This window comes from Macaca mulatta, chromosome 5 (genome assembly GCF_049350105.2).
Source record: "Macaca mulatta isolate MMU2019108-1 chromosome 5, T2T-MMU8v2.0, whole genome shotgun sequence".
In the NCBI taxonomy this organism is placed as follows: domain Eukaryota; kingdom Metazoa; phylum Chordata; class Mammalia; order Primates; family Cercopithecidae; genus Macaca; species Macaca mulatta.
This window is the reverse complement of record NC_133410.1, coordinates 190,317,341-190,389,429: the sequence shown is the minus strand read 5'-3', so window position 1 is coordinate 190,389,429 and position 72,089 is coordinate 190,317,341. Positions and strand designations below refer to the sequence as shown.

The window sequence follows — 72,089 nt, the reverse complement described above, 5'->3', positions numbered from 1 at the left end:
AAGTGAAAAGTGAGGTTACTATTTCAGTTAGGATGGTCAGGGATGGGCTCTCTGAGGAGGCGGCTGTGCAGAGGCCTGGAGGAAGTGAATTTGAGGGAGAGGAACAGCAAGTGGAAAGACCTGGAGGTCAGAGGTCACTTGGCACATCCACAGACCACCAATGAGGCAGGGGGCTTGAGAGGAAGACTGAGAAGGAACGTGGAGGGTGTGAGCTCAGAGAGGGTGGGTGAGGGCAGGCCCATTGTGAGGATCATTGTGAAGCTTTCACTCTGAGTGAGATGGCCAGCCATTGAACGGGATAGGTAGAGAATGGCCGGCTTTGACTTTCATATTAAAAGGGACATTCTAGCTTTCATGTGGAGGAATAGGGTCCAGGTTATGGCTCTTACAATAATCTGGGTGAGACATATGTTGAGTTGGGCCAGGGTGGTAGAGGTGCAGGTGAAGAAAAGGGAGGTCTGATTTTAAATTGATTTTAAGGAAAATAATAGGATTTGCAGATGGATTGGAAATGTGCTATGTGACAAAGAGAGAAGACAAGGATGACCCTAGGTTTTTGGCTTCATTTATAAGCCAAATCTTCAACAGCGGTTCTTTCTTTTGATCCCTAGTCTTCTGCCTTAAAGGCAAACATGAATAAAAGGTCTGTAAAACCTGAACCTTTTGCAGTTGTTCTATTAAGAAGATGATGGACAGAGTACATCTCCTGTCTAGAAATAAATTCAGTTTGTATTTAACTCATTTGAGGAATTGTTCGTGAACAGCCACCCATATATACATTCTGTATGTAATGCTGACAAGTTCAATTTATGCTTGGGTTAATAGCCACATAAATGTCTTTTACACGAGTTAAGGTTGCTTGGAGGCAGGAATGAGTTCTAATATTTTTCTGTGTTTTGCATTGCTAGACAGGTTTTTTCAAACTTGCTGTTTAAGGTCTAGCCTCCCCTTTGTACTGGCGGATAAATCTAATTAACATTAATGAGAGTCCTGTGTACATATTGACAGGATAATAGACCTTTTAGGATGGTTCCTCCCCTCCTGCACTACCACTCCCCCACTGCACACTAGCTGATTATTTCATTAGGCAGCAATATACACCCAGGCAGGAGAACACATAACTTAGTGGAAATTAAATGGGAAAATCTGTATTCATCCACACTTTCCTTTGCATTGGGGTGAAGACAGTGGGGGTGGGGGTACGTTTCAGCCACCAAAGAATCTACTTCTCTTCAGACAAAAACTTTCATAAAGATAATTTTCTGGCCAGGTGCAGTGCCTCACGCCTGTAATCCCAGCACTTTGAGAGGTTGAGACAGGCAGATCACGAGCTTGGGAGTTCGAGATCAGCCTGGCCAACATGATGAAACCCTGTCTCTACTAAAAAAATACAAAAATTACTCAGGCATGGTGACATGCACCTGTAATCCCAGCTACTCAGGAGGCTGAGGCAGGAGAATCTCTTGAACCTGGGAGGTGGAGGTTGCAGTGAGGTGAGATCGTGCCACTGAACTCTAGCCTGAGTGACAGAGTCAGACTCCATCATAAAAAAAAAAAGAAGGTGATAATTTATTGGCTGTGTATGTCAGCTGATAAACTTGTCTAAGCATTTCCTTATTCTTAAGGTTACAAGAAATTAAATTCATTTTAAACCAGCTTATCCTATTAAAATGTTCTACATACAACCAATAGAAGCACTACAGTCTGTACTTTTCCCCCATGAATTAAATTTGGCAAATGAAGAACTTCATATTCTCCTTAAGAGTTAAGTATATTTTGTAACCTTCATAGAAACTAGAATAAATTATTGTATGGCTGAAAGCAAATCAGTGGTACTAGTTATATTTTTCAAACTTCAGTTACCAAATAAAACTATGTCTCCCTGAGAGTGAGTGCTCACTTTTCTTTAACAAGGCTGTCTCAGAGAAGAAGCTGCTAGTGTGAATTTACTTTTTTCCCCTTCCCAAACTTGAGAGATTGTGAGTCTCATGGAAAAAGTGTGATATACGAGAACTACTGAAAGCTGACAGGTTTGTTTGAATCTAAACTTTTCCTCTTTGGGGTGGCATCAGTTAAATCCATCAGTTAAGAGAGCTTGACCCACTTAGCCATGCAACAGCTAAACCCTTAATCCGAACAGATTCATTTTACAGTTCAGATTTTGCCACTGATACTGCACTAATGTAGACTCAAAGGTCAACATGTTAGAGCAAAAAGGGCATTTTTTTTTTTTTTTTTTTGGATCTTGAGAACTTGAGGAGCGAAGACTTTCCTATCAAAATAGGTGCAACTGTCGGTAAGATCTCATTATTTTCTAGTTTATTTATGAACTGAATTTTGCTGTAACTTTATAAGTAACATTTTTCAAATATACAATGAGCTGTTTAACATATAAAGAAGAGAATGGTAACACTCCTCAGTATCTTCACTGATTTATTTTATCAACCATCTTTAAGAATATGAATAACTCAATGAAAGAGTAAACGGGAAGAGTAGAGACAGATTGTGGAAATACCGGTGCTCACATAGGTTTTTGAATAAAAAACTATCAGAAGTCTAGGAAAATATCTAGCTTGTGAATTATAAAACCTGTCTATTAAAACAATAAATTTGTCTTTTCTAATGGGATGAAATTTTTCAATAGAAGACATTTATTCAATTTTGCATTTTTAAAAATAGCAAAACAAACTTTGTCACAAGTGTACATACTATAGTACTTCCTCATGCATATATATCAATTTATTATTTTAAAAGTGTGTTTACATACACTGTCTTGTGTGATTCCTACAATGTACTCATGTTTATAGCCACTGTGTCTGACTCACAGCAGGCACTGAGTAAACAACTCTGGTAAAAATAAATAATTATCCTGCGTCTAGGATGGTTATTATGAAGCCCATTTTATAGATGAGGAAGTCAAAGCTCTGAGCATCTTAATGAATTTTCCTAAGTCACAAACATGGTCAGTGATTTACATGGGATTTGAACTCAGTGTTTCTGATGCAACCATAGTGCTTATTACACTGAATAAGAATAAAAGAATTGTGAATTGGAATCAAATATTTTTCTCCATCTAAATCAGACATGAACCAAAGAGTGGATTTTCTATCAGATTTTCTCCTGACTTGATTATCTTTTTTATACCCACTGCCTTCTGAGTTTGCTCAGAATAAACCATAAATACATGCAACACAAATTCTTTACAAAATATTATTCATTTAGAATGGAGCTCCATTCATTCTTTTTTTCCTTCTTGTATTTGCATATTTTACAAATTATTACCTCCCAGCGATGTAAGAGTCACTAAAATAAGGACCTAGGGGAGATATAAAGATGAATTGGCCATGGTCTTTGGCCTTGCCCTCAACCCAGAGGTAAGAATACACACTAATAAAAACTAGAATATAAAATGGAATGTGATGAATGTAATGAGAGAGGTTTGAACAAATTACTGCAGTAATTCAGTGGTGTAGGGAGCCACTTTCATGGGCTCTGGGAGGGTGTGGATGAAAGAGGTGTCCTTCGAGCCACGTCTTGAAAGATGAGTGGATTTTGATAAATTGAGATGTGAAAGATCTCCTTCTATCATGTTGCCAAAAGGTAAAAAGAAGATAACGTCTATTTTTGGTGAGGGTGTACTTTTATGTGGGTACTTCTATGCATGCTTGATGTGAGTGTAACTTGGTTAGACTTTTGGAGAAAAATTGAGCAGTAGCTGGTAAATATTAAAATGTATATAACTTGTGGCTTGGTAATTTACTTCCAGCAATGTATTCCAGAGATATATTCATGTGTGTGTGAGGGTGTAGACTGCATCATCATTTATAATGGTGAAAAATAAAAACAACCTAATTTTCCCTCAATCAGCGACATTCACGTAAACTGAATAATGATGAAGCACAAAAGTGTGCAACATGGAATTATCTTGATGATAAATAGGAAAAGAGACCAAGTTATAGAACAATAGGGACCTATTTGTATATGTAAAGTTTAAAATGATCACACACAGAAAGGAACAATAACAAAATATGTGTGCACATATATTTTTCCAGACTGTGTGGGTGTGTGTGTATGCGCACGTGTGCTTGTATGAATGTATACATAGGCATAGGAAAAATGTCTTGATGTTTACCAATCAAATAGATTACCCTGGTTACCTTTGGGAAAGAGTCAAGGAGAACTTCTGTTTTGTTGTATTGGGTATGTTTTACAGATATTATTTACGTATTTTGTAGATAATTAAAGAAGTAAAAAAAGTCAGTGCTCTATCAACATGAGAACAGACTTTTAACTGCTTCGTTTCATTGATCTGCTTGACTCCACTTAGTCAACCTGCTTGTATGTGAGGATGAAGGTGCCCCAACCTCATACACAAGCAGATTGACTAAGTTACTTGCTAGTGCAAGCTGGACAGAAAAAGTCTGGGGCAGGCAATCGGAACTAAAATTAAGGACGGCGAGGGCTCTTGTCCGTTAAATAGCCGTACGCCAATTCACAATGTGAATGAGGAAAGAACAATCCTTCCAACCATGATAACATTCCTCTGTCCACACATGCTCTGAGCACCCATCCTGCTCTTCGGATGAAAGCAGCAGTCTCTCCTGCTCACGTGCTGTTCTCCATTCATTCTGAATTCTTATTTTAATTTGCTTCTTCTCATGATTCTCAGGCAGTCTCTAGGGATATGTACTGCCTCTTGGGGTTAACTAAGCAGCCCATTCTTAACCCCTAACTTTCAATTGCTGCCCTCTGTACTTTATACATCTTTTCAAAGCCCTACATTGTTTATCTTTCCCTGTTGAAACAAGCCATTCACATTTCCCTTCTCAAAATTACTTCCCTCCCAAAAACGGAAATGAAGTGGTAGTTTCCCTTTAATTTCATCACATTAAAGTTGTCGTGGTGGGTAAATAGATGTGAAAACTTTCTTCACAATGTGTGATATCAAATCAACAACGGTGTCTTCCCTGAGATGCAAACGTGTTTCAGTCACCTGACAGATGAACGAGCAGTTTAAGTGGAGGCTCCACGAAGTATTTTTGCAATTAGGCTTCTGTTTCAAGCGGAAGAGGAAGGAGGGAGGCTGGCGTTTATATGCAGGTGCTGCAGCCATGCGGTGGCAATAACAGGATGGTGTCTGTCCTGCCTGGGGTCCCAGGCTCTGTCTGCAAACGCTTAGGAGGGTGGCCTGTTGGCAGCAAGGCAACCAGCTGTTCACACAAAGGTTCCAGGGAGGCAGTCAGGCATTGTCCCTACGTTGGAGAGTGGCATGGTGGCTCCAGCCTCACAGGCAGGATGACAGCTTCAGTCGGAGGGCAGAACTGAAGAACAGGCCTATGCTCTCTCCGTGATGGTAATTTTATGTCTTAACTTGAGCAGGCCAAGGCATACCCAGATCTCTGGTGAAACATTATTTCTGGGCATGTGTGTGAGGGTGTTTCTGGAGGAGGTTGGCATTTGAATGGGGGGACTGAATGAAGAGGATCCCCCCTCGCCAGTGTGGGTGGGCACCATCCCATTCGCTGAGGGCCAACATAGAACACAAAAGCAGGCGAAGAGTGAATATTCTCTCTTCTGGAGCTAGGACATCCATCTTCTCCTTCCCTTGGACATCACAGCTCCAGGTTCTCAGGCCTTGGGATCCCCCAACTACCCTCTTCAGACCCAGATGGAATCACACCACCAGCTTTCCTGGGGCTCCAGCTGGCAGATGGCAGATCATGAAACTTCTCAGCCTCCATAATCCAGCGATCCAGTTCTCATAACAAGTCCCCCTTATATATCCCTAAAGATCCTACTGGGTTCTATTTCTCTGGAGAACCCTGACTAATACCTACTTCTGGTACCTAGAGATAAAAAGGGCTTGTACAACAGACAGAACTGGACAAAACCAGTTCTGTGGGATGAAGTTTATTAGTGAGCATGAGAGACACATAACTTGGGTCTCTCAGAAATTCAAGGATATTGTCTAGGAGGTTGAGGTTCTGTGTGGTGAGATAGAGTAAGAGCTATAATTTGCGTTACTATGATTGTTATCCTATCCACATCACAGGCTGTGAGTCCTGGAGAAACATGTTAGACCAAAAAATTGAATAATTGGGGTGATTGCTGTGTCAGCTGATCAGGCTATGATGAAGTTGAACCACAGCTGAATATCAATTATAAAGCCTTTGCAAATGTGTGTTCAATTGCTTCCACGGTCTGTGGAACGACAGTTTTCAACATTTAACTCCAGATTCTGGTGGGCAAAGAGGTGTCACAAGCAATTCCCAGAATCTGTTTATGCATCAAAGAAACAGATTAAATGAGTGAGTTTAATTAATAACAGCTTGCATACACCACTATTTTTCAAATATATATTGAATTGGCATGGGAATGAAAATTCATCCACCACAATCACTGACATAATAGTTAATTTTTGTTACTAAGCATTTTCTTAACCAACTAATGCTGGAAGAATAAGTTTTGGAGTCAGTAACAATTTTTGACAAAATTTTGGAACTATCTGAATGAACCCAACCTCCTGTTCTACTCTCTCCTGCTTGTAATCTGATTGGCTAAAGGCTGGAAATAATTGACACATAGGAACAACCCAGCGCAGGTCTTTTTAAGTAGTTTCCAAGGCAAGGCAAATGTGATGCCTAACTCTAGGCATCAGTGAGAACCCTGACATTAATCTATAACTCTTCTATGCTCAAATATACAGGGTATTACAATTTACCCAGAATCCAGGGACTCTACTACATTCAGGAGGTAGAAAAGCCTGCATACCAAAACCCTTTCTTTGCCCTACAAATTACATTTGCAGACATAAAACACAAGTTTGTTCAAAAGGTGTTTTACTCCCAAAATGTTTGAATGGCAATTCTTACAGATATAATCTATATGACTTTTTGAATATGCCAAGATTCTCTTTATAATTTCTAGAAAATAAGTGCCAATGTCAATATTATTAACCTATTATCAAAGGTATGAACATAATGATTTTTAAATTGTGATTAAATGTTGAAGTACCTGGAACTAATTAAAATGTGAGTGACTATAATCCTAAGCACTTTTATAATATGTATTTTATTTTGTACCAGAGTGAAGATATGAAATTGACTCTCAGACTTAAAAATATTTTTGTCCTTTCTCCCTCATTTCATGAAACAAAGCAATCTAAATAGACTTTAAAATAGTTTCATGTTGCTTTGAATAATTTAATGGCCAAATATTTTTTTCCCAGTCTTTTATTCCCTGGGGTAGTATTTTTCCTTTGAGCTCCTTATCTAATTGCTGTAAATGACAATATGAATTACGTGTAGAGAGCAATAAGAAAAGAAAACTCACTATATGCAGTCTGATATTTGGCTGATACATATCCACATAGCTGCACTGGTGGCTAAGAAAGTCTTGGGTGTTGGTTGGTAAACAGCTACCCCACTGATCCCTCACCCAGGACTCTGGGCCTCTCCCCAGTTTAGAAAGTAAGGGTTCCTTTAGGCACTCAGAAGGCCTGAAGGACCTCATATGTCACAGAGATGATCAGATATCATCACTGGCTGAACAACTCTTATTTAACCACTTCTAACTCCAAACTGGTAATTTTGGATTAAAGGTAATGGAAAACTTTTTAAAAAGCACAACATCATAGCAATACTGAAAAGAAAGAATGGGAAATTTCTAGGTGAAAAAAACAGAAAGAGATCTTAAATTGACACCAAAGTCCTCTGGGGAATACCAAATTGGTGCCAGTTGGCACCTAGAGATTAAGAAGTGACTGTCTATTTTGAGCCAGAAGAGGTGGCCTGGGTCCTCACACAAGAAGGCATCAGAAACCAAGATCACTGCCAAAAGCAGGTCACTGGAAGGGCTGCCTCTTTTGTGGAAATTTTTGTCCATTATCCAGGGGAGAGGCAGGGAAACCTGTTGTTTTTGTGTTCTGATAGAAGAGTCTCCTGTGAGAAATTTTAACTCCTAGCCTCTTCAACATGCAGATGTGGGGATCAAATTTAAAATATTTACCTATGATATGGACAGTCTCATTCCAATTCATGAGACACTCATGTCAGTCCTGTGAAACAACTGGAGCTGGCAGGGAAACAAAAGGTAAAACAAACCTCTAGAATCATGTCCATAACCCAGGTACAAGGGATATTCCTCACCCTTGGGAACTCCACAGCGACAGCAACAAAACTATAAATGATGAAAGCAAATCACTCACAAGTGAGAGGGAGTGATCAGATGTAAAGAAAAGATGAATTAGCATCTGAAGTCATTGAGATAATGCAAGGCTAAGAAAGAAATTAGAAAATAACTTCGGTTAAAATAACTAAAGCGATAAAACAAATGATAGAAAGAACACACCCATCTAGAAAATAATGGGTGGATCTGAGAAACTAAATAGAACCTTATAAGTGAAAATTATAGTCATTGAAATAAAAAGTAAATGAGTTTAATAGCAGATCAGGCAACAGGTAGGAAGAACTGTAATTTAAAAGGTATACTTAAGGAAGTCATCCAGAATGCAGCTTAGTGAAATAAAAAAGTAATAATAGATGAAATAGAGCCAAATAGCTATACAAAACATTGAACAAAAGTTCTGGAAAGAGAGAGTAGAGAATGAGGAAGGGGTGGTATTGAGTGATAATGGCTGTGGGTATTTCCGAATTTAAAGACACGAGTTTTCAGATGATAGAAGTGAACTCTGATGGAGGGATACACATGATCTCATGCATGGCTGGTAGGAGTAAATATTCCAAACTCCTTTAAGAGTTCTTTGTAACATCTAAATTTTTGATTCCACCTCCCCTTCCCATTCTTGCAGTCTTCTGAAGCTTGGGAAATAGTTACTCCATCTTTCCAGTTATTCAGCCTGCTAACCATGAATAAATACTTGATTTCTCTTTCTCACACCCAGTATCCAATTCATCTGGAAATTCAGATGGGTCTATCCTCAAAATATATCCAGAATCTAACCACTTGCCAACACAAACACTGCTACCTCTTTGTTTTGAGATGCCATTAACTGTTGCCTGGGAGACTGTAATGCCCTCCTCATAGACTTCTCTAATTCTACCCTATTTCCAACACGGCAGCCCCAGTGAAATTTAAAAAGAAGAGTGATGCCATGTCACTCCTCTGCCACACTAAACTGACCTTGAGGGCTGGCTACCACAGGACCTTTGTGCTATTTCCCGATATCTGCTTAGCTCACTTCACCTTTGTGGAGTCTTTGCACAAATTTACCTTTTCAATGAGTCCACCCTATCATAAAATTGCAGTCCCATCACCATATCCCACCATGAGATTCACAATTCCCTTTACTCTGCTTTAATTTTCTGTAACACATACTATTTTCTATTATGTTATATAGTTTATTTATTATGCTTATTATTTATTACCTGTGTTCTCCTAACAGCATATGTACTGCACCGGACTGGAACTTTTTTTTTCAGTAGAGCAGGATTCAATGCATAGTAAATACTCAATAGATAACTGATTGAATCAGTGATTCTGGCAAAGCTAAGCATGTGTACACCGTATGAGCTGGTTTAGAGGACATCTGTATTTTCTTGTATGTTTGAAATATTCCTTTAGTAAAGCAAGCTGAAATTTCCTAAGTAAACAAATATTTTAATGTTCAGATCATGAAGAAAAGGGAGACTGGCACTATTTACTTTATATTCTAAAGGAACAGACCAACTTTACATTATTAAAAAAAGACAATTTGTGTATATATTTTCATTGAGCATACTTCAAAGTTATTATTATCATTGTTATTTTTTATTGATGGATTTGCTTCAAAATAGTGCAGCAAAAATCCATAAGAAATCTAAGCTAGAACATAAAGAACATTTGCATAAAGTGTGCATTTCTGGTTAAATTCCTCCAGCTTTCAGTGTTTCTCCACTTAGTCAATTGCTTGCCATGATATTTTGAAAGTCTTTATTATAGAGACCAGGGCAAAAGAAATGAATATTTGGAATATAATTTAAAGCAATGAAATGAAACAGTGGTTGTTGAAGAACACTAGCTTTAATAAAAGGACTAAAACAAAACCAAGACCCTGAAAGATTCACCCCGGAGAAGGCAGTGGATACTCTCTGCCTCGGGGTTCTCTAATCAAGCAGTGTTCTCCACCCACTCTGGCCCCCGCCATGTGCTCAGCACCCCCACCCCGACCCCTTATATAGCTGTCCAACAATAGACACATTCTTCCCCTTAGTTCAGCTGAGATGATTGGAGCTTTTAAAACTAAGACAAAGAAATGGAGAAATAAACAGATCATGGAAGAGGTACAAAAACAATTTTGTTTTGCTTTCAGAGCACAAGTTTCCGATCTTACCACTTTGCCCTCTCTCCAAGGTTCACAGGCACGCCTGACTGTACTGAAACACTGACAGGCTGATCACAGTCACGGCTCTTTCTCTGCGTTTCTTATTTATATCTTCCTGGCCTGTTTCCCATGGAGGACATCACTCTGAAATCTCCAGGAGCTTTTCCTAGGAATCCTATCACCTTTTTGGTGAACAGACAGGCTACATGCCGATTCTAGAGCACACTCAAGTGGCTGATACCAGAAACGAGCTCCCTGCACCCCTTACACAGAGACACATACCTTCCTTCCTGCAGGACTAGGATTATAACCAGATCTCAGTGTAAGAAAATACTAGAAGAAAGTGTGTAGAACAATTATAATAAGGAGAGGATTTTTCTTTTATGGGTAGAAACAAATGTTCTTTTATACTTGAAATATGAAAAGGTGCACAAGATTATTGTTATTATTATCTTCATTTAATCCATGCCATCTTTTTTTTTCCACATTACTTATTAACCCCTAGAAAATAAAGTTGTCTTTATAGCATATTCTAAAAATGCAGGCTGAAGCAAAAGAAATTCTGTTCTTTAGGGCTAACGTACAATTTCCAGCAAAAAACTAGGACAATGTACCATTTATGTTTTATATTGCAGTAGGACTTTGAGCCTTTTCCAAAAGCCCTTTCACAAAATTGATAGATTATTCTTCCTATTAAAAGAGTCTTTTATTCTGGGTGCCAGACCTAGTTCTTAGGGTTGAAATATTGCTTTAGCTTTTTTTGCGACCACAGTGGCATTTCACTGCTGAATAAAGTTACAAATTGTGTACCTAATTCTCCAGGGCACAAAAAACTCTCAAAGGGCTTGAAATGGGCACAAGGTGGGGGATGCGTTTGTTTGTTATTCCTAAATAGACCGGGTAAGAGTCCATGAACCCATGAAAATTTCTATCAGGCTGTACGCTGTGTATAAAAAGGAGCGTTAGGTTGGAAATAGGAGTTTTAGGCCTTTGTCGGCTACTAAGTGATACTGTCACTGTAACAGTGGACAACGAAAAGTGAACATATAATAATAATGACAATTTGAGTGTTTTGTAAATATCACATGCTTGTTGTATATTATCTCTGACCCCCTCGACTATTCTGCAAAGTAGGAATTATTATCTTTGTTTTAAAAAAAGAAAATTGAAGGAGGGTCCAGAGATGAATTAATTAGTACAGCTGGTAAGAGGTGTGGTTAGAATTAGAATACAGAGCTTTCTAAAGGTTATGATTTTCTGGAGTATTATGATGTGCCCCAAATGACTTTAACTTTCTACATCTTGGTTTTCTCATCTATATAATAAAGACATCTGATAAAATGACATCTAAGGCTCCTTCTAGGTATAAAACGTTATAATATCTAGAATATAAGCTTAGCTACATGTAGCAGCAAGCATGAAATAAAACTAGCTCAGTGCCACATCAAGATCTACTTGAAATTACTTATGCATACAACCAGAGCCAAGGGATGACAAAAACTGAGAACCAGCAAGGGGTGAAACTGGTGTGTGTGGCCCAGCTGCTATCCTCAGTGGCTTGGTGATACAGGAGGGGCCACAGAACCTTGGATGGAATAGGGAGGAGCTAATTCAGAGGCATGTCTTCAAGCTCACCTGAGAACCACATCTTCAGTGGGGTCATGGTCTCTTCACTGCGGATGGAGGCAGCTTGAAGAGACTTAAAACTTTCCACTCCAGGAAAAAGGTGACTGGGACAACTGAGCAGCCAGGTTCAAGACTGAAAGTCACATTTACATTTATCAGAGTTCACAATTTTTTTCCTCCAAGCTTGTTCTAAGGTCTTATGAACTCAATTGATAGTAAAGAATTCAAGAACGTTCTCAGCTTTTGTATACGGCCAGGGTGTGAAACAACCCTGGGGGCAAAGGAATAGGCTTAACAGGAAGAAGTTGGCAAAAGGCCTTCGTGCAGTCATGACCATGTCTGTCCTCGTGTTCTTTATTCCTCTTTTGTTCATCCCCCGCATCCAATGCACGTGTCCTCTTCAGTGCCCTTCCCATATGGATGTAGAATTCTCCCACTGCAAGGATCACTGTTCCTGCCCTAGTCTAAGCTACCATCAGCCTGGATGCCCTGCTCCTCTTCTTCCCTCACTAGGAATCGTCTTCCTGCAGAAGTTGTACTTTAAAGTATAAACTGGGTCATGCCGCTTCCTTGCTTAAAGCCCATTAATGGTTTCTCAATGCACTTAGCGTCAAAAGCAAACTCTTCCTCTTTGCCTAGGAGACCCTCCATAGTCTGGGAAGGCCACCTTGCTAATCCCATCTCAGGCTACCTCCTCTGCTGACAGCTTTGCAGCCACCTTGGCTTTCCTTGTCTTCTCTGGATGCTCCAAGTTTTCTCCACTGTCAGAGCTTTGCACAGGCTGCTGCTTTCAGTTAGAATGCTCCCATACCTGCTTTGCCCATGGCCACCTCCCGCTTATCCTGCAGACCACAGGTTAGGTGACATCTCTTCAGAAAGGTCCATTCTGGCCACTGTACGTAATTAGATGGCATTCTCCCCACTTGTTACCTCTTTATAACAACACATTGCTTGCTTTCTTCACAGTGCTTATTGCAAACTGTTTCGTTATTTATGAAGGCTTCGTGGGGGGCAGGAAGCACTGTTTTCTTTTCCACCTTTGTGCCTAGCGCCTAGCATGGGCCTTGGTAATTATAGGGGCCTGCTGCTCTCCCCTTCTGCTTGTTTCAGTCCTCGGCTTTCCTTGGGTCTTGGTTTAAAGCTCCCTTCCTCAGGGAGGTCTTTCCTGTCCCCTAGATGAAGCCAGATAGGTCCCCTGCACTTCGTTTCCATAATTTCCTGTCAATCCCAGCCATAACGCTCAACACATTTCACTGCCATTATTGTTTGTGTTTGTCTTCCCTGCTATTCTCTAAGACTATTACTCATGGTGACAAAAACTGTCTTGTTCACCCCCAGATGGCTGGCACCAACATCTTGCACAGGACTAAATCAGGAAATGATGAAGAGAAAGAAATGGTTATTGAAAGAGTGTGAAGGGTAGGTGAAAGAGATGATTCACAATTTCTACAAAGTAATTAATTAATTCAAATATTCCCTGTCAGCCACTCTCACATCTGATTCTTTTTCTTTCCTTTTTCTTTTTTTTTTAGATGGAGTCTCACCGTGTCGCCCAGGCTGGAATGCAGTGACGCAATCTCAGCTCACTGCAACCTCCGCCTCCCAAGTTCAAGCAATTCTCCTGTTTCAGCCTCCTAAGTAGCTGGGACTGCAGGCGCACGCCACCACGCCCAGCTAATTTGTTTGTATTTTTAGTAGAGACAGGGTTTCACCATATTGGTCAGGCTGGTCTCGAACTCCTGACCTCAGGTGATCCACCCACTTTGGCCTCCCAAAGTGCTAGGATTACAGGTGTGAGCCACTGCACCCAGCCCTGATTCTTAATTATGCAAAATAAAGCACTCAGCACTGAGCGACATTCATTAATCCTGTAATAAATATCTATTTACAAATATGAACTGAGTACTATTACGTGCCAAGCTAGAGTTACATAGCTTGGACATGAACAAGGATATGAATATTTATGCTATGAGGTAAATAGGATACATGACATATGAATGATATAAAACAAATGCATTCGGAACCCAGATCTGGAACGTAACATAATGGCAATGAGGTTTGTCTGAGGCTTCAAGAATAGGGGAGATTTCCATAAGGCCCGATGTCAGTAGAATGTCCTTCAAGAAAATGGAAAGGCATCGGTACAGAGGAGGAAAAACCTGAGATGGACATGAGACTCTGCGATTCGAGAGTTTTGCAGACCACTGGTAGGTAAGTTTGAAGGCCTGGTAAAGGCACCTGATCCAGAAGTGCCCGGCATGCAGAGATGAGCACGTGGGCTTTTATCCAATAGAGAGAGGCCATCTCCTGGCAGCTTTGAGAGTGAAGAGTGGCATGATTGTGAGTGCTTAAGGGGACAAGTGCCATAGTGGAGTCCTGTAGCTGGGCAGAGAGAGACTAGACTGAATTTGCAAGGCTTTATTTTCAGGCATAAGGTAGCCAGGACATGCTCTAGAAAGTAGCAACAGAAATAGAAAACAAAAGAGAAATGAGTTTCTACAAAAGAAGAACTAGCCTAGCAGGCTATGGTGGCTTATAGCTCTTGGGACAGAGCTCGGAGCTTAAGGTGGAGATAAAATGATTACATTTTTCACAATGTAAAGCAGTTGTAATATTTGTCTCATCTTCCTTATTTATAAAATGACACTAATACTTCTACAAACTTCTTTTCTGGGAATACTATTGCCTTTTGAAAACAATCACAAATGTTTTTAGTTCCACAGAGATACAGGTGTTATTAATAAATTGTCTTTTGAATTATACTTCATTTTGCATATCTTGAAAATTACAATAAAACAAATTGAAAATTAAATGTCAATAAAATGACTGCGAGTTTCCTAACTCACTGTGTGTGAGCCATGTGTAATTCAGAAGTCTTATTCAAAGATTCGAGGAAGTCCTTTGATAAATTTCTCAGGAAAGAAGCAGAATCCAACAAGGTCTTTTCTGTTTAATCAAAATACAGAATTTAAGCAAATTAAATTGACTTAACCTAGCATCACATCAACTTAAAACAAATTTTTTTCATTAAAAAATCAACACGTTATATCTCATGTAAGTTTTTCTTCTGAATAAATATGAATTAAAATGCAAAATTTAGTCCCTTCTTTTCTAGCACTCGAACACGAGGATCTTAATAATTTTTGAAAACAAAAACTTCACTAATCTTATGCCATTAGACATCACATTTTTTTCTATTGTTAGAGTTCAAAAAATAAAGAAAAAAGAAAACGAATTGACCTAATATGACCTCTTTCTCATACATTATATTAAAATTTGAAGTTATGCTAAAAACTCTTTTTAAAGCATTGGTCCATCTTTTATTTTCTGTGTTTGATAGTAGACAAATCACTTATTTTCTTATTCAACTCCCATCCATAACAATAATTTAAAACCAGCTAATAAAGATTATGGTTTGTTAGAACTGCTACCGATTAAATCTTAAGTGTCTAATACATATAAATATAAACAGAATGTAATTAGAGCTATTTAAAGAACCAATTTTTAACTGAGATTAACCATACTTTCCATTTGCTGAGGATAAACACTCATAAATGAAACCCATTGCTGAGCAAGAAGCAATTACTTCAGTTTAAAATATTAATATGCACCGCCTTTTAAAAAGCCATGGAAAATCATTTATGTAGTGCACTGTACAGACTCAAGTCATACCCAAAAGGAAGAACGGGATAGCGTTTGAGTCCTAATCGAGAAGCAATCAACTGAGGTACGGCATGTCCTTATCCTCTATGAGGTCCATTAAAGTCTTCCCTTCAATTAGCGCATTGTCCAACATCATATTCCCATGTATGTTTAAGTGTGATTTAAAAGCACACACACAAAACACACACACACACACACAAAGGGGAATTTTACTGTAGAAAAATCAATTTCATCAACCTGTTTCTAGAAATAATTGAGACACATTCATAACCTAATAACTGATTTGAGCATGTTAAATAAAGATAGCCAGGAAGAGAAGGAAATGCAGACATCCCATACACCTTAATTTCACATTTCTCACCTAAAAATACACAAAAAATATATTGAGTCTGATTGAATGCAGCTAACTATTCAATTCTACAGTATTTCTTGTGATACTGTAGGCTGACTAAAAAGCTTGGTTTGGGCTAGAATTAAATTCAGTGTAGTTAAATGCCTGCATTTTTAGTTGCTGATATGAATTAACCACAGGTCAAATCCAGTTACAATGAGCACCATTATCACAAAATGCTTCCAAGCTGGTCCCGAAAGTCTTCAGAATAGGGCTTTGTTAATTTCATCACAGTGACACCCACTAATGGAAGACACAAGATAGACCTCTTAACCCTTGATTTGCTGGAAATGGCTACAGTCTTTGGAAGCCTCTTTGGTTATGTCTCTGAATATAATGCGGTACTAGATGGGGGTGTGAGTATTTCAATGTCAGATGACAAAAGTTCATAGAATAGATTTGTGCTATTAACAGTTCATGGTTGTGAGTATAATTGGTGTACTATTTTAAAATGGGACTTAGTTTATTCATGACAACCAAATTTCAAGGCAGATGAATTTAGTAGATGATTTGCAGTTATGGTGATATGCCTTGAACTGTAAATACAATTTATGATTTTAGGACCACATCTTTTTTTTCTGATTGATAACTGCAAGACAATATATTTATTACTCTTTCTAAAGTTCAATTCAGGAACTTCTAACCTCAGGTTTGATTAGGCTTCAGAAAGGTTCATGCAGTCACACATTTTCTTATTTTATTTTATTTTTTATTATACTTTAAGTTCTGGGATACATGTGCAGAACCTGAAGGTTTGTTACATAGGTATGCACGTGCCATGGTGGTTTGCTGCATCCATCAACCCGTCATCTACATTAGCTACTTCTCCTAATGCTATCCCTCCCCTTGCCCCCGACTCCCTGGCAGGCCCCAGTGTGTTATGTTCCCCTCCCTGTGTCTATGTGTTTTCATCGTTCAACTCCCACTTACGAGTGAAAACATGCGGTGGTTTGTTTTCTGTTCCTGTGTTAGTTTCTTGAGAAACTTCCAGCTTCATCCATGTCCCTGGAAAGGACATGATCTCATTCTTTCTTATGGATGCACAGTATTCCACAGTGTATATGTGCCACATTTTCTTTATCCAGTCTATCATTGATGGGCATTTGGGTTGGTTCCAAGTCTTTGCTATTGTGAATAGTGCTGCCATAAACACACATGTGCATGTGTCTTTATAGCATAATGATTTATAATCCTTTGGGTACATACACAGTAATGGGATCAGTGGGTCAAATGGTATTTCTGGTTCTAGATCCTTGAGGAATCACCACACTGTCTCCCACAATGGTTGAACTAATTTACAGTCCCACCAACAGTGTAAAAGCGTTCCTATTTCTCCACATCCTCTCTAGCATCTGTTGTTTCCTGACTTTTTAATGATCGCCATTCTAACTGGTGTGAGATGGTATCTCATTGTGTGGTTTTGATTTGTATTCCTCTAATGACCAGTGATGATGAGCTTTTTTTTCATATGTTTGTTGGCCACATAAATATCCTCTTTTGAGAAGTGTTGTTCATATTCTTTGCCCACTTTCTGATGGGGTTGTTTTTCTTGTAAAATTGTTTAAGTTTCTTGTAGATTCTGGATATTAGCCCTTTGTCAGATGGATAGATTGCAAAATTTTTCTCCCATTCTGTAGGCTGCCTGTTCACTCTGATGATAGTTTCTTTTGCTGTGCAGAAGCTCTTTACTTTAATTAGATCCCATTTGTCAATTTTGGCTTTTGTTGCCATTGCTTTTGGTGTTTTAGTCATGAAGTCTTTGCACATGCCTATGTCCTGAATGGTATTGCCTAGGTTTTCTTCTAGGGTTTTTATGGGTTTAGGTTTTACATTTAAGTCTTTAAACTGTCTTGAGTTAATTTTTGTATAAGATGTAAGGAAGGGGTCCAGTTTCAGTTTTCTGCATATGACTAGCCAGTTTTTCCAATACCATTTATTAAATAGGGAATCCTTTGCTGATTGCTTGTTTTTGTCAGATTTGTCAAAGATCAGATGGTTGTAGATATGTGGCATTATTTCTGAGGGCTCTGTTCTGTTTCATTGATCTACATATCTATTTTGGTAACAGTACCATGCTGGTTTGGTTACTGTAGTCTTGTAGTATAGTTTGAAGTTAGTTAGCATGATGCCTCTAGCTTTGTTCTTTTTGCTTAGGATTGTCTTGGCTATATGGGCTCTTTTTTTGGTTCCATATGAAATTTAAAGTAGTTTTTTCTAATTCTGTGAAGAAAGTCAATGGTAGCTTGATGGGAATAGCATTGAATCTATAAATTACTTTGGGCAGTGTGGCCATTTTCATGATACTGATTCTTCCTACCCATGAGATGGAATGTTTTTCCATTTGTTTGTGTCTTCTCTGATTTCCTTGAGTACTGGTTTGTAGTTCTCCTTGAAGAGGTGCTTCACATCCCTTGTAAGTTGTATTCCTAGGTATTTTATTCTCTTTGTGGCAATTGTGAATGGGAGTTCACTCATGATTTGGTTCTCTGTCTATTATTGGTGTATAGGAATGCTGTGATTTTTGCACATTGATTTTGTATCTTGAGACTTTGCTGAAGTTGTTTATCAGCTTTAGGATATTTTGGGCTGAGACGATGGGGTTTTCCAAATATACAATTATGTCATCTGCAAACAGAGATAATTTGACTTTCTTCCTGTTGAATACCCTTTATTTATTTCTCTTGCCTGATTGCCCTGGCCAGAACTTCCAACACTATGTTGAATAGGAGTGGTGAGAGAGGGCATTCTTGTCTTGTGCTGGTTTTCAAAGGGAATGATTCCAGCTTTTGCCCATTCAGTATGATATTGGCTGTGGGTTTGCATAAATAGTTCTTATTATTTTGAGATATGTTCCATTAATAGCTTGTTTATTGAGAGTTTTTAGCATGAAGGGGCGTTGAATTTCGCCAAAGGCCTTTTCTGCATCTATTGAGATAATTAGGTGGTTTTTGTCATTGGTTCTGTTTATGTGATGGATTACATTTATTGATTTGTGTATGCTGAACCAGCCTTGCATCCCAGGTATGAAGCCGACTCGATTGTGATGGATAAGTTTTTTGATATGCTGCTAGATTCGGTTTGCCAGTATTTCATTGAAGATTTTGCATCAATGTTCATCAGGGATATTGGCCTGAAATTTTCTTTTTTTGTTGTGTCTCTGCCAGGTTTTGGTATCAGGATGATGCTGGCCTCCAAAATGAGTTAGGGAGGAGTTCCTCTTTTCCTATTGTTTGGAATCGTTTCAGAAGGAATGGTACCAGCTCTTCTTTGTACCTCTGGTAGAATTCGGCTGTGAATCTGTCTGGTCCTGGGCTTTTTGTGGTTGGTAGACTACTAATTACTGCCTCAATTTCAGAACTTTTTATTGGTCTATTCAGGGATTAGACTTCTTCCTGGTTTAGTCTTGGTAGGGTGTATGTGTCCAGGAATTTACCCATTTCTTCTAGATTTTCTAGTTTATTTGCATAAAGGTATTTATAGTATTCTCTGATGATAGTTTGTATTTCTGTGGGATCAGTGGTGACATCCCCTTTATCATTTTTTTATTGTGTCTACTTGATTCTTCTCTCTTTTCTTCTTTATTAGTCTGGCTAGCAGTCTATCTATTTTGTTAACATTTTCAAAAAACCAGCTCCTGGATTCATTGGTTTTTTGAATGGTGTTTCGTGTTCTTATCTTCTTCAGTTCTGCTCTGATCTTACTTATTTCTTGTTTTCCCCTAGCTTTTGATTTTACCTGCTCTTGCTTCTCTAGTTGTTTTAGTTGTGATGTTAGGGTGTTGATTTTGGATATTTCCAGCTTTCTTCTGTGGGCATTTAGTGCTATAAATTTCCCTCTAAACCCTGCTTTAGCTCTGTCCCAGAGATTCTAGAACATTGTGTCTTTGTTCTCACTGGTTTCAAATAACTTATTTCTGCCTTAATCTTGTTATTTACCCAGTAGTCACTCAGGAGCAGGTTGTTCAGTTTCCATGTAGTTGTGCGGTTTTGAATGTGTTTCTTAATCCTGAGTTCTAATTTGATTGCACTGTGGTCTGAGAGACTGTTATGATTTCCATTCTTACGCATTTGCTGAGGAGTGTTTTACTTCCAATTATGGGGTTAATTTTAGAATAAGTGCAATGTGGTGCTGAGAAGAATGTATATTCTGTTGATTTGAGGTGGAGAGTTCTGTAGATGTTTATTAGGTCTGCTTGGTCCAGAGCTGAGTTCAAGTCCTGAATATCCTTGTTAATTTTCTGTCTCATTGATCTGTCTAATATTGACAGTGGGGTGTTAAAGTGTCCCACCATTATTGTGTGGGAGTCTAAGTCTCTTTGTAGTTCTCTAAGAACTTGCTTTATGAATCTGGGTGCTCCTGTATTGAGTGCATATATATTTAGGATAGCTAGCTCTTCTTGTTACATTGATCCCTTTACCATTATGTAATGCTCTTCTTTGTCTTTTTTGATCTTTGTTGGTTTAAAATCTGTTTTATCAGAGACTAGGATTGCAATTCCTGCCTTTTTTTGTTTGTTTGTTTGTTTTTGCTTTCCATTTGCTTGGTAAATATTCCTTCATCCCTTTATCGTGAGCTTACGTGTGTCTTTGCATGTGAGATGGGTCTCCTGAATACAGCACACTGATGGGTCTTGACTATTCAATTTGCCAGTCTATGTCTTTTAATTGGGGCATTTAGCCCATTTACATTTAAGGTTAATATTGTTATGTGTGAATTTGAACCTGTCATTATGATGCTAGCTGGTTATTTTGCCAGTTAGTTTATGCAGTTTTTTCATAGTGTTGATGGTCTTTGCAATTTGGAATGTTTTTACAGTGGCTGGTACTGGTTTTTCCTTTCCATATTTAGTGCTTCCTTCAGGAGCTTTTGTAAGGTAAGCCTAGAGGTGACAAAATCTCTCAGCATTTGCTTGTCTGTAAAGGATTTTATTTCTCCTTTGCTTATGAAGCTTAGCTTTGCTGGACATGAAATTCTGGTTTGAAATTCTTTAAGAATGTTGAATATTGGCCCTCCACTCTCTTTTGGCTTGCAGGGTTTCTGCAGAGAGATCCACTGTTAGTCTGATGAGCTTCCCTTTGTGGGTAACCCGACCTTTCTCTCTGGCTGCCCTTAACATTTTTTCCTTCATTTCAACCTTTGTGAATCTGAAAATTATGTGTCTTGGAGTTGCTCTTCTTGAGGAGTATCTTTGTGGTGTTCTCTTTATTTCCTGAGTTTGAATATTGGCCTGTCTTGCTAGGCTGGGGAAGTTCTCCTGGATAATATCCTGAACAGTGTTTTCCAGCTTGGTTCCATTCTCCTCATCACTTTCAGGCACACCAATCAAACATAGGTTTGGTCTTTTCACATATTCCCATACTTCTTGGTGACTTTGTTCATTCCTTTTCATTCTTTTTTTTTTCTAATCTTGTCTTCATGCTTTATTTCATCAAGTTGATCTTCAGTTTCCTATATCCTTTCTTCTGCTTGATCAGTTTGGCTATTGATACTTGTGTATGCTTCACGAAGTTCTTGTGCTGTGTTTTTCAGCTCCATCAGGTCATTTATGTTCTTCTCTAAACCGGTTATTCTATTTAGCAATTCGTCTACTCTTCTTTCAAGGTTGTTAGCTTCCTTGCATTGGGTTAGAACATGCTCCTTTAGCTCAGAGGAGTTTGTTATTACCCACCTTCTGAAGCTTACTTCTGTTAGCTCATCAAACTCATTCTCCATCCAGTTTTGTTCCCTTGCTGGTGAAGAACTGTGATCCTTTGGAGGAGAATAGGCGTTCTGGTTTTTGGAATTTTCAGCCTTTTTACACTGGTTTTTCCTCATCTTCGTGGATTTATCTACCTTTGGTCTTCGATGTTGATGACCTTTGGATGGGCTTTTTTTGTGGACGTCCTTTATGTTGATGTTGATTCTATTCCTTTCTGTTTGTTAGTTTTCCTTGTTACAATCAGGCCTCTCTGCTGCAGGTCACTGGAGTTTGCTGGAGGTCCACTCCAGACCCTGTTTGCCTGGGTATCACCAGACGAGCCTGCAGAACAGCAAAGATTTCTGTCTGTTTCTTCCTCTGGAAGCTTTGTCTCAGAGGGGAACCCACCAGATACCAGTTGGAGCTCTCCTGTATGAGGTGTCTGTCAATCCATGCTGGGAGGTGTCTCCCAGTTAGGAGGCATGGGGGTCAGGGACCCACTTGAGGAGGCAGTCTGTCCCTTAGCAGAGCTTGAGCACTGTGCTGAGAGAGCCGCTGCTCTCTTCAGAGCAGGAAGGCAGGAATATTTAAGTCTGTTGAAGCTGTGCCCACAGCTGCCCCTTCCCCCAGGTGCTCTGTCCCAGGGAGATGGGGGTTTTATCTATAAGCCCCTGACTGGGGCTGCTGCCTTTCTTTCAGAGACACCCTGCCCAGAGAGGAGGAATCTAGAGAGGCAGTCTGGCTACAGTGGCTTTGCTGAGCAGTTGTGGTCTCCACCCAGTTTGAACTCCCTGGTGGCTTTATTTACACTGTGAGGGGAAAACACCTACTCAGGCCTCAGTAATGGCAAACGCCCCTCCCCCCACCAAGCTGGAGCTTCCCAGGTCAACTTCAGACTGCTGTGCTGGCAGTGAGAACTTCAAGCCAGTGGATCTTGGCTTGCTGGGCTCCGCAGGGGTGGGATCTGCTGGGTTCCATGGGTGGTAGCCCACTTGGTTCCCTGGCTTCAGTCCCCTTTCCAGGGAAGTGAATGGGTCTGTCTCACTGGCATTCCAGGCGCCACTGGGGTATGAAAAAAAACTCCTACAGCTAGCTTGGTGTCTGCCCAAACAGTTGCCTGGTTTTGTGCTTGAAACCCGGGGCCCTGGTGGCGTAGGCACCCCAGGGAATCTCCTGGTCTGTGGGTTGCGAAGACCATGGGAAAAGTGTAGTATCTGGGCTGGAGTGTACCGTTCCTCACAGCACAGTCCCTCACGGCTTCCCTTGCCTCGGGGAGGGAGTTCCCAGACCCCTTACACTTCCTGGGTAAGGCGATGCCCCACCCTGCTTCTGCTTGCCCTCCATGGGCTGTACCCACTGTCTAACCAGTCCCAATGAGATGAGCTGGGTACCTCAGCTGGCAATGCAGAAATCACCGCCTTCCGCATTGATTTTTCTGGGAGCTGTAGACCGGAGTTGTTCCTATTTGGCCATTTTGCCAGCCACACCAGGACCATATCTTTTGATACCATTTAAAAAGTTATAATCAATTATTTTTATTCTGAATTATAGAAAGCTCCATTTTCATTAAAGGTAGGGAAGTGCAACAGCTTCGAGGACCGGGATTTAAAACAGCAACAAAACCCCCAAACCCAAAAAACCTTAGCAGGGAGATTTTACGATTGGTCTTAGACAAACTTACCAAGCAAGGATGCCAGTCTCAATTTTCTTCAATGATCTATTCTGTCCTGACACACAGAAACATCACAAGGTTCTTTGGGTTGCTGGACATATCCCCATCCTACCGTACATAGTTTTATGTTACTTTAGCTAAGTTTCTTGCCTCAACAGAACTTTCTTCTCTTCTTTATTTTCTGGCAGTATTTTCTCTGTCCCTTCTACCTCTTGCCTGATATCATCTCATTTAAAAATGAATTCTTGTGAATTCAGTGATGAAGACTATTCATATTTCATTCAGTGTACATATTACAGTTGCATTTATGGAAGCTTTCTGGATCAATGCCTAACCGCAAGGATTGTTTCTGATGATAGAAATTTCAGGTTTATTTAAAAGTACTGAATTTTGAAGACCTTTTAAAACACACTGTAGAGGTGGCTGCATATTCTATAGAACATTATGGCTCACCGTATGTCTTTCATTAGTTATCTTCAAATGAAAGGGTGAAGTCATGTGACTTTGGCCTATTGCTACATCATGCCAAAACAAGGCTGTTTACAAACTTTGAAGGAAATTCAAAATAGTGATTTTACTAAGCTAACCACATTATCTTTCCCAATCTCTAGAATCACAATAGATTCAATTGATTGAAATTGTCACTATTCCACCTTCTAAGTCAAGTAACTTGGAAACTCTAACATTAGGAAAGCTTGTTTAGGAATATTTTGATGGATATCTACACTGGCCTCTCTCCAGTGCCATCCACCCAAACATAAAAGGAGATGCTGGATGTGTTGTTTTGCCAAATATAATGTGGACCAGAGTTCTACCAAGATAAATTTGAAACAGTGTTATTAATGGCAGCATCTCAAGGAATGACTAAGTTGCACTCCATAACTTTATAAAATTTTATAACCCATCAACGAAATCGCCTGAATTAGTTGACTTTATTGTTTGTTAAATGCTTGACAGCCAATAGATTTAATACATTGTTAATTATCCTATTCTCCTTAAAATAGTATTTTCATTTTTATAACCAAGAATATTTAGAGGCTAATTAGAAATCCAGTAATGTGAATTGTAAATTATGTGTAATTACAATAAAACTACTGGAGAATAACACACATTACTTATAAATTGTAACACTGTGATAAATTAAAGCAATTACAGGTAAACCAATAATGTTCTTTAATTAAGTAGTTATGAATGAGAATTTGTGCTTTGCATTTACAATAACCTATAAGGTTGAAGATTGCATTTATAGCTTCTGCAGAAATCGATTGCACTCTGCTGTGATACTTTGCTAAGAATAACTTCTAAGTTCATTACTGTCATTATGCCATTATCATGTAAAAACACCCAAGACTGTTAAATGTAAGTGTGCTGACAACCAATCAACCATGCTTCTTAATATAATTATAATTATGTCACTATCTCTTCTTCTGCCTTTATGAATCTGAGAAAAAGTTCATATTTCCACCAGTCTTCACCATTGGTTGCAAAGGAATAGAAGACGCTCTGTCACACACTTACCGAAAATACTACTGAATTTGACACTAATAAGGCTATTCATCCTCATAATTATCTTACTTCAACCTGCCGTTTACAAGATTATAGCAATATTTTTATGTTGCCACATCTGTTTATTATTTTATATATTGTTAGAAGGTTGAGGTAACTCCTTGGCATGTTCAAGTTGCAATCAATGTCACAGTATGAGTAGAGAAGAGACCCCAACAGACCATCTCTCTATTTTTAATTCAAGTTGTGTGTCTTGTGTGTTCAAACAGGCCTCTGGAGGAGAAAGAGAGCCAATACAAATTGGTGAAAAGGGGAAGAGTTGGGAGGTTCAAATGAAGAGAAATTGTTGATCAAGCTTATTTAAAAGATGAATATCTTAAATAAGTAAGGAAAGGATTCTGAATTATTCAGGTATATACATGTTACTAATTTGCTTTGAGGCAGTAACAATGAACAGTTCTCCAACAAGTAAGGAATGGTTAGACTAGTAGCATAACATAATATTCCAAATACAGTATTTCGAATATTCTTGAGTGATATACCCAACCAGGTGAAGTCATGTGCATGGTAAAGACTACACATATCAATGATGATGTCGGGTCTGATATTTCACCCTGCGTATAAGCGAGTAAACTAGCCAATTAATGCTTCCTAGATACTGGCACAAAACACAAGACTCCTGGGTCTGAAACAAAGGACTTCGGCACTCAAAGCTCAATCAGCAGCATGAGCATCATCATGTTTGTGTTTGTTTCCTTTGTCCCTTCTTCAAATCTCATGGGAGAGATGTGGAGGGGCCCAGATGGATGCTATACTCGCAGCGGGTTTGCCTGTAGCCAGGGAACACTGAATTTGGGGAATCCATTGCTTTAGAGCAAGCAGTAAGAAAACAAGATCTTTGTCCCAGAGAGAGACTTGACCTCACCTGTCTAGGTTGCTCTGCAAACATGACCCTGAGAAACAGCCCCAGAAAAGAGCCGTCAGCAATTTGCATTCTTGATAAACCCAGTAAGACATGAAAGAGCCCAAGAGACTGAGGGGGGCACTGTCTTTCCCAACAATTAGCATACTCATATAATGAATGTACAATTAATATACTCAGGAGTTGGATGTACAACTAGGTACAACAACAGTTTGTACCCACTGATTTTAAGTTCAAAATTCTTTTCCTAGAACCATGCTTACCTCCATACATGAAAAATTATTTTAAATGACACAAGAAACTCCTGGGAAGAGGTTATCTTTTGATCTACTTCCTCGCTGTATTGCTCTTCAAATGATGTTTCCAGTCTATCATTTATTTTGAACCACTCACTCACACTGTTTCCTTTCCTGTCTTTATTCCCTTGTCATCCGATTAACTTTCAAACTGTGCCCTTAACGAAATGGTAGTTTAATATGTTTGTTTACATCTTGATTTACTTGGTATATTTAATAGTGGGGGCTAATAACAGGCTTTGATAAGCCATTTAATACAAATTTCTTAAAGAAAATGCAGAGCATTTGAAGACATAGTGTATTTTTATTCTCTATGTCCAAAGTCGATTTTCAGGTTTTAATTAGTTTTGCAGAATGATCCGCTGAGCTTTTTAGGCAATGGGGCCACAGTTTAATGTGTCCCCAGACTTTATGATGTCCAAACTCTAAAGTTTTCTGTAACTGGCCCCCAACTCTTTGTCAATCTTTTTTCATGAAAATTGTGTTGTTCTCTGCAATGCATACCCATCTCTTTTATTTGGATGAATAATTTTCTATAGTTCATAGTGAACTTGGTGGTCCCTCACTCCAATCGATTGTGTCACTTCATTGAAAGCACAGGACTGGGAAGGGCACTTGAAGGAAACAACGTCATCATTTCCTTCTCCTGCCACCTTTCGACCTACTTCCAACAAACTGTAGTTCCAGGCCTTGGAGTAAAATCTCAAGTAATCTCATACTTTTAAAGATTACTCTCAGGTAAAAAGTTAATGGCCCCTCAGGTTTGGTTTTAAAAAGTTGAATTCAGTGTCAAACCAAAACCTCAAATCTTTCTCTAATTTTTTTCTTGCCAATACACCAGACACACACACACACACACTTACACACACACATACTTACACACACACCTGCTTTGCTTCTGCTGGGGAGGAACCCTGTGATGTTTGTGTAGCTCACTCCCAGCTCAGCTCTTTCTGTTCCAGTAGGCCACCAAGTTGGTGCTGGAAAAGTCAGACATCAGTCTCTGGGTTTCTGAGATACCAAAGACACACATTCAACATTTTGGGTGACTGTGCTTAAGTCCTCGTCAACTGGATTAAGGTTACAGGGAAACACTCCCCTGCCCGGTATCGTGGTACCACAACTCTCCAGCAACTTCCCAAAGGAATTCTTATCCTCTCACATCGGATCCGTCTTCAGTGCCTGTTTCCTGCCTTTGAGGTGGCTTGGCACCTACGGCATTGCTCCCAGCTTTTGCTTTATTTTGAGGAGTGGGGATAGTATCTCAACTGAAAATTCAATATATGCAGAAGAAACAAAGTTAACATCCTATTAAAGTTGCCTTTTTGTATTTAATTATTTTTTGAATTTATTACTTATTTTTTGTCACCCTTACTACGTTGCAAGCCTTTTGAGGAATAGGGTCCATTTTTGATACTTTTTCTTTGATCAATGAATTGAGATTGTCAATTTATATACCTTCAGGGATAGAGGGGAATACGAATGTATACATGAATGAAGCAGACAGATAGGAAGAAATGAGGAGTATTAAACTTTTTTTTTTAAAGGAGAAGTCAAGCATCTAGAATTTTATGGAAATCACTGATGCATTAATTGAAAACCTATAAACACATTAAAGTCATGTCTGCCCAAAGCCAAAATAATCAGTACATTTAATTTAATATAACAAAATAACTCCATTATTGGGAAAAAATGAAAATAATAATTAAATATTTGACTTTTAAACTTGTTGTAGTTAAGTTTTAATTGATTTAAATCATTGGAATCTATTTAGCAAACTGTTCTTTCATTTAAAAAATAGTCTTCCTGTAGACTAAGATAATGAAGAAGTTAATTTATTCTTTTCTTACTGTTTAGGTTATGAGCAATTAAAAAATATATCTACCTTCTGTTTTGAGAAGTCAGTTTCTAAGTAAACACTGTCTTAACGGGTTGAATTGTTCCAACTGTTTTCTAAAAGTTAAGGAAAAGTCATTAAATATTTATTATCTTTTATTATGCTATTTACTGTTAGAATGAATATGCAAATTTTATTAATACTATTCAGAAAGCCATGAAAAAATTATAATTCATGAATGAAAAATTAAGCGTAGCAAACTAGTTATTTGAAACAACTTTCACCTACAAATAAAAGGCATTGTCCAGTGCTTTCCTGTAGGTTAGTAAGGCCATGAAAGACTTTTGGAGAGAAGAAACTGATGAAAAGTGAGAAATAGAAAAGTAGCCTAAGAAAATATTTTCAGAGTGTAATAACAAAATTAAGGAGTTGGTTAGAAGTCTAAGGAACAGGCCAGGTGCAGTGGCTCACGCCTGTAATCCCAGCACTTTGGGAGGCTGAGGCGGGCAGATCATTTGAAGTCGGGAGTTTGAGACCAGCCTGACCAACATGGTGAAACCCTGTCTCTACTAAAAATACAAAAATTAGCCAGGTGTCATGGTGGGCACCTGTAGTCCCAGCCTTGCGGGAGGTTGAGGCATGAGAATCCCTTGAACCTGGGAGGCGGAGGTTGCAGTGAACTGAGATAATGCCACTGCATTCTAGCCTGGGCCACAGAGCAAGACCCTGTCTCAAAAAAAAAAAAAAAAAAAAAAAAAAAAGGAAGTCTGAGGAACTATGCTGAGATGCTGACATGCTGAGATGCTGAGATGCTGAGATGCTGAGCGCTGTGTCGGGAGAGGCGCTGAGAGCTCCTGAACTGATGGGTAGGGTATTAGTACAGAACTTTCCCTCCCAGCTCCAACCAGGAAGCTTTCTTCCCACTTCTGTGATATCCTGCTTCTTCTCTGCCCTTGAGGATTTTATCTCCAGGAAACAGATGAGAAAAAGAGCAATTACATTTCATTGAATGCCTACTTGGAAAGTTTCTGGGTTTCATTAAAAGTAAAACAAACAGAAAAAGAGAGACGCTTTTAAAATTAATACATGTTATGTGCTCTAGATAACTGGGGTAGTGCCACTGGGCTGTTTCTATCGATCCCTTTTACACTGTTCTACTTTTCTTTTTCCTATACCTACCACCTTTGAGTGCACACTATAATATGCTTATATCTGCAGTTTACTCTTTAGGTTCTGTATCTTTCTGCCAAAAATGTAAGCTCCACGAATGTAGGGATCTTTGCTTGCTTTGTTTGCTGATGTGTTTCAAGCACCCATAAGAGTACCAGGCACATCGTAGGTGCTCAATAAATATTTTTAGACTGTTCTATAAAGAATGTGTAGGATAAAAGGAATGGCAATATTGGGAGATACTGTAGTTGACCTGAGAAAGGATTTCTTTAAAATCAGGAAAGAGAGAAAATCAATGGAACATTTTACATATTTTTTTTATCAGGCTTCTCCAATTACTTAGACATAATCCATCCAATAAATTTCAAGTCCCACTGCTTCTACTCTTTTTGTTTGTTTTTACACAGAGTCTCACTGTCGCCAGGCTGGATTGCAGTGGCGTGATCTCAGCCACTGCCACCACCGCCTCCCAGGTTCAAGCAATTCTCCTGCCTCAGCCTCCCAAGTAGCTGGGATTACAAGCAGGTGCCACAACGCCCAGCTAATTTTTGTAATTTTAGTAGAGACAGGATTTCACCATGTTGGCCAGGATAGTCTCGATCTCCTGACCTTGTGATCTGCCCCCCTCAGCCTCCCAAAGTGCTGGGATTACAGGTGTAAGCCACCGTGCCTGGCCTGCTTCTACTCGTAAAATACATCTCAAACACAGCTCTCCATTTCTATCTGTGTCATACTTTCAACAACCCTTTTTCTAGATGTCTAACAGCTTCCTTGTCTTTTCATCTCAGGGCCTCACATCAAATAAGTCATTTTCAACCATTCATAGGCTTGAGCTGATTTATGTATTACTCTTCTGTGTTAGACACGGAGATAATGTTTATTAGCCGGTTTTACATAGTTCCTGCTTTCATGGAATTTACAGTTTAATTTGGCAGACAGGCATTACCAAGTAATGATCCAAATATGTATAGAATTACAATTCTAATTTGATGTTGGAAAGGACAGTTTGCCTTGAAGGTATAACTAGGGGAACTCATCTAGCCTAGAATATCAGAGGATAATTTCTTCCTGAGAAGGTGATGTGTATGATGAGATTTGAGAGAAAGTGGGGCATTTCCCAAGGGAAGAAGGGGAGAGAGTCTTTTTGGGGGACAGAATATGTTAAACCCCTGGGCTGGGAGGGCTGAGGCACCATCATGAGTTAAAAATCTGCTTGGTTGAAATCAGGTGATACATGACGTGAAGGGGCCTGATACGGATTTTAGACTTTATTCTAATGGTGGTGAGAAGCCACAGAAGGATTTTACTTGAAGAATAAACTTGACCCAAATCTGTAAAATCACACTGCCTGTATTGGAGTTTTCTTCAACCCTCAGTGGCTCCCTAGTGCCTGCTGGGTATGGATCTTAATAATCTCTTAGCCTGTAACTCAAAATTGTACACGTTACTCATAGTGTTTAATTTTTGCCTTTTCCAATGATACACACTGGACTACCTCTGGCTCCCTGAACCACCTTTCTGTCCCTCACAGTCAAAGTTCTCTGTTCCCCTCCCCTCCCCTCCCCTCCCCTCCCCTCCCGTCTCCTCTCCCCTCCTCTCCTCTCCTCTTCCCTCCTCTCCTCCCCTCTCTGTTCTCCTCTCTCCTTTCCTTTATTCCTTTCTTTCTGATGGAATGCCTATTCTGCCTTCGTGGTTTAATATATAATCTGTTTCAAATATATCATTAGATTCAGATCAATTATTGTCTCATCTTTTTCTTTGAATCACTTTTACAGCATGTATAATATTCTCTTCATGGAATAGTGATTTTCTTTCTATCAAAGTTCCATTAAAATATCTTTTCCTTAAGGACTATGTCTGACTCTTATTTGATATCTCGTAAGAAATTCCTCATGCTGAGCACATAATAGCATGTGCTTCGTCGGTATTTGTGGAACAAAGTATCTAATACAGTCTTCCTGAATCCGAGGGAAAGTGCTGGAAACATTCAGAAGATTCTTGAAACTCTGAAACATAACAGTGGCCTTTTCTTTCTCAGCCCAAACTGGTAAAGGAGCAGGATGAAAATGCCTATGTGAATGTAAGCAGCATTCTGGCTTCACTTATCTACGAATCCAGCCCAGACTCACTCTAAGTCATTTTAATTTTGCCTTCTAACAGTGGAAAGTGCCTTGTCCTCCTGATCTCCTAGTGTGGCCTCCAACCACTGACAATTTTTATTTCATGGAAAAAGCAGGAGACTGGGAGAAAATGGCCCAGGATTCGAACTTGACTTATGTGACTAAAACCAAACTCTAAAACCCTTCAATTTGGCCTGATCATCTGTAAAGGGACAGGTTACAAGGCTTGTAATGCTAAGTAATGAGCAAAGATACATAACCTATCCCAGTACCTGGTGGATAAAAGGGGCTCAATGATCGTCAATTCACTTATGGTCTCCTGTCCACAGTCTCCTGGTTCAGTTGAAAATTTGTCTCTTTTTCTTCCCAAGTCTCACTTCACCATCTTTGTTATTTACATCATTCATCCCGTCTTCTTCGGGATGTAGCTCCATTAATTATCTCCTCCTTTCCCTCTCTCAGCGTTAGCCATCGTTTCCCTTGACTTATTCCTTCTGTTCTGCCTTCAAACATGCTCAGCTCTCTCCATTCCCAAACATCTTATATATATATTTTTTTAATTTATTTATTATTATTATACTTTAAGTTGTAGGGTACATGTGCATAACGTGCAGGTTTGTTACATATGTATACTTGTGCCATGTTGCTGTGCTGCACCCATCAACTCGTCATTTACATCAGGTATAACTCCCAGTGCAATCCCTCCCCCCTCCCCCCTCCCCATGATAGGCCCCGGTGTGTGATGTTCCCCTTCCTGAGTCTGAGTGATCTCATTGTTCAGTTCCCACCTATGAGTGAGAACATGCGGTGTTTGGTTTTCTGTTCTTGTGATAGTTTGCTAAGAATGATGGATTCCAGCTGCATCCAAGTCCCTACAAAGGACTCAAACTCATCCTTTTTTATGGCTGCATAGTATTCCATGGTGTATATGTGCCACATTTTCTTAATCCAATCTGTCACTGATGGACATTTGGGTTGATTCCAAGTCTTTGCTATTGTGAATAGTGCTGCAATAAACATACGTGTGCGTGTGTCTTTATAGCAGCATAATTTATAATCCTTTGGGTATATACCCAGTAATGGGATGGCTGGGTCATATGGTACATCTAGTTCTAGATCCTTGAGGAATCGCCATACTGTTTTCCATAATGGTTGAACTAGTTTACAATCCCACCAACAGTGTAAAAGTGTTCCTATTTCTCCACATCCTCTCCAGCACCTGTTGTTTCCTGACTTTTTAATGATCGCCATTCTAACTGGTGTGAGATGGTATCTCATGGTGGTTTTGATTTGCATTTCTCTGATGGCCAGTGATGATGAGCATTTTTTCATGTGTCTGTTGGCTGTATGAATGTCTTCTTTTGAGAAATGTCTGTTCATGTCCTTTGCCCACTTTTTGATGGGGTTGTTTGTTTTTTTCTTGTAAATTTGTTTGAGTTCTTTGTAGGTTCTGGATATTAGCCCTTTGTCAGATGAGTAGATTGCAAAAATTTTCTCCCATTCTGTAGGTTGCCTGTTCACTCTGATGGTAGTGTCTTTTGCTGTGCAGAAGCTCTTTAGTTTAATGAGATCCCATTTGTCAATTTTGGCTTTTGCTGCCATTGCTTTTGGTGTTTTAGACATGAAATCTTTGCCCATGCCTATGTCCTGAATGGTACTACCTAGGTTTTCCTCTAGGATTTTTATGGTATTAGGTCTAACATTTAAGTCTCTAATCCATCTTGAATTAATTTTCGTATAAGGAGTAAGGAAAGGATCCAGTTTCAGCTTTCTACTTATGGCTAGCCAATTTTCCCAGCACCATTTATTAAATAGGGAATCCTTTCCCCATTTCTTGTTTCTCTCAGGTTTGTCAAAGATCAAATGGCTGTAGATGTGTGGTATTATTTCTGAGGACTCTGTTCTGTTCCATTGGTCTATATCTCTGTTTTGGTACCAGTACCATGCTGTTTTGGTTACTGTAGCCTTGTAGTATAGTTTGAAGTCAGGTAGCGTGATGCCTCCAGCTTTGTTCTTTTGACTTAGGATTGTCTTGGAGATGCGGGCTCTTTTTTGGTTCCATATGAACTTTAAAGCAGTTTTTTCCAATTCTGTGAAGAAACTCGTTGGTAGCTTGATGGGGATGGCATTGAATCTATAAATTAGCTTGGGCAGTATGGCCATTTTCACGATATTGATTCTTCCTATCCATGAGCATGGTATGTTCTTCCATTTGTTTGTGTCCTCTTTGATTTCACTGAGCAGTGGTTTGTAGTTCTCCTTGAAGAGGTCCTTTACATCCCTTGTAAGTTGGATTCCTAGGTATTTGATTCTCTTTGAAGCAATTGTGAATGGAAGTTCATTCCTGATTTGGCTCTCTGTTTGTCTGTTACTGGTGTATAAGAATGCTTGTGATTTTTGCACATTAATTTTGTATCCTGAGACTTTGCTGAAGTTGCTTATCAGCTTAAGGAGATTTTGGGCTGAGACAATGGGGTTTTCTAAATATACAATCATGTCATCTGCAAACAGGGACAATTTGACTTCTTCTTTTCCTAACTGAATACCCTTGATTTCTTTCTCTTGCCTGATTGCCCTAGCCAGAACTTCCAACACTATGTTGAATAGGAGTGGTGAGAGAGGGCATCCCTGTCTTGTGCCAGTTTTCAAAGGGAATTTTTCCAGTTTTTGCCCATTCAGTATGATATTGGCTGTGGGTTTGTCATAAATAGCTCTTATTATTTTGAGGTATGTTCCATCAATACCGAATTTATTGAGCGTTTTTAGCATGAAGGGCTGTTGAATTTTGTCAAAAGCCTTTTCTGCATCTATTGAGATAATCATGTGGTTCTTGTCTTTGGTTCTGTTTATATGCTGGATTATGTTTATTGATTTGCGAATGTTGAACCAGCCTTGCATCCCAGGGATGAAGCCCACTTGATCATGGTGGATAAGCTTTTTGATGTGTTGCTGAATCCGGTTTGCCAGTATTTTATTGAGGATTTTTGCATCGATGTTCATCAGGGATATTGGTCTAAAATTCTCTTTTTTTGTTGTGTCTCTGCCAGGCTTTGGTATCAGGATGATGTTGGCCTCATAAAATGAGTTAGGGAGGATTCCCTCTTTTTCTATTGATTGGAATAGTTTCAGAAGGAATGGTACCAACTCCTCTTTGTACCTCTGGTAGAATTCAGCTGTGAATCCATCTGGTCCTGGACTTTTTTTGGTTGGTAGGCTATTAATTGTTGCCTCAATTTCAGAGCCTGCTATTGGTCTATTCAGGGATTCAACTTCTTCCTGGTTTAGTCTTGGAAGAGTGTAAGTGTCCAGGAAATTATCCATTTCTTCTAGATTTTCCAGTTTATTTGCGTAGAGGTGTTTATAGTATTCTCTGATGGTAGTTTGTATTTCTGTGGGGTCGGTGGTGATATCCCCTTGATCATTTTTAATTGCGTCGATTTGATTCTTCTCTCTTTTCTTCTTTATTAGTCTGGCTAGTGGTCTGTCAATTTTGTTGATCTTTTCAAAAAACCAACTCCTGGATTCATTGATTTTTTGGAGGGTTTTTTGTGTTTCTATCTCCTTCAGTTCTGCTCTGATCTTAGTTATTTCTTGCCTTCTGCTAGCTTTCGAATGTGTTTGCTCTTGCTTCTCTAGTTCTTTTAATTGCGATGTTAGAGTGTCAATTTTACATCTTTCCTGCTTTCTCTTGTGGGCATTTAGTGCTATAAATTTCCCTCTACACACTGCTTTAAATGTGTCCCAGAGATTCTGGTATGTTGTATCTTTGTTCTCATTGGTTTCAAAGAACATCTTTATTTCTGCCTTCATTTCGTTATGTTCCCAGTAGTCATTCAGGAGCAGGTTGTTCAGTTTCCATGTAGTTGAGCGGTTTTGATTGAGTTTCTTAGTCCTGAGTTCTAGTTTGATTGCACTGTGGTCTGAGAGACAGTTTGTTATAATTTCTGTTCTTGTACATTTGCTGAGGAGTGCTTTACTTCCAATTACGTGGTCAATTTTGGAGTAAGTATGATGTGGTGCTGAGAAGAATGTATATTCTGTTGATTTGGGGTGGAGAGTTCTATAGATGTCTATTAGGTCTGCTTGCTGCAGAGATGAGTTCAATTCCTGGATATCCTTGTTAACTTTCTGTCTCGTTGATCTGTCTAATGTTGACAGTGGAGTGTTGAAGTCTCCCATTATTATTGTATGGGAGTCTAAGTCTCTTTGTAAGTCTCTAAGGACTTGCTTTATGAATCTGGGTGCTCCTGTATTGGGTGCATATATATTTAGGATAGTTAGCTCTTCCTGTTGAATTGATCCCTTTACCATTATGTAATGGCCTTCTTTGTCTCTTTTGATCTTTGATGGTTTAAAGTCTGTTTTATCAGAGACTAGTATTGCAACCCCTGCTTTTTTTTGTTCTCCATTTGCTTGGTAAATCTTCCTCCATCCCTTTATTTTGAGCCTATGTATGTCTCTGCGTGTGAGATGGGTCTCCTGAATACAGCAGACTGATGGGTCTTGACTCTTTATCCAGTTTGCCAGTCTGTGTCTTTTAATTGGAGCATTTAGTCCATTTACATTTAAGGTTAATATTGTTATGTGTGAACTTGATCCTGCCATTATGATATTAACTGGTTATTTTGCTCATTAGTTGATGCAGTTTCTTCCTAGCCTCAATGGTCTTTACATTTTGGCATGTTTTTGCAATGGCTGGTACCGGTTGTTCCTTTCCATGTTTAGTGCTTCCTTCAGGATCTCTTGTAAGGCAGGCCTAGTGGTGACAAAATCTCTAAGCATTTGCTTATCTGTAAAGGATTTTATTTCTCCTTCACTTATGAAACTTAGTTTGGCTGGATATGAAATTCTGGGTTTAAAATTCTTTTCTTTAAGAATGTTGAATATTGGCCCCCACTCTCTTCTGGCTTGTAGAGTTTCTGCTGAGAGATCTGCTGTTAGTCTGATGGGCTTCCCTTTGTGGGTAACCCGACCTTTCTCTCTGGCTGCCCTTAAGATTTTTTCCTTCATTTCAACTTTGGTGAATCTGGCAATTATGTGTCTTGGAGTTGCTCTTCTCGAGGAGTATCTTTGTGGCGTTCTCTGTATTTCCTGGATTTGAATGTTGGCCTGCCCTACTAGGTTGGGGAAGTTCTCCTGGATGATATCCTGAAGAGTGTTTTCCAACTTGGTTCCATTTTCCCCCTCACTTTCAGGCACCCCAATCAGACGTAGATTTGGTCTTTTTACATAATCCCATACTTCTTGCAGGCTTTGTTCATTTCTTTTTCTTCTTTTTTCTTTTGGTTTCTCTTCTCGCTTCATTTCATTCATTTGATCCTCAACCGCTGATACTCTTTCTTCCAGTTGATCGAGTCGGTTACTGAAGCTTGTGCATTTGTCACGTATTTCTCGTGTCATGGTTTTCATCTCTTTCATTTCGTTTAGGACCTTCTCTGCATTAATTACTCTAGCCATCAATTCTTCCACTTTTTTTTCAAGATTTTTAGTTTCTTTGCGCTGGGTATGTAATTCCTCCTTTAGCTCTGAGAAATTTGATGGACTGAAGCCTTCTTCTCTCATCTCGTCAAAGTCATTCTCCGTCCAGCTTTGATCCGTTGCTGGCGATGAGCTGCGCTCCTTTGCCGGGGGAGATGCGCTCTTATTTTTTGAATTTCCAGATTTTCTGCCCTGCTTTTTCCCCATCTTTGTGGTTTTATCTGCCTCTGGTCTTTGATGATGGTGATGTACTGATGGGGTTTTGGTGTAGGTGTCCTTCCTGTTTGATAGTTTTCCTTCTAACAGTCAGGACCCTCAGCTGTAGGTCTGTTGGAGATTGCTTGAGGTCCACTCCAGACCCTGTTTGCCTGGGTATCAGCAGCAGAGGCTGCAGAAGATAGAATATTTCTGAACAGCGAGTGTACCTGTCTGATTCTTGCTTTGGAAGCTTCCTCTCAGGGGTGTACTCCTCCCTGTGAGGTGTGGGGTGTCAGACTGCCCCTAGTGGGGGATGTCTCCCAGTTAGGCTACTCAGGGGTCAGGGACCCGCTTGAGCAGGGAGTCTGTCCCTTCTCAGATCTCAACCTCCGTGTTGGGAGATCCACTGCTCTCTTCAAAGCTGTCAGACAGAGTCGTTTGTGTCTGTGCAGAGGTGTCTGTGTGTCTTAGTTTACTGTGCCCTGTCCCCAGAGGTGGAGTCTACAGAGACAGGCAGGTTTCCTTGAGCTGCTGTGAGCTCCACCCAGTTCGAGCTTCCCAGCAGCTTTGTTTACCTACTTAAGCCTCAGCAATGGCGGGCGCCCCTCCCCCAGCCTCGCTGCTGCCTTGCCGGTAGATCACAGACTGCTGCGCTAGCAACGAGGGAGGCTCCGTGGGTGTGGGACCCTCCCGGCCAGGTGTGGGATATGATCTCCTGGTGTGCCTGTTTCCTAAAGCGCAGTATTGGGGTGGGAGTTACCCGATTTTCCAGGTGTTGTGTGTCTCAGTTCCCCTGGCTAGGAAAAGGGACTCCCTTCCCCCTTGCGCTTCCCAGGTGAGGCAGTGCCTCGCCCTGCTTCAGCTCTCGCTGGTCGGGCTGCAGCAGCTGACCAGCTCCGATCGTCCGGCACTCCCCAGTGAGATGAACCCAGTACCTCAGTTTAAAATGCAGAAATCACCGGTCTTCTGTGTCGCTGGCGCTGGGAGTTGGAGACTGGAGCTGCTCCTATTCGGCCATCTTGCTCCCCCCTCCTACATCTTATATTTTAGCAGCTATTTTATGCATTCGTTCATTCAAAAGTAATGAAAAACAACATGTATGGACAATGCTAGGTACTGGGGCGGTAAGAATGAATATAATACTGTCGTATGTTTTGTACCACATTAGGAGAGACACAATATATAAAAAAATCATTATTCAGTTAACATGACCTAGTAACCCAATAGCAATCCCTGAAAAGTTCTATGGAAGCATTGAGAGGAGGCATTCATTTTGCCTGGAGGATTGGGGTGTCCTTGCACAGGAGGAGACACCTGAGATAGGTTGTAGGCCATTGGTAGATATTAGGAGGTATTTTATTTTGAAGGGGCAGCATTAGCAAAGGAAAAAGGTGTGAAAACTTTGGACCTGCTAAAGAAGGGCAAATAATATGCAGTTGATTGTAGCAAATGGTATCAGTTGAGTGTGACCTCAACTGGGAGAACTTTGAAGTCCTCAGGCAACGGGAGCCATCAAAACATTTTAACCAAAGGAGTGATACCACTAAATTTGACTTTTAGAAAGATAAGTTTGGGCAGAAAGAAGGATGGTTGAAGAAAGGAAAGATTAGAAGTAGAAAGTGCAGTTGAGAGGTGATTGCAATAGACAAGGCTAAGATGTGATTTGGCTTTTGCTCTACCACCATCTTCTCCATTGAACATCACCAATCACATTGCTTCTCAGCCTCCTGGCTAAGCTCAAGTGTGAATATCACCAATCACATCCTATGGACTGTAGGATACAGTAAATTCCTCTTCAAAGTTTAGCCTGTTAACTTCCTTTAAAATTCAAGAGAGAGAAAAATTGTTAAGTACAATGAGTTCTGAGTTCCTCTTCAAAGAACCAATATGTCAGTATGTTCAGCTTCCCTGTTCTTTGTTCTCCATTTTAAAGTTTGACTTCCTCGTTCTTTACCTTCCTTGCCCCTAGTGTCAGTAAACAACCCCCTCCTAGCCTCTATCACCTGTTCTGTCCTTAGGTATCCTTAGTCACCTGTTCTGTAACTGTCCCTCTCACCAAAACTACTCACCCCACCACTCCAGCTCGTACCCTTGCTCTCTTTAAAATAGCCATTTGGAATTAGCTTAGACTCTGCGGTCTAACACTAGCCAATAGGGAAAAGACACAGCAGTAGGGACTAGCTGGGTTAGGAATAAGACCCCCTTCCCCTTTCTTGTCTGGTGTGCTCTTGCCATTGCTCCATCCGCGAGATGCACCCTTCTATAGAATTAAATTGCCTTGCTGAGAAACTTTTGCCCAAGTGCTATTTTCACTTGGCAGCACTGAGCATTTACTTCCAACAGGACCAAATTCAATGGCACTTTCTCAGTCCTCAACTTCCTTTGTTTGCAAGGTACATTTTATATCTCAAATCATCCAGTTCTTTTCAGATCGCCTTCCTGTCTCGGCTTCTGTGTTAGTACACGTGGCTCATGAACCTTATCATTCTTTCATTCCTGCATTGGTTCCTGCTTCAGTGAGATGGACAGCTCATCTTGGTCTATTTTCTTGTCCTCTCTGTGTTGTTTTGCATATATTCCTATCCTCACCCATGTATTCAAGTATCCTTTCTAAGCAGAGTAAAATCAAACATGTGACCCTTGTGCTGTTACTGCTTTAGAGCTCCATTTATGCATTTCCGAAGGTCTGCTGGATATTTCTGCACAGAAGCCCTGCCAGCTCATTGACTTCAGCATGCGGTAACTCTACTTCAAACTCACATTTCCTTGCATCTTGCCCAATAGTGCCACCTTTCTTCTTATCTCTCAAGTAGAGATTCAAAATCCTGAGCTTCACCTCTTACTTTTCTTTCATTCCCTGCAACAATCTTTTTTGAGATAGTCTTGCTTTGTGGCCCAGGCTGGAGTGCAGTGGCATGATCTCAGCTCTTTGCAACCTCCACCTCCTGGGCTCAAGTGATTCTTCTGCCTCAGCCTCCAGATTAGCTGGGATTACAGGCTAACTTGTATTTTTAGTAGAGACAGGGTTTCACTGTGTTGACCAGGCTGGTCTCGAACTCCTGACCTCAAGTGATCCACTCATCTCAGCCTCTCAATGTGTTGGGATTACAGGCATGAGCCACTGCACCAGACCACCTGCACTAATATTAAAAACCCTCATGTTGCTTCTTCCTGAGCAACAGTTCTTCAGTCATTTCATTCTTTCCATCCCCGCTGCTACTGTTCTAGCTGTACTTATTTTATTGACTCACGTCATATGTATCACTATACCATTTCATATTAGAGAAGTTTGTGTATGCTCATCATATTCTGTAGATTTTAAGCATCATGAGGGCAGCATGTATCAGAGCTTGGAATGAAAATTCCTAATGAAGCTTGGAGACCTATCGTATCAGAATCCTGTCATGTAAGTTTATCCAACTAAGTTGTCAACTTTCCCTTGACTTTTCCTCTTCCTCATTCCTGAAAGCTCCAATGTGGAATTTGAGCTGAAGATCAGCCCAGTGCTTAAAATCACAATAGCTTAAATAGCTTTGTGGCCCTAGCCCACCTCGTCTCTGCTTTCATTAAAGTACTAGGTTTCTTCATTTTGGAGACAGTATCCCCCGTGTGTGATCTGAAATACACTTGAGGTACAAAGATTCTGTGTCTTGTGATTTGTAGCAAGATGCCTTATTTGTCGTAGGCCATAATTATTTGCTGAATGACTAACAATTTATCTAATCTAATTGATTTCTACGCCACTGATATTTGTATGTTATTTGTGTATTTTAATGTACATAATTATTGAAACATTAGCAAGTATTTTCTGCCCATTTTAATGGCTCATTACCTCCTATATCATGTTATATCCTGGTTTATATAAGAACATCTGTGTCTAATATATTCCTGTAAATCATCCCTGTTCATTTTCATAAGGATATTAGACTCAGCAAATATGTGTCATGTGGATTTTTATGTGCCAGCCTCTAAACATCACAAAAACTTCCCAGAGCCAGAGATAACTGCACTGAATCAGCTGTTCCCAAGTTTACTTTTAACCATTGCTCAAATTAGATATCTATGAGCTCCCCGTAGAGTCCAATCCCAGGCTGCCAGCTGCTCCAGATGTAAGGAGTTTTTATAGCCTTCAAACACATTTTATCTGTCATCATTTTCATCAACATGAATATCTTTCTCTTTATTCTCTCTCATAGAACCTGGTAAACAAGGAAAGAAAAAAGCTTGGCTTTATTGTAACTCCAAAGAGGTCAGTCTGTGGGGGAAAAAAAACAACACAGCGTGTCTTTCTTTGCATCTCTTTCCATGTGGTTCTTCAAAGGTTTGTCAACCACCACCTTAATCCATTTATTGAAGACACCCAATTTTCCAGATGACCTTTTCTTTGGAATTCATTGGAAATGCAGCTTGAAGTGATAGAAGAGAAATGAAGAATGCAGGAAGGTTTCAGTGCTAATTTTGTCTCTACACGTTAACTGATCATGTGTTCTGACCAAATTACCCACTTTGTCTCATCTGTAAAATGGGCAGTGATTTTGAGAGGGTTAAACATGAAAAAGGATTATAAAGTTTTTAAATAAAATAAGCTACAAATAAATTTACATACCTTTTGATCCTAATCACAGAGTTGGGATGTACTCAAATAAGTTTTCCAAGATGTAAAGTAAAAGGACGCGCACTGAAGCAGCAATGGCAATGACAATAGCCAACAACTGGAAACAGCTAAGGAAACTATGAAAAGGGAGCTAGAATGGAAATGATGAGATAGCCATATCATGGGATATTATGCAGTCACTTTTTAAAAGTTGTGTGGTTTTGCGTAACTTATAAGGAAATGTTTCCAAGGAGTAGTATTAAGAGTAAAAAGTGAGGCCAGGCACAGTGGCTCACACTTGGAATCTCAGCACTTTGGGAGGCTGAGGCAGGTGGATTACTCGAGCCTAAAAGTTCCAGACTAGCCTGGACGACATAGTGAGACTCCTGTCTAAAAAGAAAAAAATTGCTCTGTCGCCCAGGCTGGAGTGCAGTGGCACAATCTCGGCTCACTGCAACCTCCGCCTTCCAGGTTCAAGTGATTCTCCTGCCTCAGCCTCCCAAGTAGCTGGGACTACAGGTGTATTTTTAGTAGAGATGGGGTTTCACCATATTGGCCAGGCTGGTCTTGAACTCCTGACCTCGTGATCTGTCCTCCTCAGCCTCTCAAGTGCTGGGATTACATGCGTGAGCCACCGCACCTGGCCTATATATATATTTTATAAAGAGCAAAAAGTGAGGTATAGAGCACTTATTTAGCATGTTATAAGGTATAAATAAGAAAAGAATGTATGTGCACATAGGCTGCTATATATATGCACAGATATATTCTGGACTAAAACATAAAACTGATAAAATGACCAACTTAGAATAGAATAACTGAGGACAGGAAGGTGTTACACATGTGTCTACATTTGCAAACATTTTATTTTCTTTATAAAAATAGCAAAAGCAACATGAATAGTATAATAATGAGACTTTTTGATATTCTTTTGTATACATTTGTTTAAAAAACTAATATATAACCTGGAAATAAATGTAAAAAATTCTATAAAATCTCAGTGGATATATTGACATAAAAGATTGTTTTGTTGTACAAAGAATATCAACATTCAGTCATAGACTCAAAGAAATTAAGTCTAGAAGATGTGCTGCTTGTAGTGATTTGGTATTATGTAGGTTAATGCTATACACTGTATTGGGGAGAATATTTACGTAATCAGGTTTTATCAAGTACCTGCTGTTTCCTTTGCCCTCGAACACCTAGTGTGTAGGCATAAAAGGATTGGAAGGCATCTCTTGTTCATTGCATCATATTGCTTTTTAAAATCTAAAAAATAATTACCATGATCCATGAACAAATATAGTATGATGTGGGTGGGGAAACTCTCCCCAGCTGTGCGGAGGCAATGAGCACGTGGATCGGGAAGAACAGCAGCTGGGCTGAGTCACCACGTCTGCCCCCTGAGTTGTTGGGTGCGGCAGCTGGACCTAGGGAATTCTAATGATTTACCCAAGGTGAGCTGGATGAGCTGAGGAGGGACTGTGTCTCTAATCATCCCATTTCAGTATGGGACTTTATCCGTGGCAACAAACATTCTGTGGTCAAGATGTGGGGAATAGACCCATCTGATTTAGTCCCCACAATACCAGAGAAGGTATTTATTTTATGAATAAAGGTATTCAAAATCACAGAGATTAAATAATTTTCACAAAGACACAGGGCTAAATGATAGCAGAACTGGAATTTAAACTTCTGTCTGACTCACTCCATTGTTTATGGCCTTAATGACAGGAGTGAAGATACGTAAGTGGGAACTGATAAGGTAGGGAAAACAGCCAGCTGAAGGCTTGTTAAAATAGTCGAGAGAAATTCTTCTAGGTGCCAGTAGTACGACAGTAAGAAATGAATTCAGAGGCGGAAGGCAGAAGTCAAGTTGGAAAACCAGTGAAATAAAGATTTCCAGGAGGCTCTATGGAGCTAGCCTATAAACGTTATGTTCAAATATTCGAATACCTATAACCAAATAGTGGGAGTATTAATAAAAACCTCTACACCTCGCTTGCACTTCTTTTTCCCACAGGTCAAATCTGCGATCCACTTTAAGGTTAATGGCTGTGTCTTTGAGGTATATTTAGTGCGTTCACCTTTTAAGGATCACACACATAACTATGAGAACCTGATTTATCACCTATACTGTGTAACACTATCTTTTCCTCCAAACGAAAAATGAAACTTTCTACAAACTCCATAAAATGCATATTAAAATATCATGCACAGGGCGAATAAAAATTTTATATAATGACAGGTTTAATTTTGTTTATTCTGTTAGCATCTATTCTTGAAAACTAGGCCCCGAATTTCTCTATTTATGCTCCTAAATTCAGAACAGTCTAAAATGTCATTTTTATTATTCCTTATATTAGAGTGCTTAAAATTAAAAACATTCATCAGAAAATTGCTGTCTTTAAAATGTATCGCCCAATATGGAATGTAAATATTAAATTTAAATATTTTAAAATTAAATTATTATTTAATTTATAATTGCATGAGCATAGTGTAGTTGGGCTACGTGTGGGTGGACAGCTCTGTTCTCAGGCAGAAATATGTCCCTTAACACCACTTTAAAAGCCACAAACCAAAAACCTTCAGCTGCCAGACTGAGGACAGAAAGGTTACCGAAAGTCAAAGGGAAACTCTCACTACCAGACATTTCAAATCAGTCCCTAATTATTGAAAGTCACTTCAAAATATATGCGCACATTGAATTTTCAAAACTGCCTTTATGGAACTAACAACGTAACAATCAACTGATTTTTTTTCAGCAAAGAAACTATAAATAAATGCAAAGGAAGAAAGGATGGAATAAGACAGATACAGTGACTTGCACTCCCAGGTATGAAATATACACATACAACCATTTGATTTAAAAATAGAACTTGTATAGCTCAGCACTCTAGTCAAAAATACACGTTGTCTTAATAAGATGGTAACAAACCCTTATGTGCAAGAAATAGACAATATAAACTTCATATGTGATGCCAGCTCTATTTTGTAAATAGGAAATACTTCTTTAAATGTGTACAGTGTCTCATGCATTTCAGAACATTTCACTTTCATTGTTTTGTCTGAATCTTGAAACATGGAGGTACCTTTCTACTCATTCAAGCACTTGGCCTCTTTCAGGGTCTGCTCAGATCTATGATTCCTGCGTTGGCTGCCCCAGATGGGAGTAATTCTCCCTCCTCTGAGAGCTTGTGGGGTGATGATCCCATAGGGCAATGGCGCTGTGTTTGCCTTTCCTTCCTTCCTTATGATGTATCTCTGAGCTGTCTCGCATGTCACCCTCTCTCCTTCTTCCCTTCTCCACATCTCATCCTTTCACTGTAATACCCAGCACAGGACCCTGGCCAGGATTTACAGCCAGGGTGTCTGTGGGCTGACATGTCTCTGTGTCCCGGCCTTCAGACAAGCCTTCTATGGTCTCTGGTGATTGTCCATGTTTACCTAACATTTAAAACCTTGGGATATTTCACATAAAAATCTGAATTTCTAGTTTCTTTTGAGGAAGTGGAAGATTTGGCTACTCTGGGCCAGTCTTACTTGATGGCAGTGACTGGCTAGGGACATGTGGGAGCTTCCCGTTCAGGATTTGCCTATATACTCCAACTTGCCAGAGTCCTCCTGGCTCCTTGTCGCACCCTTACTTTGAAGCATCATCATGAATTAGTGACTATACCGTTTTTTTCATGACAGAGAAATACTATCTGCACTCTGATTTCTATTAAAAGTGAGTTGACAGGCTGGGTGGAGAGGCAGGCAAGTCACCTGAGGTCAGGAGTTCGAGACCAGCCTGGCCAACATGGTGAAACCCCATCTCTACTAAAAACACAAAAAATCAGCCAGGTATGGTGGCGGGTGCCTGTAATCCCAGCTACTGGGGAGGCTGAGGCAGGAGAATCGCTTGAACCCACGAGGCGGAGGTTGCAGTGAGCCAAGATTGTGCCACTGCACTGTAGCCTGGGCAACAGAGTGAGACTCCATCTCAAAAAATAAAAAATAAAAAAGTGAGCTGACAAAAGAAAGCAAGAAGAAGCCTAGAACAGTGGTGGCACACGCCTGTAGTCCCAGCTACTTGGGAGGCAGAAGCAAGAGGATCGCTTGGGCCCAGGAGTTCCAGTCCAGCCTGGGCAAGATAGCAAGACCCATCTCTAAACAAAAACAAAAACAAGAAACAAGAAAAAGCAAGAAAGGACACTGGGTGATTCCCAAACTGTATTCCTCATTTTCAATATGGCTTGGCCCTATTGGCATTTGACTTTGTGCTCTGTGTTAAAGAGAGAAACTTAGGCACATGCAGTCTGTGCTTCATCACTTACTTCTTAACTGTAAAGCCCATCCTTCTGGTTTCTCATCTCAAAAGGAGAATCTGAGGTAGCTTTTTCTTGAGGATTAAATAAGGGAAATAAGTAATAACTATCACTCCCAGATAATAATGCTCACGCGTGCATTTCTGGCCTACAACGTAGATAAACTGAATGTATCTAGTCCCCAGTTTGTTGGAAACCTTTGGGAGAGTTCTCTCAGACAGGAGGAGACACTTGAACAGAGTTTGGAATATGAACTACATTGTATACAGCAACTTACATTTCCATCTGACTGTCCACAACCCCTATAGACCACTGGAGTGCTTCCTCACAGACTTACTATGCAATGCTGGAGAATCCAGACATTTTGAGGAAAACAGTTGATGAACTTCTTAATAGAATCACATTGATTGCTGCTTACCATTTATACACACCTTCCCAAATTGCCCTGCCTGCCATTTTATCTAGTGCCTTCAGGGCTGGAATTACTATGGAAAGTTAGTTGTTTATTGGACAGTCTGGTTTTGAGAGAGAACAGAACTTGCTTGTCACAGTTACTAGATATAATGAAAAGCAGGAGAAATTGAGTAAAAAAGTATGTACCACCCAGATCTGAAGAAACTGCTGTTCTGAAGCCAAAGTTGGAGCAATGTCATTCTGCTGAGCTTGCACTTAATGTAATTGCGAAGAAAAGGAAAGGCTGTGGAAGATAATGATGATGTCTCAAAGAAATACAGACAGGAGGAGGAAGAGTAGACTGATGATGACCTGGTAGACTCTCTCTAGCCATTTCAAGTTGACTTGTCAATGCTAACTAATCAAGAGAATTAGGAAGCATATTAGGCTTTTAAGGTGAGCCGTGGTTGTGCCACTGCACTCCAGCCTGGGTGACAGAATGAATGAATAAATAAATAAATAATATATCATATGAAAACATCAAAACATATTAAACATTTCGATGTGTTATTTAATTTTTTCTTTCATAGTAGTTCATGTAAAAGAAAACATCTTCAAAAGAGCCAGGAAAAAAAAAAGCTGAGCTCATTATCTGCCACATAGTGGGTAGGTGTTGTTACTATCTCTATAATGTATGACATTAGGAAATCCTTTAGAACTCAGCTCTTCCATGGGATCACCTCAGCAGCTCAAGTTATATTTGCCCAGCAGCTGGAACTCATGAATCAAGACTGAGAGTCTGGGTCTAATACATATTTATTAGATGCCTACTATGTGTCTGGCACTGTTGTAGATACTTGGTATCTATATTGTAAACAAAGCAAATCTAGTCCCTGATCTGATGAAGGCTTACCACCAGTAAGTGAAGGAGATAACAAATACATACTGAAATATGCATAATTATGCCAGGAACAATATGTGCTCTAAAAAATAAGCCAAGGCAGAAGAATAGAGAAAACACAGGAGCATGTACTATCTGTATTAGTCCGTTTTCATGCTGCTGATAAAGACATACCTGAGACTGGGCAATTTACAAAAGAAAGAGATTTTTTGGACTTACAGTTCCATGCGGCTGGGGAGGCCTCACAATCAAGGCAGAAGGCAAGGGAAGAGCAAGTCACATCTTACATGGATGGCAGCAGGCAAAGAGAGCTTGTGCAGGGAAACCCCATTTTTAAAACTATCAGAGTTCGTGAGACCCATTCACTGTCACGAGAACAGCATGGGAAAAGACCCACCCTCTCCGCAATTCAGTCATCTCCCACGTGGTCCCTCCCACGTCGTGGGAATATGGGAGCTGCAAGATGAGATTTGGGTGGGGACACAGAGCCAAACCATATCACTATCTTATATGGCCTGGAACAAAGAGATGGTTCTCCAGCAGGGACCTGGATGCAGTGAAGGAGAGAATCATGGAGCGTTTGAGGGAGGGACATGGCTGGCAGCCAGGACAGAGTGTTGTGAACAGTGACAAAGAGACCAGTGAGCGAGTGACAGAGACTTGAGAGTTTTCCAGGGGTCACATCCCTTTAGGCCTTGTAGGCCATACATAAACACTTTAATTGTGATCAGAAAATCTTGGAATCGGTTTTTGGATTTTTTTATTTTTAATTAGCATGGGCACATACTAGTTTTATATACTTATGGGGTACATGTGATGTTTTGATACAGGCATACAATGGATAATGATCAAATCAGAGTGACTGGGGCATCTATCGCCTCAAGTGTTTATCCTTAGAATATTTTAATCATGTAAGTTACATGATCCGCTTAGTTCTAAAAGGCTGTTAGGTGGGTCATAGGCTCTGGGGAAGAAAGAGAAGAAGCAGGAGAGAGTCAGGAGGGTGTTAGATCCTCCGTAGATGATGTGAGGAATGATAGTGGATTGCATCCAAAGGTGGTGGCGATGGAGGATGTGAAACAGTCAGATCGTGGGGACGCTCTGGGGCTGCAGGCTTCGGAAGAGATCTTGATACTAAGAGTATTAACAGTTTTTGCAGTAAATATGGAAGTGGATATGAAGAGCTCAGTTTTCAATTTGAGTTTTAGATGCCCAAAGAACATCCAAGAGGAGATGTTGAATGGACAGTTATATACATATCTGGAGTTCAAGGGAGAGGCTGGCGCTAGAGATATAAATGGAAATCATTGTTTTGTAGAGACAACATCTAAAACCATGGAACTCATCAAGGACTCGAGTGTAGAACAAAAAAGAAGAGGCAGGAGGATTGAGCCCTGGGTAACACACATAGTGGTCAGGCCCAGAATGAGGATGCATCAGTCAGAAGAGAAGGTATAGCCAGCACATTAGGGGTAGAACCAGGAGGGGCCCTCCGCAGGACCCCAGGTTGCATTCAAATCTTGACTTGCACGGAAGGAAGCTTGCTCCCCAAGGTGATGTATTTTTAGACCAAAGGTGTTTTAGGTATGGAAGAACCTTAGCAGCAATATTTTGCAAGTCCTGCACTTTACAGAAGTTGAGACTGAGACACAGGGAGGTTAATTACCCAAAGTCACACAGTAATTGGTTTGAGTTGATTAGGGATGATGTGTTCCGTTGGAGAGATGACAGGCTGGGCCAGAGGTGAGTATCGCCTAATGAAGTTGGAATTGTTACCAGTCATTCCTATCTCTAGGCGAGAAAAGGAGGGGACAGGAACAGTCACAAGCATCAGCTGTTGAACTTGTTTCTTAGAAATGCAGACTTTTACAGAGCACCTTTTGTATGCATAATACAATTCTGGACACTGTTTAACTGTAGAGTGAGAAGGTAAATGTTCTTTCCTCCAAGGTTGTTTTTTTCTTCAAATTGGTGGAAGAGTTGAACAATCTATAGCAAATATATATACACACATAAAAACTAATTCAGAAATTGAGTTTTGTTTTTTGGGTTTTTTTTTTTTTTGGAATCAGAAAGTAAGTAGATCCTAAAGCAATATAGATGCTTCCTTAAGAGAGTGTGATAAATAGGATCTGTAGTACTAGGTGGGACATCCAATGACTATTTGCTGACTAAATTAAGGCCTTCTGTTTTCCTCAGTAGGAAACCACTCATGGGATAAAGCAACCAAACTGTGAAAGAATAGAAGTGCTTTTCCCCAAACTTAAAATTAAAAAGTTATATTCATACAGGTGATGCTGAAATCAATACCGATTGTAAAACACAATGTTCTTAAATATTCTACAACGAATGTTACTTTCAGTTAATCTTCACCTCATCACTCAGTATCATGTGAAAAAAACTTCCGCTTCTCCAAGAGCACATGCTTTGGATATCTAAATGTGTGTGTTTGGATAACATTGATGGTCCTTTGTCTCAGAAACCAAGGCACCAATGGGAACTGAGTGTTTATGACTACATTTGGGGATCATGTTCTGCTCTTTCTGAAATTTTATTTTACTTTAAGTTCTGGGATACATGTGGGGAATGTGCAGGTTTGTTACACAGATATATATGTGCCTTAGTGGTTTGCTGCACCTATCAACCCATCATCTAGGTTTTAAGCCCCACATGTAATAGGTATTTGTCCTAATGCTCCCCCTCCCCTTGCCCCCCACCCCCTGACAGGCCCTGGTATGTAATGTTCCCCTCTCTGTGTTCTCATTGTTCAACTTCCACTTACGAGTGAGAACATGTGGTGTTTGGTTTTCTGTTCCTGTGTTAGTTTACTGAGTATGATGGCTTCCATCTTCATCCATGTCCCTGCAAAGGACATGAATTCATTCTTTTTTATGGCTGCATAGTATTCCATGGTGTATATGAGCCACATTTTCTTTATCCAGTCTATCATTGATGGGCATTTGGGTTGGTTCCAAGTCTTTGCCATTGTGAATAGTGCCGCAGTAAACATACGTGCGCATGTGTCTTTATAGTAGAATGATTTATAATACTTTGGGGCAAAGACTTTGTGACTAAAACACCAAAAGCAATTGCAACAAAAGCCAAAATTGACAAATGGGATCTAATTAAACTAAAGAGCTTCTGCACAGCAAAAGAAACTACCATCAGAGTGAACAGGCAACCTACAGAACGGGAGAACATTTTTGCAATCTCCCTATCTGACAAAGGTCTGATATCCAGAATCTACAAGGAACTTAAACAAATTTTCTGCTCTTTTAATAGGGTTTTTTGGCTCTTTTAAGATATAAAAAATACCTATCTCCAAATTTTATAGAAGTGTGTGTGTGTGTGTGTGTGTGTGTGTGCTCACATGCACATGCATTTACCTCTTTATCGAGAACATATGGACTTCCAGATTTTTATGCAAAGCCATACGTTTCTGTCTGGCATCATATGGCTCTAATTTGATTACACTATCCAGTACTGTAATGTGCTTCTTTGTTACATATTATCTAAGTCATAGGAGTGAAAATTCCCATTACAGAAGCGGGGGAAAATAATTTGCTAAATAATCCTTTTGCAGTTTTTTTGGGGGGAATGAAGGATGTGAAAACTTGATAAAAACATAAAAATTTACTTTATAATAATAATTTGAAGACTCTGATATACCCAGTATTTTTGCTGGTATTTTATATTTTAATTCATAACTTTACACTAAACAAGATCCAAAAGTGGGAAAACATCGCGGTGAAATTCTATGATTTTAAATATAGCGGGCAGCTGGAAAGAAAGTGGAAATGTGTGTGCTGATGTGAGGGGTGTGTTAGGGGCTTTCAGCTGTGAGTATTTTCAGTAAATATCTGCAAATATTATAGAGCACATGCCATGGAAGAAAGATCATAAAGCTCATAGACTCTCATGACATATTGGGTAATTTCCATTGGAAATCTCTAAAATAATTCTTGTAGGCAGGATCAGAGGCTCATCTAAATAACTGTTTTGGCCAACACTGATGCCTTCTCCTTTCATTTGGGAGATCAAATATTGAATTTAGCCTCAAAGGTGGATCCCATTCTGCATAGTCCCAGGGGACAGGCTAGAGGCTTGGTTTTGGTTGGGTTTTTCCCTTGTGGCAGAGGAATTGTAAAATTTATTTCAAGATCCTTACTAGGGTGGCATGAATCGTGGATATGGTCACTCCATGAGTGACCTCACCAGGTAACTTTGGCCATGTGACTCCATCCAGTAGTTTTGACTCATCATGACAGACAGGTTCATATATATTTTTTTTGGTACAGAGGTAGAATACATGTGGGACCCCTCGCACCATTAGAAGTTTCTTAGTTACAGAAGGGCTATGATTTTGGGGAGGAAGCTTAGTGTCAAATTCTTCCTGTCCCTTGATCATTGAGAAGGTTTGCTGCAAGTCAGCATCATTGGTTTCCTCTCTGTGCCTCAAAATTGGGCTCCCATCTGAAAGAAAGTTAAAAATATGAAAGTCTACGCGCCTTGGAGAAAATGATGGAAATGGGAGTGTGTGCATACGTGGGCAGGTGCACAAAAACTCAGGCAGAAATAGGTGCCTCTCAGTGAGCTGATTTGCCACTTGAGAGAGAATAAAGAAACTAGCAATATCCAGATGTTATAATTCTGTTCTCAATGATACTACTGGCAGCTCTGGTGCTCCAGGGGAAAGGAAGAGAGCAGGTCTCTCCTGTGGTGAAATCACGAAGGAGAAAGACAGAAGCCTGTTCTTTGTTGTACTTCACACTGAGTGCTTTACACAGAGCAGAGGCCCAATTAATGCTTGTGGAATTGAGTTTATTGAATTGCACTGAAGGAAAAAGAGGACTCAAGGGGCTTGGAGACTTCAAGAGTATATTGCAAGAGGGTCAGTTTCAAGTCGAGACTGAAATTCTAAATCTCTGGATTTGTCTGTTGTGAACTGGAGATATATATAGGCATATCTTAAATGGGAAACAAACAACGAATACACGTATTGGAACTGCTGAATGTTTGGTATTGGATCATATTTATATATGATATGTGAAAGAATATACTGATTTTCAACTAATAATATTTGAATACATCTTGAGCCAAAATTTATTTACTTTCCTTTAAGTTTTTGTGAAATTTTGAAAGATGATAACCAGGTAAAGTGATGAAAAATGGCATATTTTTAGTTAATTAAAACTCTTAATGGAAAAAGTTTTTCCACTAAATTTGAAGAGCAAGTTAAGCTATTTTTGAATCTAAATTAATCTAAGAAGCCAAAATATTTTTGGCATTGGCAATCAGGATGCCTTTAAAATGGTCTCATAAATCAATGAAGATTTAAGATCCTCCTCAAATTTTGAAGATAAACTCATATTTGGGCTGTGATGAAGTGTGAACAATTTCACCATGGAAGTTGTTATTTTCATGAATTTATGAGTGTGTGAGAACATCTCTCTGCTAAATTAATTACAGCAATAAATACTACAACCAATATAAAATGAAAGGTTAAAAAATTTGTCCTAAAATTTTTAAAAATCAAGAAAAAAGGTCAGTGGGAAAAAATTAGGTTTACTTCAAGAATAAAATATTCAATGTAGTTGATAAAAATACTGTTAGGATCCTGTACAAAAAACATAGCCTGTAATCCCATCACTTTGGGAGGCTGAGGCAGGAGGATCACGAGGTCAAGAGATCAAGACCATCCTGGCAAACGTGGTGAAACCCCGTCTCTACTAAAAATACAAAAATTAGCTGGGTGTGGTGGTGCATGCCTGTAGTCCCAGCTCCTCAGGAGACTGAGGCAGGAGGCTCGAACCTGGGAGGTGGAGGTTGCAGTGAGCTGAGATCGTGCCACTGCGCTCCAGCCTGGTGACAGAGCAAGACTCTGTCTCAAGATAAACCAAAAGCCAAAAACAAAATACAACAAAAACCAAAAAACAAAACAACAAAACAAAACAAAAAAAATCCACACAAAGAATTGGGTAAAATTGGTTTAAAAATTGTTGTTGGTTTTCTTTCACATTTTTGTAAATACTGTATCAAGTAATTTTCTTTCTATGTTTCTCTAAATCTTGCAGTTTTTACATATTCCTTAATTTTTAAATTTATAAGCAAATAAAAACAAAATTAAATTATTTTACATAAGTCTTAAGGATAAAAAGACAATATATGCCTCAAGATTTTTTACTTTTAACTTCTGAGATAACATGTGGACCTAGAACTAGTCTTCTAATTAATCTAGTACTTTCAGTTCAAAATATTCAAAAACTGTTAAGAGATGCAGAGAGACAGTATTAAAAGTGACATAAAAAATCACATGATTTTTACTTATTTTCTCTGGAAAAAAACATTAGCCCAAATTATTGGTATTAGTTTTAGATTAAATATTTGAAAACATTCAGTATAAGTATTTTAGAATGTAGAAAATGAAAATCTCTATTACAATGAATAATATGGTAATGTAAAATTGTTGTTTTTATTACAAATTGTTAAATAATAATTTAAATAATACATTAAAGACTACCTATAATTTAGCAACTGCTTCATCATTTCAGCAGAATGTTCTTTTTTAGAATCAGTAAACAACAAAAGATGTAATTACAATATCTTAAAAACACCACTTATGTTCAAAAATAGTGAATGAAATGCATTTAATGATAAAAATTTTGAAATATTATTACAAGCAGAAAGTTTGGGGCCTTGGAATCACATACACATGACAGATGAAAAATATTACAGGAAGTATTTACCACAAAGAATATTTTCCCAACAGAAATTTAGAAAGGGGTCTGGTCTAAAGAGTAATCGGTTATATGAAAACCTTCAAACATCTTAATTCAGAAAGATGAATGCCAGGAAGCTTAATGAGTTGGGGAAGTTCAAGTTTGCTGATTAGAACATATAGCAATATACACTTCAGTGGGACCAGAGAATATTTTACAGATCATGAAAATGTGAATAAGCAAAGTTGATGGATCTTAGACCACCTTCACTTTCCTTTCCTTTATGTTAATAATCAGAGGAAGTTTTTTTTTTTTTTGAGACGGAGTCTCGCTCTGTCACCCAGGCTGGAGTGCAGTGGCGCAATCTCCACTCACTGCAAGCTCCGCCTCCCGGGTTCCCGCCATTCTCCCGCCTCAGCCTCCCGAGTAGCTGGGACTACAGGCGCCGCCACCACGCCTGGCTAATGTTTTGTATTTTTAGTAGAGACGGGGTTTCATCGTGTTAGCCAGGATGGTCTCGATCTCCTGACCTCGTGATCCCCTCGCCTCGGCCTCCCAAAGTGCTGGGATTACAGGCTTGAGCCACCATGCCCGGTCAAGGAAGTGTAATCAATGGAAAAAATAAACCATCAACAGGCTTTAGATATAAATATAGAAGAGATGAGTAAAAATGTAGAACAAAACAGTAAAAAAACCTAGAATAAAACACTGGAATTGGGTAACTATTATCCGTTGACAGAAATATCACAAAGGTGTGTGTGTGTGTGTATGTGTGTGTGTAGCTACAGATGTGTTGACTCACCTACTACTGCTTTTTTCAAAGATTTTATTTAAAAACAAGCGATGAAGTACCTCTGAAGTATTTTTAGTATGAACTGATCCTTTTCCATTTTCTCTTTTCAATGAAGTTGGATTGCATGAAGTGAATAAAGCTGCTTTACTTGATCGTATCAGCCTACAGCAGATGAAGAGAGAATTTCTAATGGCACCTACGTCACTGACTGCAGTCGTTAGAGAAATAGGGAAATAGAATTGTTGGTGAGTCATATGGCTCTTAACATTGCTCTAATGCGACTGCAGTTTTGGTGAGGATTTTGATATTTAATGAGTGAATAAGGGCAGAGCAAGTCTTTTAAGCCAATTTCTGATGGAAGCATGACCACATAAGTTTAGAATAAGAAAAGAAAAGAAGGGGAAGAAAGAATGAATAAATTTATTGATCACATAACGCTGAAGGCATTAGAAGATGCCAACATTAATACAGTTAATACATTGTTTACACAAGTGTGTCACTATCATTGGCCAGCATAAAAACTGTCCTTGCCCAATAGTGTTTCCTCAAACACTTGAAATTGAAGAAGATAAAGTTCAGTATTTCCAGTGATCTCTAACTTTCAGATTTAGATGCAGATGATAAGGTTTTTGAATCAAAAACTTTGATCAAAGTTATGAATCTTATTCTTGCAAAGCTGTAAGAAAACTAAGATGCTTCTAAATTTTAACGTAAAGTCAGTATCGTAAGAATGCCAAGTTTAAAAATGGAACAATGTTTTACCTTTTAGTTAGTATGAAATTAGTTCAGAAGAGACGAATTGGATAGTCACTTGTAAACGTATTCCTGGATACACTTAGCCAAGAAGAATGATGGAGGAGCTCTTCTTTTGACTAATAACACATTTCACGCTCTTTAGTATGTCTTTATATCTGCGTCAAAGCTGAAATCAATGAGCTATGGATAAAAAATGGGCTGAATACTGGAAGATACCAATAAGACCCATTCCACTAACCCCTTCATTTGTGCCAAAATAATTTGTTTGAAATGCTGAATTCATGTGCTGAATAATTTGTTTGAAATGCTAGGCTACAGATCCGGGGGTAGAACTAGTGAAAAATAGCCAGTTTGGGAGCTGGTAAGTTGAAGGGAAGAAGGAACAATTGGGCTAAAGTGAATCCCTATGGAGGAATCGAACCTTTTCAGGAAGGGAATGTCAGGGTGAAGAGAAGGAGTTCTTTTCCAGGGCTAGGATGGGTAACAAAGGCTGCACAAGGTGGGCAACAGAATTTCAGTTTCTGAAAGGTGACTTCCAGGAAGAAGGTCTCCCCCAGTGTGGAGACATATTTTGGGGTTTAAATTGGGCCCTCACCCTGTAAGAGGTCTGTGATGCTGCAGATTCTTTCTACCAGGCAAGGCCTCCTGGGATGAGTCAGAGCCCAGCTGTGTGGAGGAGGAACAGCTGGAGCATCTGGGTGGGGCTGGCTGAGGGCCTGGTAAGCTGGTGTCTACTGAGAGACAGTGTTCCTTCGGGACACCCAAGCCCACTGCTGTGTCAGTGAAGAGAAGGGAGCTGGAGGTCGGAAGCCCTGGTCTTCCACTCTCATCAAATACACCCCAGTGGTCAATGCATGCCTCCACTTTTTGTGAGAATCCTCATTTCTCATGTGTGTGCATTTAGCGTGTACCATGGCTTTGGATGGTTCACTCTTACTATTTTCCCACCTGGCTTTGAGATGCATCTGGGGAAAGCTGGTGCTGTCACCTTTCAGGATGAAGAGCAAACGCTAAATTTTAATTACAAGAAATACCAGGATGTCTTTGAGAACATTGTTCTTAACTTCAGTAAAACTTTTCAGTTCTTTTAAAAGTCCCTTGCATGGTATCTCAGAATCACAAATTTTAATTTTAAAAGGGACCATCATGATGAGCTTATTGAACACTTTCATTTCATAGGCAACAGAATGGAGGTCTAGAAGGATTAAGTGACTTACTTAAGGTCATTTTTATAGAAATGAAAAAAAAATCTTGAACAAATTATCTAGTTTTTAGATTGGGGGAAAAAGACTATTTATTCATTCGCTTCCCAACAAATCACTCACCCACTGTCCCTAAGCCCAAGGCCTGCTTTCTTCCATGGATACCCACTTTCCCTTGATTCAGAACCTGACAGTAAGTGGAGTGGGGAGGAAAGCCTATTAAAGGTTATGCTCTTTAAACAGAGTGCTTACGTTTTAGACACAGTAGGAATAACAGTAGAGAAAGCAAATTAGCAGTGGGAATGTCAGGAAGTGAGTCTGTTCTATGAAGAAAAACAACTACATTTAAACAGTCACAGAAAGCTTGGGTATGTAACAGACTCTTGCCAATGGAGACACAATTAAAATAAACTTTGAGGCAGGCATGGTGCAGCGGAAAGGTTTATATAAAGAATACAATCAGGCTGGGTACAATAGCTCACACCTGTAATCCCGGCACTTTGGACGGCTAAGGCAGGAGGATCACTTGAGGCCAGGAGTCATTTGAGACCCCTCTGGCAACATAGTGAGACCTTGTCTCTATAAAAATTTTAAAAATTAGCTGGATGTCGTGGTGGCATGCCTGTAGTCCCAGCTACTCAAGAGGCTGAGAAGAGAGGACTGTTTGTTTGAGCCTGGGAGTTCAAGACTTCAGTGAGCTATGACTGCACTACTGCCCTCCAGTCTGGGCAACAGAGCAAGATCCTGTCTCCAAAAAAAAAAAAAAAAAAAAAAAAATCAGCCAGATAGAAAGTTGTATAGAAAAGATGGAAAGATGGAAAAACTGGGGGACTAGCAGAGTGAGTGTGTACTGAATGAGGGTGCTTAGATCTTCTGTGTAACCGTGTGTGCTGAGATAATGTTTATTAATGGAATAGCTAATGATAAGTTAATTAGGATCTCTTATATAGTTTGATTCAGAAGGAAACTTATTATTTGCCTCATGGAATGACCTAAGCCTTTATAGATGTTTCAATCTGCCAAAAATACTGATTTTGTTTAGGGCCTCGCTAAAAGATAAAAAATAGTCAACAGACACATATTTACACAATACAAACACATTATTTCCACTGACGGGGATGAAATCCAACAGTTAATATGTATTTGTTAATTTAACTGCATATGTTAATGTGTTAAACTTAACCTTCTGCTTATTAGAATGAAATGAATGAATGTTATTAGAAATAACATTATAGGTCAAGCAGAAGATAGCCCTACACAATATTCTTGCTGAATAAATAAATAACTATGGCGGACTGACTTTCCAAAGGAGACATCAATCGAAACAAGTGATTAAAGTTGACAATGGAATTGTACAAATGACCCTAATTAATGAATTTTCTAATATTTCTCATGTTTATAAACATTAGCCCTTGTTTGCACACTGTGTGCATAAATATGCATGCATTACAACCAGTGACAGCCATAACTGGATACAAATCACGCTCAGACACCTACTCTGTGGCATCCGTGAATTCTGACATATCATTCTTTTTTTTTTTTTCTTTTTTTGAGACGGAGTCTCGCTGCATATCATTCTATCGTAAGCTGGAGAAAGTTCTAATTTCCCTTTTTTTTTTTTTCTGCCGCTGACTTGGACACCGTTGACTTGGCAAAGCCCCTAACCAGATCTCAGATAAAATTGACCATTTACAAGACATCAAATCTTCTGCAGCTTTGGATGAAGGATTCTGACCTTAAAAAAAGAAAAAGTTCTACTTCCAATCACTTCTTCTCTTTGTAAATACGATAAACTGTTGGCTGTTTTGCTCATACTCCCTGACAGTAGTAAGATAATGTCACTCTTCAAATAAGTTCTTACTTATTGGTTACCTTTTGATGGGTTTATCAGCTGCCAACAAATAATGGAGAACGATTTTGGTGAAGCCAGTCATGCCAGGCCTGTAAATGAGACTATCTCTGTGGGAAGTCTGAGCATTACAGGTAGGTCTCCATGGCACAAGGTTCGAGAGAATTAGAGTGACCTTCACGCTCTTACTTTTCTCCCTAGCCCTCATGTAATTACGGTAGAAAGTGCCGTTACTCATTACATTATTACTGGTAATGATGACCAGATCATAGGCTTAAGTTAAAGCATAGTGTTACTGTTTAGGAACTCTGAAATTAGTAACGTCATCGTTGCCTCATATCCTATTAACTAAGACCAGCTCCTTATCCAAAAACATAAGAAACTCATAGTTGGTGACATTCTCTTTGCAGGTGTTTAGTTTCAAAACTGTGTTTTCTTTTTACCTGCTAGAACTCAATTTTTTTTTCAACTTTTCAAAAATGTAGACAGGATTAATCAAGCCTGTTTTTTCCCTCCTACATATGAAACACAACATCTTATGTTTGATGTTTGTTTATTGGTAGTTTTATTAGCAATAAAAATGCTTTTCTAAGTGTACAGTTCTCTAAAATATACATATTTTAAATGGATAGAAAAAATTACAAATTATTTCAAAGGCTTTGGTAAAATATCGGGATGGCTCTGTATAGTGTGGGACTGTCTTGTGTTGCTAAAACATTTTAACCTACAGCTGTGCTCTCTTATTCTGATTAATCATTTAAAAAACAAATACAAATCAAATGTAGAAACAGGACCAAATACTAACAAAAGCATTTTCCTTGCATATTCACGAGAACATTTCATTTGGGATTAGTAGTTTCATAAAAGCACAAATATAAATGTCAATGAATTTTATATTACACAGATGATATTGCAGAAGCAAAAATCTTTGCATTTATTGATACCTAATTTGGAAACCACAAAATACTGGATGCATCCTAAGAGAAATGGTTGGAGGGTGGAGGGTGGGGAAAGTGGAGGTAGAGATGCCCGCCTCTGTATTTTTGAAATGTGTCTTAGATGACTATAATTTATTATCTATATTATCATAACCTTAACATTATAATAATTAACGTTCAGGTCTATTCCAAAGGTTTATAATTTTAGTGGGTGGAATAATGCAAAACAAGTTCAGAGTGTGGGTTCGACAGTAGAACCCCACTTGTTCTGTATTTTTGCTTGAAGTTACATGAGAATGTAGACATTAATTCTTACATTTATGGAACACCGTTTTTGTCATTTAAATTCATTTTTATTCAGTCTTTTTCATTTAAGCATGCTTCAATGTATTTATAATAAATGAGAATACATATAAACCTTCCAGAACATCTCTGGGAATACGGAATTATATTAATGACACTCTTAATGTCATTTATTTGACATGGGATCTGATTATGCCATTAAAGACCTAGTTCCTCTGATACTCACACAGGGATTAGAAATAACTGAATTGGGGAAACATCCCAGAAACTAGGAATAGTTATTTTTAAATTCAATGGTAGAATTCACACGTTTAAAATGGTACAATTCACAGTTCTTCCTCTTCTGGAATGTTAAATCTTGTTTGAGAGGAAATTCATATATTCATGATAAATTAGAAAACAATTTGGAAGCAACCTATATAATGTAGAGTTTCAGCCTGTATGTGCCATTCAGAGGTCATTCAGAACATGAGAAAAACCACCGTGGGCTCATGTTAATTCAGACAGACTTCACGGAGAGGGAAAATTTTGAGCTGAGTATTAAAGATGTGTAGGATTTAGCAGAAAAAGAGAGAGACAAGACTAAGAGTGAACAGGAGCATGTGAGGGGCCAAGGTGGCTAGGAGTGCTCTCAGAGGCAAGAAACCATTCCTCTTAGAATACATCAAGAATGTCCCAAGATCGACAAAGTAAACTGGGACTAGTTCATAGGGACCCTTAATGTGGGGTTGAAACTTTGAAATTTATTCAAATATGCAAAAGAAGCGAATATAGATTTTTAACAAATGGAATACATAGTGAAAATGACTCTATTGTATAACCACCATGAAATAAAATGGTGACACTGAGAAACTAGGTAGTTAACTATTAAAATAAGAAGTAAAGTCACGATGGTAAATTAGAGTAACCACAATATGACACGAGAAGGAGAAATAAACCTGAAACTTTGCGAAGCGTGTATAGTAGGACTCAGTGGCTACCTGAGTGTGGGATGGGAGAGAGATGCAATAAAATTAACTTCAAAATATGCAATTCATAGAAGCAAGGTAACATAGGAGACATTCATTGAAATAGGAAGTGTCTTAGTCTGTGTTGGGCTGCAACAACAAAATCCCACAAACTATGCAATTTGCAAAGACTAGGAATTTATTTTTCATAGTTTTGGATGCTGGGAAGTCCAAGATCAAGGCATTGGCAGGTGTGGTGTCTGGTGAGTGTCCAGTCTATCCTGGACAAATGCTATGTCCTCACATGGCAGAATGCCAAAGGGTAAGAAGGTCGAATTTCCTCTGTTAAGTCCTTTTTGAAGGGTACCTAATCCTATACACGAGGAAGGAGTCCTCATGGCTTAATGACTTAATCACCTCTTAACCTCTCTCCTTTCCCGCATACTATCACATTGGCAACACCTGAATTTTGGTGGGAACACATTCAGATCATAACAAAAAGTTAGACAAAGGATTCATTTTTGATCATCACATACACTAGATTTGACTTTACAAACATGACCACCTGATTGGACATATTCTGTGAACAACTGGAAATAAATGAAGGATAAAGGCATGGGCTGAAACTGCAGGTTTAATAATGAGCACATAGGTGATAGTTGACATGGCAAGAGTAGATGAGCAATCTAAGGAAGCAGATAAAGAAAGAAAAATAGAGCAATGGTAGAAAGTCTGAGAATTTGATCTGAAGAGAACTGGTAGAAATAGAAGCAAGAAAGGAGAGAAAGAAAGAGAAAATAAGAAAGGTATTAGACTGGCTAAGAGAAGCCAAGGAAGAGGTTGTGAAGCAGGGGATCGTGGTATCAAAAACCGCAGAGATGGCAGGTGCTCAGTGGGAGGAAAGACCATCTGGATTTGTAAATATTAAATGGGTGGTTCAGGGAGGGAATAATTTAGTGCAAATGTTGATTTCTTAAGATGACAAGGCTTCAATGTATATTTTAGATGCATTTTCCTCCTATTAGGGAACAAGTAGCCAAGTCCTCAGTTTGTTTCTTATTGGAATTTAGCAGTTCGGCTGAACTAATTCAAGTTTTTGAGCTTATGAACAGCTGCGACTTTGTATTTAAATTTCATCTGCTCTCTGTCCTACTTAATGTTCCAGTAACAATCCATCTTACTTTCAAGTCTGACAATTTCATAAGGGTATTGACCACCCACAGAGAGTATGCCTGCAAAAGGAAAAGCCCTTTAAGAGCTGTGTTGAGTGAAGCAAAAATGCTTAGATCGTAGTCAATACTATTAGAACTGAACTGGGATAAGAGTGCAGTGATTCAGAAGAATTAGTTCCATTATTTTTACTGATGCTTCAGGAAAGCAATAGCATCCAGGAAAACAATAGAATTTAGGGCACTTGTGATGGTCATTGGGATACTGTGCTCTGTAGTTGAACAACCCACTAAAATATTTCAGTAAAAGTGCAGTTAAACACACAGAGCCGAAAACCTCACCCACCCTACAGACACGAATGATTTTCCATATAAATGCTTGAGGCCCCTTTAAGTAAAAATAATGAACAAGACTATACTCTACTTGCTTTATAATAGACACTTCTGATAAGAAGTGATTTCATTCTAATAATAGAGTGGGGGCGCAGTTTAGTCTAACACGTTAGAATAAATTGCTTGATTTTAATAATCTTAAGTGCAAAAATTTTTTTAAAAGCCCACAATGAATATTGACATTTAGAAACCTTTTAATAGTAGCATAATTCCTATATATAAAGCTAAGATAGTAAGGGATCTATTTTTTTCTTCTTTCAGCTGAGCAGCTTTGTATTTTAGTAGTCTTTTTTTTTTTTCTTTGAAAGCCAGATTCCTATTTATAAATATTTCTGAATCAAGACAGTACTCCTTTAAATTAAGTCTGTTCCTGAAGTGACCCACATCTGGCCATCAGGTAACCTGTATCAGGTAGTACCACATGTTCACAATCAACCCCAGTATGCACCCCTTGGGCTGATAACTAAAATGTGACAATTCTGATAATTAAACCACCTAAAGCCGGCGGCTGATGTCTTGCATTAATTCAAAACAGCTTAAGGTGAAACAGCGCACTATCCAATTACCAGAGACATGACTATATACGCTCTCAACCATGTTGGCATGGCTTTCCTCAGATACACTGAACCTCATACCTGACATAAACTGTAATTTAAACAAATAAAGGGGGTGGCTGATGGATTGTAGCCTGCTTAATCTAACTGTTAGTCCCTCTGAAGACTTCTCTTGATTAGCAAGGCTGAGTAGGTCAGAGGATGACATTTTCCAATCAACCTAATGTTCACGGAGAAATTATATTTTTCTGTATCATTCATTAAGAGCTAGTGGAATTCAGATTTTTGGCTTATAAGGAAGATCCCAATTAATTAAAATAATGAAGAAGAAAAATAAAAGCAAATTATTTAATACTGCGATATAGTTTTAACATTTATATGCATAGATTCCATCAACAGTGGAGGAAGTTAGGATTTCCGCACTCTTCCCAAAATGCAACCAGAAAATATTACAATGGAAGGCACAGTTCCAAGGATTATAGTTTTCTGTATCTTTGCTGTTCAAAGCAAGAGCAGTCACGAAGAACCTCACTAATTTGAGGATTAATTTATAATTATTGCCCATTCAATTAAATTGCTCACACCTCTTCTCTACCACCACTACCACGACCATTGAATAGTATTGATTGTATGCCAAAAACAGCCTCAAAACGCGTACCGTGTGTGTTAGGCTGTTCTTGCATTGCTGTAAAGGAATATGTGAGGCTGGGAAATTTATAAAGAAAAAGGGTTTTATTTCTGCTTACAGGTCTGCAGGCTATATGGGCAGGGTGGTGCCAGCATCTGCTTCTGGTGAGGTCCTCAGGCAGCTTCAAATCATAGCAGAAGGGAATGGGGAGCCAGCATGTCACATGGTGAGAGTGGAAGCAAGATAGCTGGGAATGGGAGTGCCACACACTTTTAAACAACCGGATCCCACATGAATGCCTGCATCACCAAGGATATGGCGCTAAGCCCTTCATGAGGGATCCGCCCTGTGATCCAGTATCCCCCACCGGGCCCCACCTCCAACACTGGGCATTATGCTTCAACGTGAGATTTGGAGGGGACAAATATCCAAACCATATCACCACATAAGTGTAGCATGATGGTTAATTTAATGTGTCAGTCAACTTCAGTGGGCTAAGGGATGCCCAGGTAGCTGGTGAAACAGTATCCTCAGCATGTCTGGGAGGGTGTTTCTGGAAGAGATCATTTGAATCGGTGAACTGACAAAGGAAGATCCCCTCCCCAGTGAGGGTGGGCATCGACTAATCTCTTGAGGGCCCAAATAGAACAAAAAGGTAGAGGAAAAGTGAATTTTCTTCTGTCTGAGCTAGAACACACATCTCCTGCTCTCGGACATCGGCATTCCTGGTTCTCAGGCCTTCAGACTAGAACTGTGTCTTACACTGTTCCCTCTCCTCCAACGGACCCCTGGCCCCAGGCCTTCAGACTGAATCATACCACTGGCTTTCCTGCTTTCTCCAGTTTGCAGATGTCAGACTGTGGGACTTCCCAGCCTCTGTAATCACATGAGCCTATTCCTCTAAGTCTCTCTGTATCTCTCCACACACACACACACACACAGAGGCATATATATATGTGTGTATATATACATATATTTCTATTGGTTATGTTTCTCTAGAAAACGCTGAGTAATACAGATAGTGAATTTAATCTGATATGAATTTGTTCTTTTCATGGGCTATCTAAACATTTACTTACAAGCCTAGGGTCTATCAGAGTGCAGGTTGGGAAATGACAAACTAAAATTGAGCTTGGTCAGGCACAGTGGCTCATGCCTGTAAACCTAGCACTTTGGGAGGCTGAAGCGGGTGGATCACTTGAGGTCAAGAGTTCAAGACCAGCATGGCCAACATGGAGAAACCCCCAGCTCTACTAAAAATACAAAAATTAGCCTGGTGTGGTGGCGGGCACCTGTAATTCCAGCTACTTGTGGGGCTGAGGCACGAGAATCGCTTAAACCCGGGAGGCAGAGGTTGCAGTGAGCTGAGATCACTCCACCGCACTCCAGCCCGGGCGACAGAGCGAGACTCTGTTTCAAAAAATCAAACAATAAAATAGAATAGAATTGAATAAAATAAAATAAAATAAAATTGAGCCTCATATGGGAAGCTGTTTAGGATTATTGTGTATGATTTTTATTGCTTGCGTTTTTTTCATGTGTACATATATAGTGCATATATTGTAGGCATGAAATAGCTAAAAGATAAATCCTTGAGGTCCTTTAATCGAGGGAATATGCTCGATAGTTTAAAGGAGGAAGAGTGATTTGAATTTAAGATTTTTGTATTGTAAAGGCTATTCTAGGTGGTTCCCCATTTTGAAGCTGCATCTCATCTTTAAAAAGCCAGGGCATATAAAATTATCCCGTGTATCCTGGAGTCCGAGAGGCTGATCCGAGAGTGTGCACAAGAGAGACACTGTTCTCAGAGATGAAGCGCTGAACTTAAAATTTTGTAGTGAAGAATGTCGGGAGAAGGCAATTGCCCTTGGAAATACGTTAAGCAGTTGTGGTTGCAGCCAGGATTTAAAGCATGATTCAAGGGAACATTCATTCCAGTGAAGATTGCATAGAGAGGCACGGAGAAAGAAAGAGAATGAAGAGAACTAAATGGGAAAAAAGAGAACCAGAATAGTCCTGGAACCACCTACTAATAGATTAATGCTATCACTAATTTCCTAACAAAGAGAAATTGGAAATGGTCATTATAAATCTAATGTATTTTGTCAAGTCTATCATTAAGCTTACATTAACAGTACAGTAAATACATTTGGTTATTAATGCATACACTATAAGTTTAAGTTCTGGCTGTAAAATATCCTATTATTATTTTTTTTTAATCACACAAGTACATGTAAAGGTAGCCATTTAATTTGGGAAGACCCGACCAGTAACTAAAGCTTAGAATCTGGGGTTCAGAAAGGACATTTTTTCCCTAGTGTTTCAACTGCCCATTATAATCGGTCTGTTAGACTGGCACTTAGGGGAAATAAGGTGAGCAGGAAGAAAAACTTTTTAAAGTACACTGTAGAAGAACTCATGAAATAAAACAGGAATGCATTTAAAGTATTTGCTGGGTTCTTAAGAGCCAAGTTTCGTCAAGGTAGCTATTTTCTCCAGCTTCCAGATTTTATTTATGTTGGCTCAATGGAAAACTTTCCTCATGGTAAAGGACATTCAAGCAGGTGTCAGGCACTAGGAATAATGTCAGATATTCATTACCCAATTTAGAAATATCACTGAATTAAAACTGAATTAAACTGAATTAAAACTGATCATTAACCCAAAGTTTATTAGTAAGGTGTAATATCAAAATTAAACCAGTAACGATGTAAGATTTTTAAACCAAATTTTTAAAATTACTTTTAAGTTTTAGTTTGAATATGAAATGAAGGCATATGAAGTTAGAAACAAACCTAAGATATTTTTCTGAAGGATGGTAATGTATAGCTGAATATTAAGTGCATGTGCATGACATACTTGATTTGTATCATATATAAATTAGATATATAGAATACATATAAATTATTAACACTGGGTGAAATAGAGAATCCAGAGAAAATGCCAAGAATCCATGTGATTTAAACGTATTTAATTAATGATTTTCATGTATTGAACCAATGTTGATCTCAAAAGTTTGCTTCAAAACTAAAATACATTTGTAGTTCATTTAATATCTAGTTACTTTCAAAATTTTTAGCAAAACTTAATGAAGAAAAAGTTGTAGAGGCCGGGCACAGTGGCTCTCTCATGCCTGTAATCCCAGCGCTTTCAGAGGTTGAGGTGGGCGGATTACTTGAGGTCGGGAATTCGAGACCAGCCTGACCAATATGGTGAAACCCCATGTCTACTGAAAACACAAAAGTTAGCTGGGCGTGGTGGTGCGCGCCTGTAGTCCCAGCTACTCAGGAGGCTGAGGAGAGAGAATTGTTTGAACCCAGGAGGCGGAGGTTGCAGTGAGTGGAGATCACACTACTGCACTCCAGCCTGAGTGATGGAGGAGACCCTGTCTCAACAAACAAACAAACAAACAAACAAAAAACAAAACAAACCACAACAAAAAAACTTGTAGGAGAAAATGCCACCAGATCTTTTTCCAGCAGGTTGATCTACCTATTGAAATGTTCATATAAGAGATGACTTGCCTAAAAACACATGTATGGGACTGCACTTTCAAATCCACATTTAGAAGATGAACTAGCTTTTAAAATTAAGTCTATTCTTTGAATGCTTTATCTCTAAGAATGGCCCAGTGAAAATACGTCATATTTTGTTAACATGTTATGAGATATAGGTATACCTAATAGAAAGGTATCTCGTAAGTGGCATTTAATTTTTGAAATATTTAATTTTTGAACTGATAGTTTCATCTTAAGATGTCATTTGATATAAATCTTGATCTCTATGCATTATTTTTATATGAGTCAAATGAAACGAAGACGTAGCTATGGGAGTGATTTTTTTTCATGCTCAAATAGAGGTTGTGTTATTTAAATTCTAGTCAATGGTCTTAAAATCTTGAATCTCAACCAGGCGTGATGGTTTATGCCTGTAATTCAAGCACTTTGGGAGGTCGAGGCGGGTGGATCATGAGGTCAAGAGATCAAAACCATCCTGGCCAACATGGTGAAACCTTGTCTCTACTGAAAGTATAAAAATTAGCGGGGTGTGGTGGTGCATGCCTGTAGTCCCAGCCACTCGGGAGACTGAGGCAAGAGAATCGCTTGAACCCGGGAGGGGGAGGTTTCAGTGAGCTGACATCTGTCACTTCACTCCAGCCTGGTGATGGAACTAGACTCTCTCTCAAAACAAACAAACAAACAAACAAACAAACGAATCTCTTCAAAGTTTTTGAACTTTGTAGAGTTTTTGCTTAGGCTGTGGGACTGACCAAGAAGTTTTCAATGATTGCTAGTGGGCATTCTCAGGAAGCAAGTAGCTGCTCAGGACAAGGGGAAAAAAGATGCAACTTGTAATGCTTATACATTATACAAAAAGCAATGTGAAAATACTTGACAATTATATTGATCAATGAAGAAAATTAAGAAATATTTCACATGATGCCCCTTTGATACCAAGATCTAGAAAGTTTGTAATTTGTTAAACGAAGAAACAACAATAAGATTTTTATAAAAATTTTTATACAGATTAAGAAAACATTTTCCATAGGGAAAATTGCTTTCAATGAAAGTCTCAAATCAAACCATAATAGATAAAGGAATAGTATTAAAGGAAAACCTTGAGGTCAGCAAAGTAACTGAGACAATGGTTTGATTGTAGGACTATTTAAGAGATAGGCAGATGTTATTTTAGATTATTTTGCTAGTATTTTGACAACTCAAGGAACAGGGAAAAAATCTAAAGGCTGAAAAGATTAGATTATGTTTTTCAAAAGAAAGGGATAAAATTGAATATTATCTAGCCATCGAAAGAGATAAAATTCTGATACATGCTACAACACGGATGAACCTGAAAGCATTATGCTGTTAAATAAGCCATACGCAAAAGGACAAATACTGTATTATCCCACTTTATATGAGGTACATAGAATAGAGAAATTCACAGAGACAGAAAGTAGAATAGAGGTTACTCAGGGCTGTGGACAGTGAGAATGGGAAGTTAGTGTTTAACGGGCACAGTTTCTACCTGGGATGATGAAAATGTTAAGGAAATAATGGTGATATTTACACAACATTGTGAATGTACTTAATGTCACTGAATTTTATACTTAAAATGGTTAAAATAATAAATTTTACATTATATAGATTTATTCTAATAAAAATTAAAGTTAGAAAAATTTCAGAAATAAAGGGGAAATTCTTAGTAATTCAAGTCAGTTTAGCATGCGTTATTCCTAGATATTCAAGACAGGAGATCTTGAACTATCCAGGCTAGCCACATAAACTGGTTATCTGGGATGGAAAGTTCTTTGTGATGTCCAATTGCCGGATAAACTTATCAGTATGCCATGAAAAAACTATCACTTCATCTAGAGCTCTGTGTAAATAATGAGAATTGTTCCACAGGGTTTTTTCCGGGAAACACAACTATTTAATGTATTTATCAAGACGTGTTACTTCCCAAGGGAGCAGGATGCAGCCTCCCATTCATGAATGGGGACCTTGAACTGAACACGCTTCCATTTCTTTCTTCTGGCGACGAGAAAGCTCAAACAAAACATGATGTTCAGCAACCAGACTCATCTTAGGGTTGGCATATTTCTATTCTCCTATTTCACTGTGGGATGTAAAAATTGTATATTGCGGTGGCTCACGCCTGGAATCCCAGCACTTTGGGAGGCTGAGGCAGGCGGATCACGAGGTCAGGAGATCGAGACCATCCTGGCTAACACAGTGAAACCCCACCTCTACTAAAAATACAAAAAATTAGCCTGGTGTTTTGGTGGGTGCCTGTAGCCCCAGCTACTCAGGAGGCTGAGGCAGGAGAATGGCATAAGTAAACCAGGAGGCAGAGCTTGCAATGAGCCCAGATCTTGCCACTGCACTCCAGCCCAGGCAACAGAGCGAGATTCCTTCTCAAAGAAAAAAAAAAATTGTATATTGCCTCCAATTCTTTGTGAAAAGAGGTGGGCTGTAAATACGTAACAACATAAAAATAGTTGGATCAGTGACATTGTATCTAGTACTATGGGTATCCTCACTAAGTTTGTAAAGCATGGCTAGCATGTGTGATTTGAATGAGTTGGTGGACCTCTCTTCAATTCGACTAAACACACACACGTGTGCACCCACACAGCTTCTTAGCACAATGCTTTGGTATTAGTTCCTTGGTCTCTCCTCTTGGGGAGTTTACAATTTGGTCAGAGAAATAAGCTTTTTTACCCATCATTTGAATTGTTAGATGAACTAAACCAGCTATTAAAGAAGCAAAAAAAAAAAAAAAAAAAGATTGATTGCAAAAAATGATAATATTTAATAAGCGCAACTGCTTCTGAAAACAAAATGAAACACAAAACATGCCATTACTTTGAATGCGGACAATCTGCAGGAATATTTATATATTAAAAAAATAAAATTATAATCGAAAAATTTTTCTATCCAGGGTGGGGCCGCTGCTAATTTGACGTTGCTGGTTGTTTTGAAATCACTGCTTACTCTGTTGGCTTGTTTCTCTTAATCAGACCTTGAGAGCTTAATCTGATGATTACAAGTCATTACTTCTATGTTTGTGACTACAGGTTACATCACCCATTTCCAATGTTCAAAACTCAATCCACTGGACCAATTTAGAAGAAAGTGTTGAACTAGATGAGTGGACTGTGGAATTATTACTGAAGCCCTTTCTAGCAGTCAAAGCCTAGAATTAATTATATGGAAATACAAAGTTTAGAATTAGAGGAGACCTTAGGAGTAATTGGTTTTTATCCTCTGATTTGATAAAGAAGGTCTTCAATGCCCGGTGTCTGAAGTCTAACTAGTGAGGGACAAAGTCAGGGTTAAAAACCCAGCTCTTTTGTTTTCTCAGCTGAACTATGATGTACTTGGGAATGGACACCCCTGTGTATCAGTCTTCACCCTCTAATTCCGAGAAGCGGGCCTATGTGGCAGACTGTGCAGGCCCCAGTGCTAAGAACAGTTCTCTCTTCTGGAACACTGAAATGTAAGTTCCAACACTGAGAAAATAAAGGCTCACTCCTTTCATTTCTCATTTAACATTTCCTTCCTGCAGAAGCCCACGAGTACACAAAGTGATGAGGAAGAAACGTAATGAATGAATTCCCAGCTCCCGTGTAGAGGAATAATTAATCCATTTGCTTCTCATTTTGATCTGCATCTCCCTTAAAATGTATTAGTAGAGTCGAGCAGATGCCCTCTACAGAGGGTTTTCCTCATAATGAAGTCACAGCCCGGAGAGCCAGGGTCTCGAAGCCGAACTCTGCAGGCCAACGGGGGGACTGCAGAAGCCCTTGAAAACATACGTTCTTTTTACTAAAACCTTGACCTTCCAGAATGAACTCGAAATTACACTCGAGTATTTCCACCCTGCAGTGTTTGACTTTCTGAACGGTGTGCATATTTTTCTCTCAATCAAAAATATACAAAATCACAGAAGTTGTATGAATGTGAGGAATAATGCAGAAGATAATTCTAATTGAGAAAACTGTCATTAAAAGTTTGAAACTAAAAAGTAGGCCATTTTTACGGCCTAGATGCCCAGTAAGGAGATAAATGTATCCATTGTTTAGCTTACTTGTTACAATTTTTGCAACCATTTCATTCGGCTGTGAATGTTAGAAAACCCAGGCAACCGAAGGGTTAATATCTGGCATTTTTTGTTTTTGGAATTGTCTCTGTCATAGTTCTGTAAGTCTCCGGGAAACATACTCAGCCCCACTCATATTTCATTGACTTGTGACAGTTTTAATATGTGCTACTAATGCTAATAAAAGTAAAGCAAAATAAGCCAAGGGGGTCAAAAACAAAGATCAATTTCAAGATCTCAAATATATTTCAGGACCTGGAATAATGCTTTGTACATAATATGTGGTCAACAAATATTACTCCTTTCTTTCTAACTTCAAATATCACTTTTTTCTGATATTTGAAGACAGACAAAATGAACATTTGAAGACATGAATAAATATATTCATGTTCATTCTGTCTGTCTTCTGAACTACTTATTTTAACCTCTTCTCCTTAACTTCCTTTTTTCTTTAACTTGTCCCTGTGAATTACTTTCACTGAGTTTCTTTCTTCTTATTGATGCTAGGTTTAGAAAATTGGTGAGAAGTAACATGATTGATTGACTCATCATACTTGCCTCTAAATGATTTTTCAATCTCCATTCCCGAAGAGTATCCTAAATTGTGCTATTCTTGTAATCAGATGGTCGGGGAATAAATCTTCCAGGGAATGTGGAGTCGAAGTAGAGCTGAGTTATCCCTAAATGGACAGAGTGGTGGAGGTCGGGGGTAGACTTTCATGCCTGGGATTTCCCCCAGAATTCTAGCTTCAAGTCTAAGGCTATTTTATAATATATTAGCTCAATGAGTTATTCTCATTACATACTCAAATGAACTTGGGCCAAATAACAGAATGATAAGCCAAAAATAAAACCCAAAACATGACTGTTATGTTTCAGGAACAGAAGAACTGATCTGACTTCTATTAGAGACACCGGGTCTGGCACTGGAAGTTGGTCAAAGGAGGAGCCCTGCACATATGGTTTGTAGATTTTATTGATTTTGTCACAAGGAGAAGGGCTTGTCATTTGCCAGGCGAACTGGAACTCCTTTGTGAATTTACATGAATTTTTAACTAAAGTAAGGGTCTATATATTTTTTTCTCATCTGTTTTCAAAGGGTGGGAGAGATAGAGCTTACCAAACAATATTTTTTTTAGCACCTACTAAAGTGCCAGGGAC

The 72,089-nt window shown here is 39.1% G+C and overlaps 1 pseudogene; it reads left to right on the top strand.

The window, feature by feature from the left end:
* Positions 1 to 14,048: 14,048 nt before the first annotated feature.
* Positions 14,049 to 46,564, top strand: LOC100427605 (cyclin-H pseudogene; annotated as a pseudogene).
* The last annotated feature ends 25,525 nt before the right edge of the window (positions 46,565 to 72,089 follow it).